The sequence below is a fragment of the Polyodon spathula genome, chromosome 9 (assembly GCF_017654505.1).
Source record: "Polyodon spathula isolate WHYD16114869_AA chromosome 9, ASM1765450v1, whole genome shotgun sequence".
Lineage (NCBI taxonomy): Eukaryota > Metazoa > Chordata > Actinopteri > Acipenseriformes > Polyodontidae > Polyodon > Polyodon spathula.
In genome coordinates this window covers 34,334,249-34,405,982 of record NC_054542.1, presented here as the reverse complement: position 1 = coordinate 34,405,982, position 71,734 = coordinate 34,334,249, and the positions used below count along the sequence as shown (strand labels likewise).

General features: G+C 37.5%; 3 protein-coding genes across 4 annotated transcripts; all 3 read right to left on the bottom strand.

Moving 5' to 3' along the window:
- Positions 1-11,364: 11,364 nt before the first annotated feature.
- Positions 11,365-29,644, bottom strand: LOC121320949 (regulator of nonsense transcripts 3A-like). Of its 2 annotated transcripts, XM_041259784.1 has the most exons (11): positions 29,501-29,644; positions 28,666-28,772; positions 26,784-26,890; positions 26,282-26,380; positions 25,086-25,196; positions 24,253-24,308; positions 23,661-23,819; positions 23,106-23,251; positions 17,980-18,262; positions 16,262-16,339; positions 11,365-11,613 (listed from the first exon to the last, which is right to left on the bottom strand). In XM_041259784.1, the coding sequence occupies exons 1-11, from the start codon at positions 29,627-29,629 to the stop codon at positions 11,449-11,451; spliced, it is 1,440 nt and encodes a 479-aa protein (XP_041115718.1). In that variant the 5' UTR covers positions 29,630-29,644; the 3' UTR covers positions 11,365-11,448. The 2 variants fall into 2 exon arrangements, with proteins under 2 accessions (XP_041115718.1, XP_041115719.1); XM_041259785.1 differs by lacking the exon at positions 16,262-16,339.
- Positions 29,645-31,511: 1,867 nt separating this feature from the next.
- Positions 31,512-39,515, bottom strand: LOC121320699 (putative defense protein 3). Its single transcript, XM_041259272.1, has 5 exons — positions 39,244-39,515; positions 36,530-36,642; positions 33,817-33,923; positions 33,264-33,328; positions 31,512-32,356 (listed from the first exon to the last, which is right to left on the bottom strand). Exons 1-5 carry the CDS (start codon positions 39,440-39,442, stop codon positions 32,277-32,279), a joined length of 564 nt encoding a protein of 187 aa, XP_041115206.1. The 5' UTR covers positions 39,443-39,515; the 3' UTR covers positions 31,512-32,276.
- Positions 39,516-46,263: 6,748 nt separating this feature from the next.
- Positions 46,264-66,500, bottom strand: LOC121320698 (cell division cycle protein 16 homolog). The gene is given in 19 exon segments (XM_041259271.1): positions 46,264-46,809; positions 47,092-47,182; positions 47,561-47,696; positions 49,288-49,349; positions 51,971-52,034; positions 52,489-52,632; positions 53,477-53,497; positions 53,632-53,757; positions 53,841-53,914; positions 54,269-54,318; positions 54,933-55,012; positions 55,218-55,351; positions 56,403-56,497; positions 57,589-57,748; positions 59,990-60,130; positions 64,469-64,507; positions 64,938-65,035; positions 65,792-65,846; positions 66,307-66,500. Coding segments are annotated over 19 exon segments (1,869 nt in total). The 5' UTR covers positions 66,355-66,500; the 3' UTR covers positions 46,264-46,558.
- Between the last annotated feature and the right edge of the window lie 5,234 nt (positions 66,501-71,734).

Below are 71,734 nucleotides of genomic sequence, written 5' to 3'. Positions count from 1 at the left end.
GCCTCGCTTCGCCCAAGGATGCCAGCCTCGCTTCGCCCAAGGATGCCAGCCTCGCTTCGCCCAAGGATGCCAGCCTCGCTTCGCCCAAGGATGCCAGCCTCGCTTCGCCCAAGGATGCCAGCCTCGCTTCGCCCAAGGATGCCAGCCTCGCTTCGCCCAAGGATGCCAGCCTCGCTTCGCCCAAGGATGCCTCTGCATCGCCTGGGGTTGCCCGCCGCTCTGCATCGCCTGGGGTTGCCCGCCGCTCTGCATCGCCTGGGGTTGCCCGCCGCTCTGCATCGCCTGGGGTTGCCCGCCGCTCTGCATCGCCTGGGGTTGCCCGCCGCTCTGCATCGCCTGGGGTTGCCCGCCGCTCCGCATCACAGCCGGAAGTACTGTGGCCGGAACCCCACGAAGGGGAGCTGCCGGCCACGAAGAAGGGGGAGGAGGTCTGGAGACCGCCAACCCCAGCAGCAGTTTCGCTGCCGGAGAAGGGGGAGGAGGTCTGGAGACCGCCAACCCCAGCAGCAGTTTCGCTGCCGGAGAAGGGGGAGGAGGTCTGGAGACCGCCAACCCCAGCAGCAGTTTCGCTGCCGGAGGAGGGGGAGGAGGTCTGGAGACCGCCAACCCCAGCAGCAGTTTCGCTGCCGGAGAAGGGGGAGGAGGTCTGGAGACCGCCAACCCCAGCAGCAGTTTCTCCGCCGGAGATCGTGGGGGAGGTCCGGAGACCTGCTCCCTCTGCAGTTTCTTCCCTGCAGGAAGAACGGTGGTTGAAGCCCCACCAAGGGGAGCTGCCGGCGCCGAAGGAGGGGGAAGGTCAGGAGACCACACCCCAAGCAGCCTTTCCGCTGCTAGGACTACCCTGGCAGGAGAATGCTACCCTGCTGACAGCATTACGACCTGTGGGCCCCTGGAAGCCTCTGGTCCTGGCCAAGGACTTTGGGCAGGACTTTTGGGCTTTTAAGGGGGGAGGTGGCCATTGAGGCCATGTGTGCTTTGCACAGGAGGGGGTATATGTAACAAAGTGCCCGCCCCTGTGTATATTATCTGTTATGTGTTGCGTGTGGTGTGTTTAAATGTTGGTGTATAGACATTGGTACACGGGATATAAACGGGTCTGTGTAACACGAGTGTTTAAAAATGTATATGTGTATTTAGGCACGAGGATTGCACAGCACTTCACGTGCAAGTAAAATGTAGTAATATGTGAGCACGGGGAATTGCACTTTATTAATTCACGTGCTGGGATTCAAGTGAATAATTAATTGGTAATTGAATCCCAGCACAATAGTATATATAGATGCACGTTGTCACATACTGGCGGTTGAGTGTTCGGTGAGTAGGGAACGGGAGAGAGAGGAGGATAAAGAGTTAGATATTTCAATTGCTATTACGTGCTGGTGGGACCAGCACGATACTTGTTTATTTAAAACTCACCTTGTTTGTTAGTGTGTCTAGCTGCTCACCGTTTTTGTTAAGTATTAGTCCGTTTTTGTTTGTCTGTTTTATTTTGGCTACCAGTGCCGTGTCCTTTTTCTGTTTGTTTGTTCAACCCTTTTATTTTGCAATAAACCGGCGCAAGCAAGCGCCATCATCATTTCATTTCATTCATCCGTCCTGTGTTCTGTGTATTGCATTACCTTTCCTGGTTCTGACGCCGCCCACTTCGGCCGTCTCTGTGACATAAGCTTATGATTTATATATACTCAAACTAATGCATTATAATTATATTTACTTAGCGTAGTATGTGCATTTTTGCTTGAACTTGCTAAATATTTTGTAGTATGAATTTAAACATACAGGTAAGCTTGATAGCTAGCAGAGACATTGTAGCCATAGGCTGCATAAGCAGGGGGGTTGTGGTGATGTCATGGAAGGTGGGTAGGCAACTGAAAAATTGGACATAAAAACTTTAATCAAACGATACCAAAGCGTTCGTTTTCCGACCTCCGATCCTCAACTGAGCTTGTGAAAATTTGAACTCAGTCTCTGAAGTTGAGTCCTGATTTGACACTCTGCCTGTAAAGCTTTTACATATTGATTGACATCACCAAGCCTCTCTGAATCAATTACACCCCAAAGAGGAGGGTAAGCATATATTCATTGCCTGAACTACAGATGTCCTGGAAATGAGTAGAATTAATACATCCATTGTATAGAGTGGTTTTATTAGAGTAGCATGCCTGACTGAAAGCAGTAACTGTTTTTTGTTCATTTGTTCTTTAATACTTGTATGATATTTTTCAAACGTGACAAAACATTGTTAGAAACCGAAGTCTTTCATTACTGTTGCAGTAATATTCCTAATAAGGAACAGCTTTCAATAAAGCATGGTTAAAAACTGTGTAAAATTGTCATTGTTGTTCTTGATTAAACATAGTCTCTCTGAATAAGTCTGTTATCCTAATACTAGTATCATGTCTGTTTTGTTTCTCATAAAGTTTAGTGGATTCAATGTGTTAATTTCCCTCAGACCCAGTGCATGAAAATTAACCACTATAATGTGACAAATCCATCTCACAAGTTCAACGATTCCCCAAATATGATTAATTTACTAACAATGCTGAATGACTAGGTGGAGCATTTGTTGTCTACTTTACTCAAAAAATTATTTTCCTGAGTGATGACTGCCAAGACTGGTACAGTAATCACTGTAGTGCTGTCCTAGTCATTCCTGAGCCAGAAACCTATTTTTGGGGTAAAATTAAGAGAAAATGTCATACCCAGTCAATCTGCATTTGTGGTAAGTTGATCATATTCAGAGTACCACAGCACTTGTGGGAGAAACCGTTCGTTACAATCTCTCGATTTTCAATTCAGGGATACCAAGATATTTAGTGATAAAGTAGTCTGATTCAAGTTATCTGGTAACAACCCCCCACCCAATTGTACTGTTGTCCTACAACTTGCTTGTGAGATGTCTTGCTCTATGAAAGAGATGGCTGCAAGGGTGACATCAGACCAGGAAATGAATCCAAGACAAGGTAGTACTGGCGGGTGAAACTGAGCCGACAAGGTATTTCTAAAATCACAATAAAACAATAACAAATAATAATGGTAGCTTTTCACCTACGCTACAAACAATAATAATACTATACAGTCTCGTACAAAGTCTCGGGCCAAGAACAGAGGTTTCAAGGGGCTCACTGGTGGCAATCCGGGCAGTGGCAAGCGGACGACCCCAGGCGATGGCAAGCAGGTCACTGCAAGCAGGCGACCCCAGGTGAAGCAGAGTTGGCGAAGCCTGTTGACTCACTCAGTAGCCCTGGACGGTGCAGGACAGTGTAGGAGCATTTCCTCGGGAGACAATGGCTGCAGCGGACCCTCAGGAAGCAACGGCTCTAGACCCCTTAGCAGCGGTGATCCCCAGGCAGAGAAAGCTCCGGGCCCTCCTGTAATGTAAAAGGGGGGGTGTGGCAAAGTGCCCGCCCCTGTGTGTATTTTGTGTTGTATTTTGTATTTTAATGTTGGTGTATAGTCATTGGTACACAGGATATAAATGGGTCTGTGTAACACGAGTGTTTAAAATGTATATTTGATTTTAGGCACGAGGACTGCACAGCACTTCACGTGCAAGTAAAAAGTAATAATATGTGAGCACGGGGAATTGCACTTTATTAATTCACATGCAGTTGTACCGCAACTCCAATCGAATGATTGATTAGCAATTGAGTCTTGGTACAGCTGCATAAAAGCAGCATGTTTTCACCCACTCTGGGTTGTGTGTTCGGTGAGTGGAGAACGCGTGTGGAGAGGAGAGAATTAAAAACGAGAAAAGTAAACAAAGCAAAATATATATAACTGTTGTTTTCACTCATCATGTTTGTTTGTTAGTCCGTTTTGTTTGTCTGTTTATTTTAGCTACCAGTGCCGTGGCCTGTGTCTTGTTTGTCTTTGCAACCTTTTATTTTCTGCTTGTATAAATTATTAAATGCTGAGCGAGACCATTCACTGAGCTCCACCACACTCCACCTCTCTTTTTGTTTATTTCCTGGTTCTTGTTTCTGGTCTGACGTCCCCCACTTCAGCCGCCTTTGTGACAGGGGGACAGAGGCAGTTCCTGCCCCTCCGACAGCAACAGCTCCCAACCCTCCGATAGCGACAGCTCCGGACCCTCGGGGTGGTAGCCCTAGGCGGTGCAAGACATGCAACCCCAGACAATGCAGGACAGGCAAGGAGCAGTCCCTCCATAGGTGACAGCAGCAGCAGTGGAGGCGGGAGCAGTAGGTAGTCCTCCCATGGCAGTGGAGGCAGGAGCAGCAGGGCATCCTCCCATGGTGGTGCAGGTGGGAGCGGCAGGTAGTCTCTCTCTAGCGGCGGAGGCAGTGGGTTGTCCCTTTCTAGCGGTGGAGGCGAGAGCTGCAGGTAGTCTCCTGCTGGTGCATGTGAGAGCAGCGAGTAGTCTCTTGGCAGTGAAGGTGGGAGCAGTGTGTAGTCTCCCTCTAGCGATGGTGGCGGAAGCAGTAGGTAGTCTCCCTCCATCATTGGGGACTGGTGCGGCTCTTCCTTGGTTGCGGGGAAACTGATGCAGCTCTCCCTCAGTCGCATGAGACAGCGGGGCTTCTCCTTCTCACTCTGGAGACAGCAGCGGAGCCCCTCCCATAGTTGAGCACCATGGTTGTGATGTCTGGGAAGGACGCTGGGTGGTATGACTGTTCCCAGTCCTCCCAGCACTCCCCATCTCGGACCCACAGGAGGTTGATCACAGCAGGGCCCTCCCCTCCTTGACCTCCCTCTCAGGCTCCACCAGCCAGTCCCAGATCCCCTCAGAGGAGAGTGGACCAGTCCGCCTAGGAGGACACAGGTTCTCTCCCACCATCACTGGAAACTTGGGCTCCTCCCTCTCCTGTTATGGAAGGGTTGGTTGGATGCTACCTGCCCGACCTCACCAATGGTGAAGCAACATTCCTCACCTTTCAGGCAGGTAAGGCAGACGTCCAGCATGGTAGAGACATGGCGGGACTTCCCATTTTTATTTGATTTATTTTCCACCAAAAACATTTTTCCTCTTCTCACAAAACACTTTTTTTTCTCTTCACAACACAATTCCTCTCTTTTTATATTTGTATTTTATTTTTATTTTTGCCACAAAAACTTAGATAATAAATAAAAATAATCAAAAAACACCCACAGTACTCTCTCTGGTTTGACTCCTGGAGGTGCTATATCCCACTTCTGGACACCACATGTGAAAGAGATGACTGAAAGGGTGACGTCAGAACAGGAAATTAATCCAAAACAAAGCCGTACTGGTGGGTGAGCTGAGAGGCAACAGAGCTCAGCTTTTTATTAAATAATAGAAACAAACAGTTTAAACACAAACACCAAAATAAAAACAAGGGCCAAAACAAACAGATAACGGACCAGATGTAAAGTTATGTTTGTATATTATCTAATATATTTCATATATATATATAATATATATATATATATATATATAAACTATAATATATATATGTTATACTAATAGCAACTGTTTAATTTCCAAGGTAGCTCACTTTATTCCTGTGTCATTCAGCCTCTGACACTCCACCAAGCAACCAACACTGCAGGTTCTTAAGTTATAGTGGTGACCAGGGATTAATGACCTATTAGTTATCTTGTTAACCCCTCGGTCACATTCTGCACAGGTTTACTAAAGATGCGCGACTGTCAGCCAATTCAACAATTACTAGCTGACAGTCATGCAGTCTCACAAGGTATTTCTAAAATCGCAATAAACCAATAACAAATAAATGCGGTGGCTTTCATAAAAATATACAAAGGGGCAGGACACTGCGTCACACTCATTGAAATATTTAGCATATTTTAAAGTGGAGATGATTATCTATTCAGAGATACCAAGGAATGTAGTAATTATGGGGTCTGAGGGAGGAAAATGGACAATATAATCCCCACCACAAGTCTTGCTGTAGAAAGTATAAGATTGCATAAATGGTATGAGTTTCATGCTTAAGATTAATTCAATATGAATATAAAATATATAAATATGCCATATAACTAATGCACATATTTACTTAATGATTTTCATCAATACTAAACCAGTGTGGCAAATATGATGTGTTACTGAATAAGGAGCTGTCTATTATGCTTGTTAGTTCACCTTTACTTGTTGAGAATGTATCTATAGTAGATAGATTACTAAAATGTGGCACCATTTCACATGCCAGTTTTGATCGACAGTATTTAATCCCATTCAAGATCCTATTTGAAGAATCAATTCTTAAATATAGGGTTGGGGTTTTAATTGGATTCAAGTGTACAGAGAAGCATTGATTCCTCCGAGCCCGATTGAGTTTACCATGCATACTCTGTATGCTTGTTATCAGATTCAAAACAATAAATTACAAAACCAAAGTCAATATTAAAACTGCTGGAATGTTACCAAGTCTTAAGGAGCTGTACACTTGTCATTATGTATATTATATATGGCGCATAACTGATTCATTGCTTTAGGCTATGCAATGTCAACACTGTGCATTTAGAAATGTCTCCATGTGGACTACTTGCATTGAAGAGCGTATGTTAACTGTTTTCCTTTTAAGGCTATGGTAGTAGTTGTAACACCTACTCAGTACTGTGCAAAAGTTTTAGGCAGGTGTGAATGCTGTAAAGTAAAAATGCATTCAAAAATAGACATGTTAATAGTTTACATTTATCAATAAACAAAATGCAAAGTGAGTGAACAGAAGAAAAATCTACATCAAATCAATATTTGGTGTGACCACCCTTTGACTTCAAAACAGCATCAATTCTTCTAGGTATACTTGCACACAGTTTTTGAAGGAACTCTGCAGGTAGGTTGGCCCAAACATCTTGGAGAACAAACCACAGTTCTTCTGTGGATTTAGGCATCCTCAGTTGCTTCTCTCTCTTCATGTAATCCCAGACAGACTCGATGATGTTGAGATCAGGGCTCTGTGGGGGCCATTCCATCACTTCCAGGACTCCTTGTTCTTCTTTACTCTGCAGATAGTTCTTAATGACTTTCACTGTTTGTTTGGGGTCGTTGTCATGCTACAGAATAAATTTGGGGCCAATCAGATGCCTCCCTGATGGCATTGCACAAAACTTTTGGTCATAGCTATAGGTGGGTTGGTGTCTGCATGCATGGGTGTGTACTGTGCCTCCCCTTCTGATAACATAGGGTACGCCGGAACACAACACTGAAGATTATTCTGCCTTGTGCGGGAATATTAGGTACAACATGGCATCGTTATTGCAAGAAGATAAACTTTATGAAATCAGTCGACAGGCTGCCTCCCCCTGCAAGGCTTTCTATCAGCTTTTAGTTACCAAAAAAGAGGTATGGGGGCTCTTTATTTATATTGTATGTTCAGCCTTTAGTTTTTGCTGCTGGAAATAGTTAAGTTAGTTTAGATTTTTGTTTTTAATTTAAAGTAATAAACATGCATTCTATTGTTTTTTTTTGTAACTAGTGACTATTTTGAAATAAACTAGAGCTCATGAAAGTTTGTGGGCTGATAGTACATGGAGGGTGCAATGCAGGCTTCCTCAAGGAGCTTTACCAATGCAAAACAATCCTGCCTTTCACCCAGGAGGACCTTAGGAATCAAGAGCATTTACAGCACATTTACAGTGTGATCCCAGCTGGTAAACATCAAACGTGAACAAATATATTCAAGCCTTGTTTTGTGACCGACTGAAAGTGATCTTTATAAGCAGGTGGTCTTTGGATGAAGGTAATTGAAGGAGATTTCTGCAGACTGTGTTTGTGGTCTTGACTACAGGGGAAGAAAGGAAATCTCACAGTGACTTTCTAGCTGATGATCATTTGCAAGGCAAGTGAAGTATGTTGTACAGGACCATGAGTGATATTCATTACCCTGCTTCTACTTTGCTTAGCATAGGTCTGGGTAACTGATCTGTTGCTTTGAGTCTTATTTTCGATAGACCTGAGGTCTGCAGTGTTAAGAGTTAAACACCAGGACTGACACTGATGCTTCATCACTGTATATGTGTAATGAGCACACATAGTCAGTTGCTTGCTTTTAAATCAAGCCTTACAAATGTCACAATGTTGCAACGTAGTACACATTGTTAACAATGGCATACTACAGAGTCTGAGGAAATGCAGATATTGTAAAAAAAAAAAAATAAGCAGGTAACTTTTTTTTGTTCACAGTTGGGTCACGATTATTTCAAAGGAGTGGTAGCCCAAGTATTAAAATGAGGTTTTGGAATCTGGATATCTGAGAATGATCCAGCCACTGCACTTTATACAGTACTATAAGGGTTGGTGACACAGCTTTCCACCAGTTTCTTGCTAATGCTTTAGGAAGATATACAGTACAGTTGCTGTTGTTCCAGTGGACACTGACAGAGTGGTGCTGTACGCCACGTACAGAATGCATACACCCACACACTAGCATACTGAAGCTACAGTTAACAATGTGAAACCAGACCTGATCTGCAAGCTGACAGCGTTATTTAAAAACACACATCATTCACAGATAAATAGGTTCATTATTGCCAAGGCATTTTAAGATGACACAGTCTGTGATAGAATCCTCTGTTAATTAAAGGCTAACGACGTCAACTGCACAGACGAACAGACATGCTTTCTACTGTACTGTATACAGTATATTTTCCAATGGTTACCTATAGGTTCTCCTAAACAAATGTATGTTGTACATGAAACTAGGGCTGTAGTGTGTTGTGATGTATGATGCATAAAAAAGTAATAATAATAATAATAATAATAATAATAATAATACATGGCCCCTATTACATTGCAGTGGAAGCTCTTGATGGTAGTTTTGCTCTTTCTTTTTCATTTGTAAGCTAGGGGAGACTGGGGACAGTTGTAACATTTTTTCTCCATTATGCACAGATGGTTTTAGCTAGTTTGACTAGACTTTGATACAAGCAACTTACATCTGTCCTCTACCAATCCCCATAGTTATTCTGTTTTAAGAGCTGATATACATATGGCAAGAGGGCTTGAAATGCAAGGTGTCCGATGTTACAATTGACCCCATGGCCAGGGTCAATTGTAACGGGGGTCAGATGTAACATTCTGTGAAGAATAACACTATGTAACACATTTTTTGTTCCTGGGTAGTAAGTGTTATTTCCTAATTGCTTATGCCTCAAAAGTATAGAAAAAGGCTATTATTCCCCACAAACTTTGCTTTTGTGACCAGGACAGTGATATTTAAAAATATCACTATTTCCAATGGGAAAACGGGCAAATGTGTGTCTTTTCGTTCACATAAAGTCAGAAAAAAACAACATATGAATCCACATTAACATGTATTTATACTAAAGTAATGCAAAAATGACTACAAAAGATTTAGAAGTGAGTAGTTTTTCGAGATTTAGGATTATACTGTAAATACTGTAAAACTACTTACTTACTCACTTCTAAATCTTTTGTAGTCATTTTTGTATTACTTTAGTATAAATACATGTTAATTTGGATTCATTTGTTGTTCGCGTCTGGGTGCAGCAGCTTTCAGTCTTTAGGGAACACAGCTGATCAAGTTTCTAAAACCGGAGTTGAGTGTAGTTGTGTTGGACCTTAACTAGAGGGGAGTATGTATGAGGAAAAAAATAACTAGGTTCAGATCTTAGTTGTCCATTTAAGAAGCACTCAGGTAAACAACAATATAGTAATTGGAGACATCAATTTATATTAAAATGCAGTTTTGTTTATGTTTGATATGAGTGGCTCCCAGCAAGCAAGCCACACTGCCACTCTGAAAGTTTTTGCTTTTAAAATGTAAAGGTGTAGAGCATGGTTATTGTAGGGGAACAGCAATTTCAAGTTAACATTTCAATGTGTATAAAACATACAAGCCAGCAGTTTTATTTTCCTTTTTTTATTTTCCTTTTCAGAAAAACAATACATTCAAGCTGAAGCATATTATTAAATAAATAAGTAAGCACATTTGCATATCTACAAAGTAAATGAACAATACAGTCAGCAGTAGTACGTTTTCTAGTCAATAAGTAGCTCTCTACAGCCAAAGTATAGGCACTATTTTGCATTGTAGGAAGGATACATTCAATGAACCATCATTTAAATGTTAAATCTAGCGTTTTTTTGTGTGGTTTGTAAAATTATGTTAAGCCATTAACACACTTGAAGACATGGGTTGTACTGATATTCTGCTTCGCCTCATGCCTCACAACACACTACAATATATTGAAAAAGAATGTTACATTGAAAAAAGAATATCCTTGTAATCTTCATGTATATACATAGGTACGTGCAAAAAATATAAATAGAATAATGTATGGGTCAGAATAATTTATCACACAACAATATATATCTCAAGTTGGTTTTGGGCTGTAATGCATGAGTGGCACAGCCAGAAGTGCGTTACCAGCCCAAAACCAACGAGAGTTATATAATATAATATTGTGTGATAATAATATATTCTGACCCATATACTATTTTAAACTCTTTTTTTGTTTCTTAAAGAATAAAAGTGAATAAAACATAAAAAGTCTATATGTATTGTCTGTTTTTCATCTATTGCAAGAAATGTAGAATAAAATGTTTTATTTATATTGTTATTATTCATAAACTAAAAAAAAACGAAGAAGTTTCATTTTTTAAAATTTTGTTATAAATATAAAATTATGTATCAAAAATGAAAAAAAAAAAAAACATTTCTTCTGCCATAGCCTAGCCTTGTTCTTAGGTAGGTTTAGGACTTCTGTCTGTGAGAGTCCTGGAACACACCCACATCTCCTGCATAATAACCTTAAAAATCCATTTAAAGGCTGTTCTCATACTTCGTATCTAGCAGAACAATGAAAGAGAACTAGATCCTTGTAAAGAAAAGGAAAAAAAGACTTCCACTTACAATAAAAACAAATAGTAAAAGTAAAACATGTTTCAATGCACATGTAGTACAATACATGAAAGCCCTACAGCCAACAAGGCAATACCTTTAAATATAGATTTTTTTTTTTTTAAATAGAGAACTAATTTTAACTATATATAATTTTTCATAAATATGAATAACTTAGATTTACAAACATATCCATTATGTAAAAGTATTATTTAACTATTATAAACATATACCAGAAAATACATTTAATAATAACATCTTATATCAAATGATGAGGTATTTTACTTTAGGAGACAGGTGGAATAAATGTGTGGACAGGTAAAGTGCATCACAAGTAAACATTTCAAATTAAACTAAACACTATTATTTCCTAGCATTGCATAAAGTAGTTGATGCACACAAAACTTCTATCAAGCAGTAAAGTCTGGCATTAATTTCATAAATAACACTGAAGACTTGTCAAAACAACTTTTCCATAGGTAGCTCCATTCGGTATTGCAAAGTGTGTATTGACTTTTTTAACATTATATATATATATATATATAAAACAAATGTAATTTGAATGTGATACTCTTAGCAAGCAATGGTTACACTAAATGATGCTGAAAGAATTGTGCCTTAATACTCTGAAACTGCTGGGATGCTACTCGTCCCCACTCTTCTCTGATCCAGTTCCTGTAGCTGCTTCAAACTTCCTGTCGACAATGCGATCTGGAGACTTGCTGGAGCAGTCGTAAGATTTTCCACCAGATCCCAGGCGTGTTCTGCTGCGGGCTCCGGGCTGGTAGAGCTGCATTGCCGGACGGTCCTATTAGAATCAAAGTGCAAACAAAAAACAACAAACATCTTGAATATCTTTAATCCTAATGATTTTTTGTTTTATTAGTTACTCCGTCAGGACTTGTTTATTCATCTTGCTTATTGTTTTATTAATGTTCAAATATAGTTTCTTCTGCATGCACAATATGCAATCAATATAAAACAAAATAGTTTGGTAAAATAAACACTGACAATGTATAAATAAATGTAAATACAACAAAGGCCTGTATCTATCTATCTATCTATCTATCTATCTATCTATCTATCTCTATCTAATAGGTGATACTTTATGTGTGTGTGTGTGTATGTACTGTATGTGTAGATATACAGTATGAATGCATTTTACTTGCTTTAGAATCCTATACATCTTTGTGATGAAAAAAGACCCTTTATATATATATATATATATATATATATATATATATATATATATATATATATACTATATGGTAGCAAATGTATTAACTACTGTCTATGGTAGCAAATGTATTATATATATAATATATATATATATATATATATATATATATATATATATATATATATATATATATATATATATATATATATATATATATTTCTGTATAATTGTTAAAAGTTAATACATTTGCTACCATAGACAGTACCATCAGTTACCAAGATTTAGATTGGATGTCACTTTCCACAGGTGTTTTTCACTTATTTTATTGAATGTCCTGTGATGTGATCAATTACACATCAAAGATATTGACAGCAAAAGCCTGCATAATGTGTTGCAGTTTTTAGTTTATAGTATTATTAAAACTGCTCCAAAGAATGTCCCAAACCCATTTGAAAGTTGTTTCTATCATTCAAATTACCTTAACATAAATATTAAAACCAGAACAAAACACAACCAACTGTTTAATAAAGATGCAAACACAGCTCAGGGCTCATCTGAAAACTCTGACAGTGGAATACAATACATATGAGTTTAAGGAAGAAATACTGGAATTAAGTAACAGCAGAGCAACAGAGGTTAAAACTACCTCCAAATCATAATATTTTATATTTTGCTTGCCTTAGTTTTTTTGCAAGATTTAAAATACATATAGAGATAATCCCCCTCACCAAACTGTACTGAGGCTTCAGCTGTTTCCAAGATCAACATTGTAAGGGTTTTACATACCACTGCAGTGCTGGTCTCTAAAATGTTCTTGAACTTCTACTTAGTGGCCTACGATAGCACATGGAGGTTACTCAGAAACACTACGCTATAAACATAACTGTGCATACTGTACATGCAATGACAGCTTTACAAATAATTGAATATTTAGAAATGCTGCATTTAAAAAAGAGAAACTTAAATTTCTTTAAGAACATATGAAAGATTAGGAACAACAGGAAGCTATACAGTCCATTTAAGGTCGTCTGGTTTCTAGTAACATTTTTATTATAGATGTCACCCCACACTGTCTTTTAGTGCTATAATTTGAGATGGTAGAGTTGTATTTTTTTATTTCCAGACCCTTGCCAGAACACACTACTACATGTTCACCCTAATAATAGTAAGATCTTTAAAAAAAATGTAAATATACCTTCAGGTAAATAACTCAATGTAAAAGAAATTACCATATCACTTCGAATTTGCGCCACAGCGTTTATTTTAAATTGTTAAAAACAGCTGTAGCACTTAATTTAACAGAAATAGTATGGTTTTTGAAAGGTGCAGTATTTTATTACATGATTTAAGGCATTTTAGGAGCAGCGCCATGAAAGCCTCTGACCTGCAGCAATATACTCTTATGTGTTTTGGGGGCTTGAATACAGTATATTTACTGACAATTAAAGAGAGCCTATTAGGTGGGAGTTGGGAGGTCAGGGGAGTAATGTACCAGCGAATCAGGAGTGCGTATTGGTTGCTATGGTGCAGGACAAGAAGAGAAGAGAGAACGGTAGTTGAGTGTGATGCAGTTGTTTTTCTAACGAAAAATATTACCTCTGAATATCGGTTTGATTTCTGTTAAAACTCAAATATATCCTACTCGGTTATTACAATTTTTTTTCTCACTGTAATTTACCTGCTTGCTTGTAATTTCTCTGTAAGAGAACCCAAAACTAAATCTTCTCTTGGGTAGTAAGCAAGCTTTTTTATATATTTGTACAGACTGAGTAAAATTCCATTTGAATAAAAAACAAAACAACTAAACCCCCTACAAGAAGATATCTTCAGCCAGTTTTTGGATAGCGGTTTTAGTGACCGGCAAAGAGCTAAGTTCCTCTGAGTTTAAGTTTTCACTATCCAAGCTGAGGACAAGGTAAACATACAGCTCTTATTTTATCCCCTGCTGTGTTGGCACTGAACTCTGCTGGAAAAAAAAAAAAAAAGTAGTAAAAAAGGACGTGAATGACTGCTGTGCTGTAAGTAGTTCATCTCTGGTTGTCTGTCGGGACTGTACCATAAAATACAAAGTGCTTACTAAGGTGTGTGTACATTAGTTTGTATTACATGCTGGATTGAGGCTGCAGTCTCTTCGGGGGGCGTCACGTGTACATAGCCAGAGTTGCGCGTTTCTTTGTTTATTTTTTAAGCAGCAGTAGAAAAAAATACCTTTATGTTTTTATTGAGACCAGGGTTTATTCAAGGGCGGTGTCTATTAAAAAGCTGATATCTGAGCGAGGCTAATTCGAGGGCAGTGCTAATTCGAAGGCAGCGTTAATTCGAAATAATATGGTATCTTACCTTAGGTACCCTGGGGTAAACTTAAGTGATTTTTGTTCACAATTTAACATTAATTATTTAACCTATAGTTATTAGACTCAACATAACCAACTTTACCACATGGTAAAATAGTTAACAACTGCAATGAAAATGTCAACAGGTTGAATACTTTGTCACTATCGCACGAACATAATGAAAAAAAAACACTGTTTAAAACAAATCTTGTTATTTTCACAGATTATATAAATGAAATGGAAAGAATAAATATATACTGCAAAATAGAGATTACTGTACATGGGACGTTACAGTTTATACATCAATATACTTCTAAATAAACTTTCTACAATGCAGAATATCACAAAATTAATTACTTAAATGTATTAGATGTTTTCATTGTCCTTTGAAAAAGAAAATACAAACACAAAGTATGTGTTGGGCAAATCTGTGAATGTGGGTGTGTGAGAGAGTGACAACTGCACTATCTTGAAAGCAAACAGCCTATTAATGAAGCTGTGTAAGTAAACAGAGGCAAGTCTGGTGGGTTCGCCAAGGGCTTGACTGGCTGTATACAAAGTTTGCTGCAGTTTAATGATGAAATTCTATAGTTACACAGCTAAGATGGAACGCACAGCACAAAACCGAACGCGGCCAATAGCGGCTACCCAAAGATCACTAGGGGAATCGAACATAGCCGATTGAGGCTGCAAAGGGGTTAAGCTATACAAGTGGCAGACGATCACTAAAATCAAATCTAAACTTACCAATACCAGTACGAAAGAATGGTCTTTCATACTGCAAACCGTCTTACCTTGTGGATTCTTCATAACCCCAGGGGGCCCAACATATTAAAGAGGAGCATCAGTAAATCAAATGTAAAGTATCTGACAATACATCTTTTAATTTTGTGTTTAAGTTAATGCACAAATTATTTCACCTTCTGTAAAAACAAAACTAGCTCACTAAAGGTATGTTTATTCTGTTAGAATATAAAAAAAGAAATAATTTTAATGCATTTCACAGGCAACTGCCTATTACAGATTGAGATCAACTAAAATCATGAGGAGTAAAAAAAAAAACCAAAAAACATATTTTTTTTAAATATAATTTTGTTCTGTATATAATAAATAGTAAGCAATGTGTTTAACACATATTGATCATGCATTTAGTGTATTATATAAAATAAATCTGTATATCACAGTGTGGCAAAGGGCCCGCCCCTGTGTGTATTTTGTGTTGTATGTTGTGTGTTAATGTTGGTGTATAGTCATTGGTACAGGATATAAACGGGTCTGTGTAACACAAGTGTTTAAAATGTATATTTGTATTTAGGCACGAGGATTGCACAGCACTTCACGTGCAAGTAAAATGTAATAATATGTGAGCACGGGGAATTGCACTTTATTAATTCACGTGCAGTTGTACCGCGACTCCAACTGAATGATTGATTAGCAGTCGAGTCCCGGTACAGCTGCATAAAAGCAGCATGTTTTCACTCACTTGGGGATGTGTGTTCGGTGAGTGGAGAACAGGATTGGAGACAGAGGTAATAATACAAATAATAACGTAAAGTAAAATAGAAGCTCACCGTGTTTGTCTGTGTAGTCTGTTTTGTTTGGGCGAATGTGCCGTATCCTGTGTTTTTGTCGTGTTTTATTTTATAATAATAAACCGTGCAGCAGCGCATCCATTTGTCATTTCCTCTCGCAGTACTGTGTGTTTCTTCTGGTCTGACGTCCCCACTGCAGCCGTCTTTGACACACACCGTCATATTTCTTTTTAGTGAATCAAATTAAACTCTTCTTTCAAACAAGGAGGGGATGGAACAAACTTTGATTTCGATGTTTTTGTAAATGTTCTTTTGCTGTCAAAAATCAGGCATTACCCTGGATTGAACCTTCTCCCAGATGAAACAACATCATCCCACCCTTGATTAGAAATCCTCGAAAGCTAGCTGTACCTTCGCTGGCAGAGCCCCTCCTATCACGTCACGACCCTCTGAATGGGAGGTCCTTTTCTCTTGATGCACTAACACAGACTGAGAAACATGTTCCTTAAATCAATTTCAGCCCAATGAAGCCTTAGCTCATTTCAAGCTAACCAAATAATCATAGAGTCACAGAAACTCAAGTGTACAAAAAAATAAATATACACTGCTGTGCAAAAGTCTTAGACGTTACATTTCTCTACTCTGATGCATTACGAGCAACAACAATTTATTTAAAGCTTCCACTAGTGTTTTCTACAATTACAACCTTGACTTGCATAAAGAAGGAAAAACATTGAGTAAAATAGCTTGCATCACTAGATTTTCAAGGTGTGGTATCTGAAGCATAATCAACAAGTAAGGAGAAATCATCTGTAATTGACAAACCCAGGACTGGAAGACCTAAAAAGCTGTCTAACAAGGATAAGCAATACTTGAAGACAATATCCTTAAGGAATAGAAAGAAGACAAGCATTGAATTGACAACAAAACTGGCAAAAGGCACAGGTGTCGTCCATCCATCAACAGTCCTGGGTTTGTCAATTACAGATGATGTTTCTCTGTACTACTTGTTGATTATGTTTCGAAAATTGAGTGATGCAAGCTATTTCACTCAGTCAAGGTTGTTATAATTTTAGAAAACACTAGTGGAGCCTTGAGTAAATTGTTGATGCTCATAATGCATCAGAGTAGAAAAATGTAACATGTCGAGGACTTTTGTACAGCAGTGTGTACAAAAGTCCTAGACATGTTAAACCGCATTTATTGTGGTTAAAATGGTGACAAGAAAAAAAAAATATATATATATATATATATATATATATATATATATATATATACACACACACACACACACACATATATATATATATATATATATATATATATATATATATATATAGATAGATAGATAGATAGATTTTTTTTTTTTTTTTTTTTTCTGTCACCATTTTAACCACAATAAATGCCCTAATGTAAAAATGTGTCAATGTGAAGTTGTAATCTTAATAGCAATCCATGTGATTTTTGATACACTACATACCAGCACTGCATTATATAGTACTTTACATATAAATAGTAAGTTGATGGATGTCTATTCAGCAGTTTTCCAACTCTAGAAAAAACTATGATGTGGTGGTGATGTTTTACCATAATTTGTTTTGGAGTCTACGTTATGTCCTACATACATGTTAAATAATGGACAAAAATGGATTTGAATATGGAAGATTTTTCCCTTGTGAGATACAGTAGAGAATGATCTGTAGAACTATGGTACTGTGGAAATGCAGACTTTTCTATGTTATGAGATGCTTCTATAACATGTATCCTATAAATGTGTTAGAAATTAGAATTTGAATTTGACTTTCCTTTTAAAAGAAGCAGTGACACTTTATTTATCAATTGCAAAATCAATCAATCAGTTGTCTAACCAAAATCAAGCAATAACAGTGAATGTGTTTTTTTGTTACAGTAATTTTTTGCACCCTTCCAGCATCCTTTCTTGTACTTTATGAAAAATGTAAATGGGTGAGACAATGAGTAAGAACTTACATGTACTTCTGCATATTTATAATAATATTAATATTAATAATTCCAACATTTTAGTACTGCAATAAAAATGTCGACATGACATATTCTTTAACGTAGCTGGAAAATACAATACTGAAAGATGCACAACCCAACTCACTCACCTTGTTGTGGATGCAGTCTTTTAGATCATCACCCCTGTCTTCTTTTCCCAGTTTGTCACCATCCAGACAATATGAATAACTGTTATGGATGTCTTTCTTAGCCCTGTCGTGGCAGTATCCCTTCCCCCACTTGGTCTCTTCCTTTCGTCTCACGAACTTGTCAAACTCGTAGTGGTGTCTCGGTCTCTTGCGCTCATCTTCACGGCATCTCGGCCTGTCGGGATCCTTCTCTCTTAACCGCCTCCCATGCTCTCGCTGCTCTTTGTCACTCTCTGTCTGCACTCTGGGAAGAAATGTCAATTAAGCAAACAAAATATTATTGCACACCAACATTTTTCTGGTACAGTCTATTACATTTTTTCAATACTTTTTTTTATAGGCGATTCTTTCTTGCAGAGTAAGTAATAAGCAATTAATTTTGTTTAGTTCACAGGGCATGAGCTGGGGGTGTAATTATAGGGCAGAAACAGAAGGGAGAGGTAAGTAGGACAGAGTGCCGGCTAGAAAGGACCGGACCTAGACAGAAGAGCGGGCGAGGCTCACTCTAGTAGCAGACCAGCAAAGCTGAACATGGAAGCTAGGATAGAAGGTGGTCACTGACTGAGGGCAGCGATGCCGACACATCCCAGGGGCAGAGGACCCAGCGACCGAAACTGGATAGAAAGATGGTCACTGACTGAGGGCGGCAACGGCAACACATCCCAGGGGCAAAGGACCCAGCAACCGAAAACACACACGAGGGTTATGACTTGGAGAGCCGCCCCTCGAGAGGAAGACGGTCCCGGAAGACCGGGACACGAAAGAAAATAAAGAGAGAGAGGTACCCAGCATCTGAGACTTCTGTAAAGGGGTGCTCGTTAGACCCCCAATTGGCTGAGACTTCAAGCTGCCTGGCACCTGAAATAAGGACAAGGCATAGAGGTTAGTATGGGACTCGAGCACGGAGTAGCCACTTCCCGAATTGCATAAACAGAGCCTTGAGTGAGGCATGATAAGCGCAGGAGCTGCGAAAGGACAGAGTGTGGCCAGGAGTCTGCTCTGACTCACATGGTGAGAACCCCCCTGAAGGTAAAGAGAGGCTGATGCCTAGCCCTGAGGTCGGGGAAGTGAGACTCACTTGCCCCCCAAAGGAGGGACCCCCATCTCCTCACGAAATCTCCCACACCATGAGATGAACAAAAGACAGCACATGCCAGCGCATAACAAACAAAAGACCAGAAGGACAAACAGGACAAACAGAAGAATGGTTAGTAATTTAGTAGGATGTGACTATGTGTATACCTGCTGCTCAGTGGAGAGGAAAAAACCCCTTCAGGCTGATTAGGGGAAACCCTCTAGTGGCCCTGGCAGACAGGAAGACCCCACTCCGGGCATACTAGCAATTTTAGAAGGAACTGCAACTATACCGGAGAAGGATGAATGAATGTAGGAATTCACTGTAGAGGAGGACCAGCTCCTCCATATTCGTGATCAGGCTGGCTAAGGGGGGGGGGGGGGGGGGGGGGGAGGGAGGCCTGCTCTGGAGGTGAAGGTGGAGAGGAGGGAGGCCTGCTCTGAGGAGAGGGTGGAGTCGAGCATGGGAGGCCTGCTCTGGAGGCGAGGGTGAAGAGGAGGGAGGCCTGCTCGGAGGTGAGGGTGGAGGAGGAGGGAGGCCTGCTCAGAGGCTAGGGTGGAGGAGAGTAGGGAGGCCTGCTCTGGAGGAGAGGGTGCAGTCAAGGAGGGAGGCCTGCTCTGGAGGCGAGGGTGGAGAGGAGTGAGGCCTGCTCGGAGGTGAGGGTGGAGGAAAGGAGGGAGGCCTGCTCAGAGGCTAGGGTGGAGGAGAGGAGGGAGGCCTGCTCTGGAGGAGAGGGTGCAGTCAAGGAGGGAGGCCTGCTCTGGAGGCGAGGGTGGAGAGGAGTGAGGCCTGCTCGGAGCGAGGGTGAAGGAAAGGAGGGAGGTCTGCTCAGAGGCAAGGGTGGGGGAGAGGAGAGAGGCCCGCTCTGGAGACGAGGGTGGAGTCGAGAAATCAATGAACAGGGAGTCTGAAGGGGGGTGGGGAGGGTTCCTGCTGGGGAGATACCTTGAAAAGGGGGATAAGGGACTTGATACATGACGGGTGAGTGGACTGACTGCGCTGAATTTATCCGTCTTGAAGGTATGCAGCCAAGTGATGGAGTAAGCATGGAAGGTGGCTGAGAGGCAGCTGATCTCCATGGGTATATCTCTGTAGGGGGAGAAGCGACTTTTCTGAAGAGTGCAAATTAGCAAATGGAGAATGTATGTTGATATAGACAGACATGAAGGTGAGGCAGGGGGAAAGCTCTTAAGAATCCCACAGAGGGTCAGGCGGACTGCTGGTATGGAGAGAATCCCTAGCACGGACGGTGAGAGCCAGGATCCGGTTTTGAATGAAGGGATATGATTATTCGATTCTGGGCGCAGAAGGTTGAAGACACTGAGCAGGCTGTAGAATAGGAGCTCTTGAACAAGGGGCGAGGGCTGCAGACATGTAATGCTGAGCAAACTGAAGGAGGTTACTGAGAGTAGGATTCAGTCAAGTAGCATCTGGAGAAGCTGGGGATTCTGGATGGGGGTTGTGGAAGCAGATGGGATCAACTGACTGAACTTGGATATCGAAAGTAGAGGCAGAAGGAGATCTGGAACTGAGGGCTGAGGTGGCAGCTGGACTGAACGAACATATGAAAATCGGCTACTGGGGAAGCTCGGCGCCTTTGTGCCCCATTTTCTAGAAATGAGGGCAGAGAGATGAGATGCCGCCATTCTACGTGTTAGTTAATACGGGATCGATTAGCGGTTTGCTACTATCATGTCTGCTTGAAATGGAAAAGGTAAACTCACGTTCAGAGATTTGGGTTTCGCAACGCCAGTTATTCTCTTAATTGTGGAATTCCTTAGCTCATAATCAAGACAGATTTCCAGTCTCGTACCACGTCTCAAACCAATTATTAATGCTGTAACATTTGAGAGGATGAGCGGAGGTATGAATAGGATTGCTGAGGAAGTGCCCCGTATTTTGATTAGATGGGGATTAGCGTTAGCCTTGATTGTGGGAATGCTGCCACGATCTGCGTACTGGAGGAAGGCTGGAGCATTGGAGGCTCTGGAGAAGATTTAAACAGTAAACTAGAGCAACTTCTGCATGCTGCAGTAGTGAGCAGATCTGAAGAGGGAGTGGAGATCTGCTGTACTAAGGAGCGATTAACAATAGAGGGCAAGATCTGCTGAACACAGCAGAGGTATGAGGAAGAAAACAATGGAGTGCTGTCAGTAGTGTGCAGAGGCCCAGCTGTAGAGAGCAGAGATCTGCAATAGAGAACGGAGGACTACCATCGGTAGAGTGTGGTGGTCTGATGCAGAGAGTAGGAATCTGCTGAATGCAGTAGATATTGGCCTTTCAGTGTTAAGGCAGATTTAGATGGAGTCAGAGATGGGGCTTCTTTTGGGCGAGATGAAAAATGCAGAGATGAGACCGCTGCAGAACCCAAGAGGATGAAGAATGTGTTGCTCTGAGGCGTCTGCAAAACCTATTGATTGGTCGGGAGCAGTTTTGAGAGTATTGACTATTGGGGGTAGGAGGACATTGACTGGAACGTTGATAATCGTAGGACATGGTTCCGTGACTGACTGGCGGCTCAGGTTGATGAAATGATAACTTTGAAAGTTTAATAAGGTCCCTGGTCAGATTGGAGAAAACACAAATCTGGGAAATTTTTTTTTTAGATTTGAATATCTTCGTTACATGTTTTAAGACAGTTAGTCATGTATATGAATACGTTAACACAGTATTTAGATGTCACAATTTGGCGAGTTAAACAAGCCCTCGCAGGTTGTGAAAGCGTAGCAGCAGCAAGCCATAAGATTGCAGTACTGAGGCACGGGGTCACCATGGCGATTTACCACTCCCGCAGTCACTCAATGAGGGTGTTGCCGTGGTAGTCATGGACTGAGAGGCGCCGGCGGAAAAGTTGCAGAACAGCAGTGTCGTTGGAGTCTGTTGTGACCAGTCGAAAGCACAAGCCGCTATAGGTTGAAATGGAGTATGAAATGGGCTGGATAGGTCTTTAAAACGTTGAACGTAGCTAACAGAAATCCAGGGCAGGATCTTCTGAAGGAACGGTAAATTGTGCTGACTCTGGGAGCAGGGGAGGGGCACTTAATTGCAAGTGAGGAGTAAGGAAAGATTCAGCTGACAGAGCTTTGTGGTGGATTTAAATAGAGGAGCTATGGCAAGGCAAACGCTGACGACGGGAATGTCGATGTCTTGTTGAAGGAACTTTGAAGGTTTTAGTGGAGGGCTAATAAAGACATAGACAAGTTGAGTAATGAAGCTGCGGTTTGGACGGTGCTGTTGCTGGGCTGGAAGCTGGACGGAGCAGGAAAGACCAACCCTGGAGCTCCTGCAGCCGAATGGAGAAGCTGAATGACGAGAAGAAGCAACAGAGCAGGTAGGAAAACAACTGACAACATCTTGGGAACGCTGCATAGAGAATTGACCTCCAGTGAAAGGCAACTAAGTGTAGACTAGCGGTGAAGCACGAAAAGACGTTGTCTGAGCGTTTGCTACAAAAACGAAACACTAGACAGCGAAGGTGCAGGTGATCAGGGCTTAAAGAGAGAATAGGTACTAATTGACAGGAAATTGGAAGCCCCCTGCTGCACTCTCCCTGAACTACGCAGGCTAACATAAAAAAAAAACAAAAAAAAAAACTGACTTGTATTTCAAATGATGCATTTAGCATTTATTCATAATGTGGTGTGATTTAAATTATTTTTCTTTCATCTATGGGGGTCGAACCACCACTTTGGAAAGACTCTAAATGTTGGCAATAACATACCAACAAGTTCCCTTGTGCATATCGTAAATGCCTCTCATTTAATTGTGTCTCTGCCGTTATGTAAGATATTTTTTACTCTCCCGAGGCGTCCCTATAAAGCGCTGCAGACTGTACTTCAAATATGGAGCTTGGCATTACATTGCTTTATCAGTCTGTTTTTGAGTATTAACAAAACATGATTGTATTTTTATGATTTACAAAGAAAGACTAATTGTACAGCATGTGATGCACTAGCGAGTTAGCTAATGGGAAATTACACTGGGTGATTAATACAAGTACACTTTTACTTACTTCTCCTTTTGGTCTCTGGTTACAGTGTCTAACTGTTTTGATTTCATGTTTTTATCCCACTTCCCCTTTTCAATGTCTCCACAGTCTCTCTTTTCATTCAGCTTGTCTAGGTCCTGCTCATCATTCTTATCAGGTTTTTTAAGGAGCTAAAATGTAAAAACAATTTCAGTGTTTAAAAATGCAGTGTTCTCTCATTCTTTTTCTAAATGACCATAGAAAAAAAGAAAACATTAAGGGTAGAGTATTAATGGTCCTTCACACAGTAGAGTATAATACTTCATTAACCAAATTACCGGTAATAAATAACCAAACTGTCAAATAATAAGGGAGCACTGTAATTAAAAAAACAACCTTTTATGATTCTCAACCAACTAAGCGAATATAAATAAATGAAATGTCAGTAGATATTTAGAAAAATATTAAATTACTGTACATATGAATATAAATCAAACAAACCAATATTTACATTAATTTTTGTTTTATTATTTATGCTTATTTTTCTTTCTTAAAATGTCATACAATGTTTGAATAAAAGGTGCTGAAATGAAAGGAGACCTTAATCTTGATTTCTTTCTCTGCTAGCTTCTTCTGTTTTTCAGTTTCCTTCCTTTTGCGCCGTTCCTCTTCCCGGCGTTTCCGCTTCTCCTCCTCTCTCATGCGTTTTTTCTCCAGCTCCCTTCGTCTTCTTTCTTCTCGCTTCTCCTCCCTGATTCTCTAGAAAATGATGATTTAGTCATACAAACTGTCCAAAATCAGGAGCTACATTAAAAAAGACTATTTTTTGTTTTTTCCCCCAGAAAAAAAGACTTTCCTCCTGTCCCTTAAGAAGGGAGAACATGCACATAGATTTGCACATAGATTTACTGTATTCATATTTTATTTACATACTAAAAACACTAAACACAGCAATTATTAAAAGGCCATGTATTCTGGTTCTAAGCGAATAGCTTTGAGAACTGCATTTTAAAGATGATCGTTACACTTAAAAGGTAGAGGTAAAATAAATAATTGCATTGAATATTACAAGTTTATCTATTGGTACTGTTAATGTTCTGATAACAATACATTTTACATAATTTATACCTGGTGATCATGTGGAATTGGATTGTTTTTACTTGAAAATAAATTCAAACAAACTTACTCCTACCTGCTTTTCTAGTTTCTTATTTTTTATGTATTCCAGAAGTGGTGTAGTTCTTTTAGCTGTAAAAAAAAATAAAAAATACAGACCAGCATTATTATTTTAAACACATCACAATATAAGTTATTTTTTGCATCTATCGATTTGTGTAATTGAATGTGACAAATTATACAAACATGTCACCATATACAGTATAAGCACATTTAAAATGCAGGTTGTTGACTCGTCCAGTACTAAATATTCCCGGGACCATCGACACTTCGAAAAGCATCTGTTGTACAGAGAATACTATTTCAGTTGTACCTCTAGAGGACTGATTTGCAATTTTGCAATCTGATAATGACTTTAAGATTAGGGTTAGGTTTGGGATCAAATTGATTTAGGGTTAGGATTAGGTTTATATGTATATGTAGATGGAAGAATGGATGTTCCTGGAGTATTTTTCAGTTCCAGACAAATCAACAACTAGATTGAACCTCACAGATCACTCTGAAAAAAATGCACTATTGTTAGTGTCCTTGTGAAAGAGAGATATCCAGTATTTTCAGAAGCCGCACCAGTGGTTCTACCCAGAAACAACAACGGAAATTACACAGTAAGCAAAACAAAAAAGAAAAGAAAACCACTATTTCTATAAAGATCACCACAGAAAGCTTTCAGAAAAAGTTAATATGAAAAAGCGACAGTTTTGGACACCTGGAAAGTGATTCTAGTTCAATTTGCTGTATGAACCACATCTGTAGCTCTAGTGAAATGCTGGATTTCTCTTTCTATAGGACAACAACGCTAGTGGAACCACCACTTTGGAATGACTCTTACACATTTTGGCAATAACATACCAATAAGTTCCCTGGTTTTTGCCTCTATCTCTCCAAGAAGTGTCTCAGGATTGGCAGTGGCCTTCTCTTCATCCCCACAATAACTCTCCAAAAACTTTTTGTATTCAGGATCTGCAGTTAGGAAAAACAAAGTCTCCTGTTTCCACAGAAAGTGGGCACAAAACCACATGATGTCATTTATCTGTAACCTGTGGCAAAAGTCAGTATACTTGGATCTATAAATTAAGGATAATAATGACTGCTGATCCAAAAGAGCTTTGCTAAAAAAAACTTTGTTCACAAGGAACACATTACTGACTATCCATTCACCAACCTGTAACAGGTATTATATTTAATTAAAATCCTTGATCCCAAACATGCCATATGTGCCTAGAATGTTAAAAACCCAGCATGGGAGATACTGAAATTGGAGAAGGATTCTATGAAAAAGACCTAGGAGTTTTTGTTGACTCAGAAATGTCTTCATCTAGACAATATGGGGAAGCTATAAAAGGCCAACAAGATGCTCTGATACATTGTGAAAAGTGCTGAATTTAAATCAAGGGAAGTAATGTTAAAACTGTACAATGCATTAGTAAGACCTCATCTTGAATATTGTGTTCAGTTCTGGTCACCTTGCTACAAAAAGGATATTGCTGCTCTAGAAAGAGTGCAAAGAAGAGCGACCAGAATTATTCCGGATTTAAAAGGCATGTCATATGCAGACAGGCTAAAATAATTTAATCTATTCAGTCTTGAACAAAAAAGACTATGCAGCGACCTAATTCAAGCATTCAAAATTCTAAAAGGTATTGACAATATCGACCAAAGGGACTTTTTCGACCTGAAAAAAGAAACAAGGACCAGGGGTCACAAATGGAGATGAGACAAAGGGGCATTCAGAACACAAAATAGGAGACATTTTTTTACACAGAGAATCGTGAGGATCTGGAATCAACTCCCCAGTAATGTTGTTGAAGTTGACACCCTGGGATCCTTCAAGAAGCTGCTTGATAAGATTCTGGGATCCGAATGGCCTCCTCTCGTTTGTAAACTTTCTTATGTTCTTAAATTCTAATAGATAACGTAGAACAATAGTATATACTAAAAAAAATCAACTCTGTCTTGTGAAGGAAATGTAAAATTAGTGATGTGGTTTTCTCTGCCTAAAATACAACTAAAGCCTTTTAACTTTGGGCATGACATCTCTTATTTACCTTCTTCAATACTGCCAGATTTGGTATCTTTCTTTTTGAGCTTCTTTTTGGATACCTTTTGGAATGGCGCAAATTCCACAACAGCAGGATATTCCTGTCCTAAATGAAAAATAAAAAAATATTAAAATGTATGCAACAACAGTCATTCTAATTTTGTTAAACATAATATTAATTTGTTTAGAAGCTAAATACCATATTTTTCCCTAGAGAACTTGGGAATCCTTTTTTTTTTTGCCTTTCACAAAACAACGCCAAGGAGTTTGATATTTGGCTTTTTTCACAAAGCGTTGAAACTGTTCTCTACTGCTGTACATAGTGATTATAAGAACTCTACCACTTGAGATATTAGACTACACCTTCAGCCTCACCAAGCCCCTTCGAACTTTGTGGTACCTAACAACAGATGAGTTATCATTTTTTGTGAAAAAATAATGCTATATTTTAATTACTTTTAAGTTAATATTAAATTGCAAAAAATGGATTACAAATATAAAGACCTTACCCTTGTGATCTATAAACACATATCCGTCAAAGCGGTCTCTGAAGAGAACTATGTCTTCAGGGTTTTTAAAGTTGATGTATGCTCTTGAGAAAAGATGTGGATAAAGGCTGTAAAAAAACACGATAAAAATGTTGGGAAATATTTTTAAGAAAAATAAAAAGCTGAAATATCTTGCATGCATAAGTATTCAACCCCTGTGCTGTGGAAGCTCCAAGTTTGCACCGATGAAAGAAATTGCCCTAACGAGGACACAATTAACTTAACATTGGCCTCCACCTGTGAACCATTAAAGTTGCTGTCACATTTTCTGGATAAAAACCCCACTGTTGAAGGATCATTGGTAAGGTTGTGAATCTGAAGGAAAATGAAGACCAAAGAGCATTCTACAGAAGTTAGAGATAAGGTGATACAAATGCACAGATTAGGGAAAGGGTACAAAATAATATCCAAGTGTTTGGATATCCCAGTGAGCACAGCTGGATCAATAATCAGGAAGTGGAAGCTGCAGCACACCACCCAGGCACTGCCAAGAAAAGGCCATCCCTCAAAACTCAGCACTCAGACAAGAAGGAGACTTGTGAGAGAAGCCACAGAGAGGCCAACAATGACTTTGAAGGAGCTACAGAGTTCAGTGGCTGGGAGTGGAGTAATGGTGCACCAGTCAACCACATCAAGAGCTCTGCATAACACTGGCCTGTATGGGAGGGTGGCAAGAAAGAAGCCGTTACTCAGAAAGTACCATCTGAAAGAGCATCTGGAGTTTGCCAGAAAGCATGAGACTGACCCAGCTGCGATGTGGGAAAAGGTTTTGTGGTCAGATATGACCAAGATAGAGCTTTTTGGCCAAAACTCAAAGCGCTATGTGTGGCACAAACCTAACACCGCCCATGCCTCAAGACACACCATCCCTAAAGTATGGTGGTGGCAGCATCATGCTGTGGGGATGCTTCTCATCAGCAGGGACTGGGCATCTTGTTACAATTGAAGGAAGAAGGGGTGGAGCAAAATACAGGAAAATACTGCAAAGAGAATCTGCTTCAATCCGCTTAAAAACTGAAGCTTGGGAGGAAATTCACCTTTCAGCAGGACAATGATCCCAAGCACAAGGCCAAAGCAACATTGGAGTGGCTCAAGAACAAAAAGGTGTATGTCCTACAGTGGCCCACCCAATCCCATTGAGAATCTGTGGCACTATTTGAAAATTGCGGTCCACAAGCATCGTCCAACCAACCTGAACAACCTGGAGCAAATCTGCCAAGAAGAATGGGCCAAAATCATTCCAACACTGTGTGCAAAGCTGGTACATACTTACCCCAAAAGACTTAAAGCTGTTATTGCAGTGAAAGGTGGCTCTACCAAATATTAATGTGTGGGGGTTGAATATTTATGCAAGCAAGATATTTCAGTTTTTTTATTTTTCTTTAAAATATTTCCCAACATAAAACCAATGTCAACTTACAATAATTGATTTTGAGTTTAAGTGTTTTAAAAAAAAATATCGAACAGAACGAAATTTCAACGTACCATTTGTAATTCAGTAATATGAGAGAATTGGTCAGGGGTCTGAATACTTTTGCAAGGCACTATATATATATATATATATATATATATATATATATATATATATATATATATATATATATACACACACACACTACAACGCACAAAAAGATCTGACCAAATTTAATGTGAAAAATGTGCAAAAATGCAGAAAATCAGATAGGGGGCAAATACTTTTTCACGGCACCGTACATTACAAAATACCATTTGATTTAATGTATTAATGTAGTAGGGCCTTTCTTTTCTTTTCTGTATGTATATATGTATATGTGTACATATGTATGTAGTCGTGTATTTGTTTATTTGGTCTATATGCACTCACCTTTGGTCAGCTGAGAAGAACTCAAAGTAGTCATAAGCAGGCAAAGGATTAAGTTGTTCCTCAAGCTGTTCCTTTGAGAGGTTGGGAGGTAGGCGTCGAATAACCACCTGTAATATAAAACTTTTTTTTTTTTTGGATAAATTATGTAACTAATATATTGCAGCTGAACTACTAAGACCTCGGACAAAAATATATACAATCAGTAAACCTACTTTCTAAGCCAAAATGTGTATGTATATATGTATATTTTTTTTTTTTATATATATATATATATATATCTTTGTTATTCTTAGGCTCTGTTCTGCTTTCTGTTGGTGTCATGAAAGCTAATGTTAATTTCTGTCTGTTTGACTTTTTGGGTGAATTTAAAAGTTATTCACTTGTAAAGCTTGGAAACCCTCCCTATATTGGCATTATTAATAACGTCCTTCAGCTAAACGGTTTCTCTGAATGGCACTGCACAGCTAATGTTTGAGTAACTAAAATATCCATTCCCATAATATAACAGCTAATACCAGAATATCCTCCATGGTACAAACCAATAAACATATTACTGTCAATAATGTATACATGGACATTACCAGCAAGGACTAGATTCTAAAATGAAGACGTGGCTGACCGACCACAGTTTGGTCTACTGTTTTAGTTTTTTTTTTTTTTACGAGATATATTTATTACAATGTTCACGGTTTATATATATATATATTTGTAACGCCACGGGGCCCGTAAGCTATATCGCTGTCTGTGGTGCTGATATCAGTGCCAGAACCGCGTCATCCAGTCACCTATGATTCTTGCACCCCAGAACCAAAGGGTGATGAATATGTAGTTATACCTTGGTAAAGACCTCTCTTTTCTCTTCTTTGTGCTTGATGTTGGCTGGGTTTGAGTCTTGGTCTCTAAAATGTATTTCGACTGTCTTTCTTTCCTTATCCCCGGTCATCACCTCCCTCTCAGACCTCATTGCTCTCTCTCTCTCTCTCTCTCGCTGTCAAGGAAACAACACACAGGCTAATCTCGCGAGAACTGTGCCAACTACCACGAGCATTAACCTCCGTGTTTTAAATGCTGACTGCTTGAACTGCAATCCGTAGTATCGGTATACAAACAGTGCTGGTTTTGTTTGAAGTTGTCACGTTTAGCTGCTGCCGATTACCCTGATATTAGCACTAATGTCAGACTACTCAATCTACAGTGGTCCAACATTAATGTCTGTGAAATTAGCCGACTGTGTTTTGGTTGCACTCGTTTTAACCCATTCCATACAGGGCGGGATTATTATTTTTATATTTTTCTGATTACATACTGTTTTCGGTCTGAAGAATAAGATGTACAAAACTGTAATAAAGTCTGCAACCCCCCCCCCCCCCCCCAAAAAAAAAAAAAAAACACCTTTTCAAATTGCAAAACGGTACACCTGTCATATCCAATTCTAAGATCTTTTCTACAAAACGTATTAAAAAAAACTTGAAGATAAATTTGCACTTTTCCTAATCCAACTCCTCTCTGAATTCGCACTGATGCTTTGATTGTAAAAAGTTACATGATAGTGGAACTATATAGTGGTATGTCTTGGATTGGCTAGGCAATGTGTCAATCATTCTGGGACATTGCAAAATGATGCGGGAAGAGCGGGGCTTTGCTCCAAACAGATACGTTCTGTGGCGCTAAACTGCACTATATCCAGGAATCCGGGACAGTTTCTGTCCTGAAGTAATTTAGCTGGGGACGGGACCTGATCTTTACATTTAGGGACTGTCCCGTCCAATTAGGGACGGATGGTCATCCTAGTTGTAAGCAGTACTTCTCTCATCACATGAAATCATTGTTTTAAATGTTTTACAACAATTTTTTTTTTTTCTGTTAAGCCAACCTTTTAAAAAAAAAAATCAGCTGAAAAGGTCTCTTTCAGGTGAAATGTGTGTGTGTGTGTGTGTGTGTGTGTGTGTGTGTATCTATCTATCTATCTATCTATCTATCTATCTATCTATATATATATATATATATATATATATATATATATATATATATATATATATAATTTTGCCTATAAATTGTGTACCGTTTTAAAGCGCTCACAACAATATTAAGCTAGGTACTTAATCACTAAGCAAAAAATAAATTAGTCATTCATTGGCCTGTTACAGATGTTGGTTGCCTAGGGTCAGAAAGGTCATACATGAATGATGTAAACTACCGTGGTATTTAGATGAACACAGCACTCCTCTTTGTGCTTGATGTTGGCTGGGTTTGAGTCTTGGTCTCTAAAATGTATTTCGACTATCTTTCTTTCCTTATCCCCGGTCATCACCTCCCTCTCAGACCTCATTGCTCTCTCTCTCTCTCTCTCTCGCTGTCAAGGAAACAACACACAGGCTAATCTCGCGAGAACTGTGCCAACTACCGCGAGCATTAACTTGCACTCGTTTTAACCCATTCCATACAGGGCGGGATTGCTATTTTTATATTTTTCTGATGACATACTGTTTTCGGTCTGAAGAATATGATGTACAAAACTGCAATAAATCTTACAACGTTGTCTGCGTGTGTTAATACATACAAAATACATTGAAAAAATACCCCCCAACCATAAAAACAAAACAAAAACAAACAAAAAACACTTAACTACAGTTGTAAGCAGGGTGACCAAATTTTAAGATTGCGAAAACGAGACACCTGCCTTTTTTGGGGGGTGGGGGGTGGGGGGTGGTATTGTACATTTACACATGTTATACTGTATATTTAAAAAACAGTATTTCAAGATTAAATATCAACTTTTAATGCTTCTTAATATTGTTTTCACCTAGATGAACGCAGTACATCTAAATTTGAAAATACACCAAATCTCTATTTTACAATTTTAATAAGCAAAGTACATTACCAGTAGTTACAGGTTGCAAACGTAATTAGTGTTAACAGCATGACATTCTCCAAATACAGTCTCTATACAGTATATGGCATTTATAGGTTGTTTTTTTTTTCTCAATAAAAATAGAATTTAGTAAAAAGTTACAAAAATAAGTAGTGCAAAGGAAATGTGTACAAATTCCTGAGAAGTTTTGATTTTCAACTGGCTGTAGAAAAAGGCTCAGACATAATATTACATTTTAAAAAGCAGCAGTATCCCCCAATCATGTTTAACTGCATACCACCGTCCTGGGGGGTTACTCCATTATACCCTAGTTACTATTTTGGGCATCAGGAAGCAGACATTACTGGCTTTTCAGCTTGTTTACATGCCTAGAAGGTACAGCAGTTTCAATGACAGGCCAGCAGATTTCTTTGGTCTTTGAACCTTTCAATCAGTGAAATTAAGAGTCATACTTCTGCTATTATACACAGCAGCAGGACATTTCAAACACATAGATATAGTACCAGCAAAATGAGGACTTCAAATGTATGCAGGAATGTATGTGTTTATCTATATAAATTGAGGAGAGAGAGGAGAGAGAGAGAGAGAGAGAGAGAGAGAGAGAGAGAGAGAGAAATATGTCTTACAATTTACTGTGTATTTAAATTAAAAAATCCAACTAAATTAAATGTTTGGAATATGTCTCAGGTTTTCTACACATGCACACACTGTATAAACATGTGTTGAAGGATGGGGAGCATCAGATGGAACGAATTAGTGACACTGTCAACAGAGAGAACAAAACACAAGCACTGCATTTCAGTCCAGATGTGGCCCCATCTGAAAAACAGTAAAAAGGGTTCAAACATGACACACATTTTTAATACATACATTTGTATAGTGTTATATACTCTTACACATGGTACATGCAGCACTACATTATTGTGTCCAAAATACACATTATACTCTGCATACATGATATACCTTCAGATTTATATAAAAGTGTTTTTCAGGGTTAATATGTTTTCTGTACTAAAGTTTCACTGATATAATAAAAAATATAACTACAGGGTGATCGTAAGTAGTAGGGGAAAATAGCCGTAAGCATTGATAAATTCACAGACCAAGGGCCTCATTCCCAAAACTTACTTAAAAAGTAGAAATAAGGCCTCTGTTAACAGCAGCCCTTAACCTGTGCAGATGATCAACCCAACACCTTATTTTTATGGTGAGTGTGTTACTTGGAGTTATCAGTCTCCCTTGCTCTCTAGGGGCCCCATTCACTAAAGGCTGTTCTGCTTTAAGGTGCACCTTATCTAGGTGGATGAATAAGGCGCTCAGTGGCGTGTGCACCTTATCCCAGCAGAACGCGCCTGAAAGAATAAGAGCCTTTGGTGAATGAGTCCCCAAGACAGCGAGGGAGACGGACATCTCCAAGTAACACATGCTGCGCCCTCTAGCTGTTTTTATTATATGACAATGGCTATGACTTTTTTACAAGTCACTTAAAGGCTTCTGCTTGAGCCGCTTTCCAGCCAATCCAGTCTGTTGTCCATGGACTCTTTTATCCAGACTAATATTGGATCACAATCAAAGTGAATGATAGACAGATTTCATTGTTATACAGTATGAAACAAACAATTATAATAATGTAAAATAATTAAACAGAAACATTTAGTGGAGTATCAAACCACCATTCATTTCCATACAGCTGCTCCAACAGTGACAATTTAAGAGGATCACTTACCTAATTGAAATTCAGAAGAACTAATGTTCATCCAGAATTCGGCTTTAACCTTGACCACTGTAGCCCTGAATAGAACACAAAATGATAATGGTATTGCACGGACATGATTGTTATTGCTATGATGGAGCAGATTGATGATGGTACAGCATATATAGTGTGTAACTGCATATTATTTAAGCATTGGGAAAACTGATAGCATCGTCTTAAAAATACACATGCACCAAATGCTATATAACATTCTAGAACAGTCCAACATAATACATTTTAATCGCAGTGTTCTATTTATCATGAATTCTTAAACATGCGTCAGTAAACATACAGTTGAAGTCTTATAACGTGTGTTGTTATCACGCAGTACTCTTTTGACACTATATAGCTGGGTTAGCTTGTTATTGTTATCAGTCTAATGTAATTGACAAAATCCTCTATATTAATATGAATTACTTTTAATAAATTGTTACGCTAAAGGGCTACTTTATAACTTAGACACATCAATTGTGTTATACCCTTGATGGTATATCAATCACTCAGATTTATTCTGTATTATACTTACTGAAATACAACTTTTTTCGGAGCATCGGATTGTGGTGCCATCCAAGTATAAACCAACCCAGTCTTTAGCAGGTTATTGGCATGAGTAACAGCATTGGAACCGGAACACTTAAAAAAAAAAAAGCATATAGTAACTATAACATAGTGATAGGATATTTTTTTATATTTTCCAGTATACTGACCTATAAAATTTTACTTTATAAACAAAACAAAACAAAACAAAAAAAAAACAAAAAACAGACCATTTCGTGATTTGCGCATTTACCAAATTATCAAAGAACGACATGAAAAGCTATTTCGGTCTTTGAGCAAATTATTTTAATCAGATTGCGAAATGTAAAATATCAAACAAGCAAAGAACACAGCACAAAACAAAAAAAGGCAGCTTCTTCAGTCTTTGAGTAGTGTATAATCAAATTGCAAAATACCAAACAAGCAAAGAAAAAAGCATAAAAGAGGCAGTTTATTTGTTTGGTCTGCTGGACCTCTAGAGCACAGTCGAATTGAATTTCAGTTGTCCGATAGTTCATTCCTAATTTGGACGAAGTACCCAAAGAAAACAAACTCTTCGTACAGCCACATTAGCTAATTCTTATGCAAGGCTTCATTTTTGTCAAACAGTGAAGCGCTTATCTGTGCGTAAGGGAGTGCAGTGCAATTCTAAATGCCATAGCAACAAGCACTGCAAAAACAAATCCAGCGATTTCTATTTCTAAATCTAAATTGTGTGTATGTGTGTTTTTTAACGAGCTCTTGTCCAATCTGATTGAACTACTTTTAATTTTACCTGATTATCTAAACATTCAAAGCGGTGTTTTAAAATGAGGCTCAGTAGCCCAGTCGAGCTCTCGGTGTTTTTTTTTTGTTTTTTTTAAATGTTGTCATCTCGTAAATATTGTACAAGTGATACCCGATACCAAAAACGAATGACACCGGAGAGGTGATAGAGGAAGTTATTGATGTGTGAGACTTGAGTGGAGGATGCCTGATACTTGACTCCAATAACAATGTCCTAAAATGGACACCGTAGATATAATATGATTAGAACAATACATTAACCGTGTTTTTTTTCTCTCTAAAACTGTATTTTCTAAATAAGGCGAGAAAATTACGAGCGTTACTTCAAACTTGTTTGTAGTTTAACATTTGAGGTCACTATCCTCCAAAATTGCTTACCATGACCCCAACCTCACCCTTGCAAATGAGGCCACGGTCTCAATGGGCAACTTCCTGCATAAATAAATAATTAATCAAGGACTCGTATCTTATAAATATAACTGACCCATTTTACGTTCCTTTAACACAAAAATGTTGTATTAAAACGTGCGTATTTCACTTGATGAAAATCCATTTTTAACACCCTGCATTGAATTGCTAATCTGTTCGGAAACTCTGCATTTGCTCAAAGAACATTTCGCAATTTGAGTATATCGCTTTATTCAAACTCAGAGACAGAAGCGTTCTCTTGTGTTTCGTTCTTTGTTTGTTTGATATTTTCCATTTTGTAATTTGATCAAAATAATTTGCTCACATAGCGAAGTAACTTCTCATTTCGTTCCCGAACAGATTTTAAAGATCATTTGTATTCTTAAATACAAAATGGTTATCTTTTTCTGTCATTGATCGAATCCTTCCCTCCCACACACAGTAGGGGAGACCGGGGCTGGTTGTCACACTTTTTACTCTATTATTTTCCTCAATCTGGTGACGTGCTGCGATGTTCTGTTTCTCGTTATATTGAAGAATAACTCTTCACGTACAAATTTATGTTTTTTTTTATTTTTTATTACAGCATAACTTTATTCCAAATATGATATTTAGACGGTTGAAAATGCGCCGGTCACCTGTGACAACCTATACTGGGGTTGGTTGTCACAACGTATGTTCTTGCTTTTACAGTAGACAATAATGCAACATTTTTTTTTTTTTTTTTTAATAACATAAAGTTTCTACTGTGCACAATGACAGAAAAAGTTGTATTTTTACTTTTTATGTGAACATAAAAAATACAGACCTATATATATATATATATATATATATATATATATATATATATATATATATAGGGATATTAATATATTATATATAAATATATATTTGAAATGTTGGCCCATGCTACAAACTAGTACCACAGCCTCCACAGAACCAGAGGACAAACAGCAAATAATTTAAATAAGCATTATGTGGTGACATATCCCACATTTTGGTGTAAAAAAGTAGAAAGAAAAAATATAAGACTTCTTCCTATAGGATTTACATGTGACAACCAACCCCCAAAACTATGTGACAACCTGCCTATGCCAGACTTTACATGATAATTTAATTCTCTCAGTACTACTGGGAGAACCTACTGGTTTTGTTTTTACATCAAAAGATAGCCAGTATCTGGTTTTATTTAACATGGCCACCAGTTCAAACAAACTCCAATACAGTTATAACATATTAACAAGACATGCATTTTTTTTTACTTTTGGTATGAAAAAAAAGAAATATGTACTAATTTTTATGTTAGATACAATTGACCTCAAATTACAAGATAGTTGACTTACAGACAATAGAAATACACATTCAGTGTTAGTATCACCTGTCTGCACCATCTAGTTTCATAGCTATCAGCACTGTGACAAGTAACCCGTGTGACAACCAACCCCAGTCTCCCCTATATTATCACTGTCATTTAAATTGTGAATTAATTGATATAATACAATTCTTACTGCTACAAGTTTGGTGTTATTTGGAGGGCTCAGCCAAGTGCCAACGATTTTATAAGTATCAGGCTCTCTGGCTTGCAGGAGGAATCCTTTGTACTCCGTTCCGTTTATTGTCACTGAAAGAAATAGACAACACAAATAAATAATGATATTGTTATTCAGATTTAAATCCAGATGTATTGGGTTTCCATGGTCAAATAAATTAGATCAAAATAATAATAACAACGAGAAGTTGCAAGCAACTTTATTGCTTCCAATGAGTTTTGATTGGTTGCCATTCATTCAGTTGTATACATTACTCTCTGAAGTTTCAAGAGTTTTTCTTCCACTGTGTTCATTTTATGTGAAATATATGCAACTAGAACAATGCTGAAATCTGATTGGCCCATGGCAACCATGTTTTTTTACTGTAGCAACTTCATTTGGGCAAACTTTAAAAGAAAACCATACTTGGATCATGTATGCAAAGTTTTGCTTTGATCAGATTACCACTGAACCAATCAGCTTCATTTCAAGTACCGTGCATTTTGGACAATCCCTAACCATGTACACCAAGTTTCAGAACCCTGTGATAAGTGGTTTCCGACAAGATGTTTGTAAATTGCCCAAAATGTGTCTAAAACTTTATAGTTGCCAAACTATGTGACCAATCACGTTCATTCAGCTGTGGACAATAGTTCCCATTGGGGTCTACAACTCTGAAATTTCAAGTTTTCATGCAACAGTTTTCATTTTATGCAACTTAAGGTTTTGTTGGTGGAAAGAAAGAAAGAAAGATAATAATAATAATAATAATAATAATAATAAATAATAATAATAATAATAATAATAATAGGCTTCCCAGCCATGGGCCTGGTAGCCTAATAATAATACATTTTAAAAAACGGCTTATTTTGTTTTTACATACTCATATTAATAGATTTGAAGGATTGATACTGTTTATTAGATTCACTAGGTTATAAAATGACTAGCTTTCAATACCTCAAAAATCTCTTCAAGAGGAAATTTAAAGAAACATCTACAAATTTATTTCATAGTTACCGGTAAATAATAAACAGCATCAAATCTTCAAATGTATTATCTCTAATACAAATCTTTTTCAAAAATACTTTTATTGATTACCAATACAGTAGTCATACCTTTCAAAACTGAGAATTGATACCATAATGTCTAAACTGGAAAAAAAACAACATAACAGTAGTACATTGGCATCTCACTGGTAGCGAATGCATCAGAATTTGAAAAAACTGAACTAAAATTTAAAAAAAGGTTATTTGAAAAAAATCATCCTAGCAAATGAGGTGGCCCCAATTGTTTCTTTTAACTTAGCTTGTGTTTTTAATACAAGTTAGAAGAAACATTTGGGGCAACCTTGACCCCCATCGGTTTTCCAGTTGTGCCTCTTTGCTTTTTGCTGGGCAAGGTTGCCCCAATGGTTTATTGAAACTTGGCTTGTGTTTCTGATATCTCCACTTTAAATGGCTGGGAACTTTTGATAACTGTATTTTTTTTCTAATTGTTTGTTACACATAAATAAAATACTTTTTAAAATTTATTTTAAAAGTTTGCAACATAAACCCTGTGTGGGAATCTAATCCAAGACATGCTTCCAATTAAGCTTGCAATGCAGATGTCCTAGTCTGTACTTCCATTTCACAACATTTGCAAGTAGTATAGCACTAAAGTTACAGTTTTTAACAAGTAACGAGACGAAAAAGACACTGCAAATAATGGTATTGTCCTGATTGTATTGAAAGCATTCATCTGATTTTGCAAAATATTTTTGCAAACGTTTGAACCATTCACTTGGTATATTGTAACGTTTTCGTGTTTAGGAAGTAGTAATCAGGGAGACAGTGTTAAATTCTCAAAATGTTTGTTTTATTTGAAAACTAGAGATAATTCCTGTCAGGGGCCGGAATTCACGGCACCAAAATAATCCTACGTTTTGGTCTTTCCACATTCACTGCATATTCTCTCCGGTCACTGCTCACACGCTCGCTCAGTAGCGCCCACAGTTTCTCATTAATTCAGCGCTGGACTGTCTCCGGTCCAGTCCCCAGCCTCATGCACCCACTTATATAACTCCATTCCTTAAAGGAAGGAAAACACTGTAAACCCTGATAAGTCAAGTTTACTACACATAAATGGAGTAAACTTGTTGCCTTAATATAAGTTTAGCTACTCATTTAGTTTTTGTTACGACAGCTTTTTCTTGAGCTGACTAAACTCACAACATGTATTTGTGATTTGATTTAGATTTACTTTAATAGCCAAGTTAGTTTTAACATTGTTATTTCATTTAAACAATAAAAAAGTTAGCTGAGGCAAAAGAACAAATAACAAGCTATTTTAATAGCTGCCAGTGCAGCACTTGTGCCTATGCGCTTTTGGCAGCATTTTCCAGTGCTGGAACCAGCAGATGCAGAGAGGTAGACACACAACACAAGGAGAACACATGTAAGGGACCAGACGAGGGGCACAAGAGATAAGCATACACAAAACAACAACATAATAAACAAATAATTTAAAAAAAAAAAAAAAAAAGTACAAGTCCCGCAAGGGCTGATGGGAATCTAATCCCCCCCGATTCTACTTAAGACACGTACGTTTGAAAAACTAAAGTAAATTTGAATGAAACTAACTTAAAATGACTATTATGAATCAAACTAACTTGACTCCATTGTCTGTAGAAAAATAACAAACTTTAAACAAACCTGTAATAGTTTGTCCTGGTTTATAGGTGCTTCCAGAGACTTGTAATTTGTAAGGGGTAGCGGTGGTTAAGGCATCTACACCATGCGAAGGTTTCATTGAATTGCACGCAGTATCAGGGGCTCCAGTTCCATATGCGTACGCCGTAGTGCTCAAACACAGTAGTACAAGACTAAACAAGGTCTGGCTCACAAACTCCATTCTTTTTTCTTTTTCTTCTTTTTTTTTTTTTTTTTTTTAGCTCTCGTTTAAGTGCATTTTACAGTGGAAAATGAACCACTTTTCTAGAAAGCACATTTTTATACTGCGACAGGTGACTTCAAAACGAGGTCGGGGTGTGTCAGGCAAGGACAGGCGTGAGCATCATATTGAGTAAAGATGTACAGGTAAAAAAGGAATAGCGAACCCACGACCTACAATTATTCAATATTCGGTATTTTAAATGAAATACTTCTTAACCAATCAAAAAGCAACGTGTCGTTTATTTGTAACTACACTATATAAGCAGTCTGGCATTGATAGTTTTATATCTTGTTTGCTTTATCAAATTAATTATAAGTTTTAAAAAAAACGGTACCTTTTAACGACAAGGCAGACGAATCTAGTGGTGGGGTTTGGCTGGGCCCTGTTACAAACATTCTCTCACACGACAGCCAGCCCAGGGTTTTTTTTTTTTTTATTATTTTAATTAGACACGCAGAGACTGTTATCTGTGTCTGTGTTACCTGCCTGTTTATTAAACCCTTTTATTTATCCAGTTCGTTATTGTTTATTTTATTGAATTGCAAAATAAACTTGTAAAATAAACCATGTATTTGAGAACAGAATACTTCCCTGGATTGCTCGCTTTACCTCCACGTTACAATATCAATTTAACATTGTGTTGCAACATACTGAATGCCAGTTTTAATTTTCAATTCAACATCAAGCGTTGCAAACATGCCGACAACAGTCGGTGGAACAATTTTTTATAGTGGTGGTGCTGAAAGTCACTGAACAAAATTGTAACCCTTTGTATGATTGAAGCCATGCTTCCGCACCACCAGTCAGTTGTGTGGTTTTCAGTTTTTTTTTTTGCAATATGCACTGTAACCATGTAGGATACCTATGGAGCGTCATTTGTGCCAAAACTATCCGCCTGTTAGTTTGTCAAATAGTTTGTCAATTCGTTTGTTAACTCGTGAATTTGTCAATTTCTTTTTCAATTTGTAAATTGGTCAATTTGTCCAGCAATTCGTCCATGCATTTGTCAATTCATACTGTAATTCGTAAACTTATTTGTTAATTCGTCTAATAATTAATTTATTAATTTGTGAAGTCATTAATACGAAAGGCTCACTGCGTTGCACAGCATTGTGGTATAGAGTTAGACAAAATGTTGCTGATTTTCTCCATATTAAAAAAAAAAAAATGCATAACACTTTCGGAAGTAGATTTCACATTTGCCCATGGCCTTTTGAAGAAAACGGCAACATTAGCAAATTATGACAATACATAGTTATTATGAAAAATGCTATTTTCTGAGCACTGAACTGTTCGTTGGCGCATGCGTAGAAACATCGCTCTAAAGCAGCGTATTGATTAAATCATTTAACAGTCCGGTATCACCGGTTACTTTAGAAATACACAACATTACAACATAAAATATTATCAAGACACTGCAATATAGTACAGTAAACAAACCATCGGCATTTCATTTTAACATGCTAAAAACCAGCAACATTTCGTCCGCTTGCATTGGGTCTCCATTGAAAATCAGCGGAGTCGAGCATCTTGTTAAATAGAATAGCTTTTGAAAGGCCCCTCTATATATTATTGGCTGAAGCAGTTTTAAGTGAGGATGGATTTTCAGTGTTTAAATATTAGTGTGTGCTCCCATTGGCTGTAAAGGTTGCAGTGTTTTCGGCGCAGTGCGAGATTGACAGTTGGAAGTTCGTCGGTTTCTTGGAAAGTTTGTCAGGTTGATTGGAAATTTACAGGTCCGTATAGCCTTTCGTATTAATGACTTGACAAATTAAGTAATTAATTATTAGATGAATTAACAAATAAATTTACAAATCACTGTATGAATTGACAAATGTATGGACGAATTGCAGGACAAATTGATCAATTTACAAATTGACAAATTCACGAGTTAACAAACGAATTGACAAACTATTTGACAAACTAACAGGCGGATAGTTTTGTCACAAATGGCGCTCCATACATGAGGATGCTGATCATCTTCTTTACCAGTGTAAGAAAACCCGAAGTTAACATAAGATGCTAACTGCGAGTTTTGTTTGTTTGTTTCTTTGAACTGCAAGTAGGATTAGAATTTTTTTGTTTGTTTTGCATCCATTTTAACAACCGCTCATAAAAGGTCGTCTTCTGCTTGATTTTTTTGGTTATATTTAAAGCAGAAGACTAGTGATGAAACAATACATTGTTTACGCAATTACTGCTAATGATTTGTATGTGAATTATATTTATCTTGAATATATATAAGAAGTTGTATTGTGAAACTACATCTTAATATTGTGCTCTAAGCAACATTTTGTTAGAATATTTGGCGACTCCACTTTGGGAAACGTTGCTCTAGATTCAAGTACAAGTGGATGTATGGCATAGTCTGCGCATTTGTTATACTTCCATTTCAGCATAGTGTTTATCAAGATACTGCTTGTCCAATTGTGGATATTCAGCACATAATAGGGAGGGTTTCATAAATGATTTAGCCTCTGAATGTCACACAAAGATCATTTATCTCAAAAACAGCTGTTTCCAATTATGGTTAAACTTAAAATGGACATTATTTAGGACAATATATTATTTCATAATCTGGGAGAATATTGAGACATCCTGTTTATTTGTTGCCTGTCTCTCCGTCCATAGATCTCAGATGCAGTATCTAGAGATGCACCAATTCACTTGTGATGTAACTTGGCAAGAACATACTTTAGCACATCAGAATCTGAGGATATATCAAGTCATATGCGAAACTACACTTAGGTTTTGTTCATCTACTTTCCTATGATTAATGCACTTTGTCTTTAAAACTAAGTGATATACCAGGTTCGATCCTATTTTAAATATTCAACGATGATGGTATTTAGATCCATCCAATGTTCCATTACAGGTGTAATAAATTACATGTGTAACTGCCACATTGTTTTAACCATTGCCCATGTCGGTGATTACGATACACACCACAATCTGAGACAGTGTCCTTACATTTGGTGTGCAGCTGTCATCCCTGATTCTCTCTGTCATCTTTGATTGTTAGCGCCAACCAATAAAAACTTTTTAGGCCAAAACATTAGTGAAAGATTTATAATTCTTCAAGTTCGAAAACCACAATTAATTAGTTCACATATCTATTTTACTTCACGTTTACAAGCCCTAGATATGCTATTCCCTTTACATTATACCCCTGCTGCTTTTTTTTTCCTCTTATACATTTCTAGTTTGATTTCGTGTTGACTGATATTTGCATTGACCAAGACAGAACAAAGCCCTTTCTTCGAATTTGTAAACTGCACTTGAGGAAGTACGTTTTTTGGTCTCACTGTGATTAAGCAATAATTTAAATGTTGACATCCTCCTTGTACATGCGTTCCTTCCTGCATTATTCTGTTTGCTTTGTACACACACCATTGTCTATTGTCTATGTACATAATCGAATAATAGTAATGTCAGTTGTTGAACTGAAATGTATTTTTCTACTACGTATATTTTGAGATACACAGAATCATGTATACAAGGTAAATAGAATAAGACACAACCAGTGACAGGAGGCGTCACTCTTATTCTTTATCAGGTCCCCTATTTTACAGTATTACGATATGTCATCTACTGCATTCTCTACATAATACTCCCAACATATTTATAATGAAAATAATACCTTATTCAGTTTACTTGAGATGGTCATTAGTCTGGGGCTTAATGTTAAATGATCCCAAAACTAGGCTATAAGTTTAAAACTAAATAAACAGCTATACATCAATAATATAGGTTTCAAGACAGACAGTTCAGTGCTGGGGTAGTGGGGCAATTATTGCCCAGTTTATACAAAGTATAATGGGGATCTGAATTCCACTGGCTCTTATTTCTCTTGTTTATAAACTTCAGGTAGGCACAGTCATTTTGTTGTCAGTTGAAGGGGAACTTAAACATTCATTAAAAGAGCATTCATAATTAAAAAATCAATTAAAAAAATTAGGTGACAAGATTCACTGAGTAATCTGGTACATTTCCCAGGTCCCAAAGACAGGTTTTACTGTATAAATATTATCTATCTACAGTATACATGCATTCTTTTTCTCCACATTGTAAAAAAATAGTTCCAACCAAACCTTGTCAAATACTGTTTTAATTACAGTGCAGATATATTCTATATACATATTGTTAGCAAAAAGAGTACATGTGATAATATTGAGTTATATTTGCTCAGTACTTGGGCAATAGTACTTCATTCTGTGGTGGTTTAAAAAACACAGTCAGTTGAATTAAAAATAACAATTGCATTTTTTAGATAAAGGGTTGAAGTTTTATCTGAAGCCAGGTCGCTGTCACCTTCTCTGCCTGCAAGGTCTCTCACTGTCGGATGAGTGGCTGTCACTGCTGCTGGGTTTGATGCCTGGTTGGGGTTGGCAAAGTGGGCTATTGGCGCTAGGGGTGCTGAAGGTGCTCCACGTATCAGGGCTGCTGGGCTGGCTTAGACTCCTGCCATGGTAGTCCCGGCAAGGGACTGGAGGCAGGAAAAAAAAAAAACAGGGTTAGGAAATAGTTTCTCATTTATTTTTACAATAGGAGAACATGTTAATGTGTGAGAAAAGTTTTCATTTTGAAGTTGAAAGAAAATGGTTCCATTACATTCAATAAGAACATTCTTAAATACATACAATAAAGGATAAAATATTTAAAGGTTGTATTATTGGAGCTATATTTCATACATAATAACATTTTAAATATATATATATATATATAAAAAGTATTATATATATATATATATATAATATATATATTATATTATTATTGCATGCAAAAATAAATAAACTACTAAATACACAATAAAGCAACAAACAGATTACTTGTACATACAGAGATGCACAAGTTTAGATACTTAATTTTGATGTGTCTGCATGGCACCTTGGAGGAATCGTGACAGGGTTCAGCTGTCTGGGATGTCGCTACATGCCTAAAATGTAATGCTAAAACATGCTTTGAATACTGTGAAGCAGAGCAAATGTCTCTAAAGTAGTAGAGTACTCACCATTTAAAAAGTTTTGTTTCATACTGGGGTCTTCAAAACAGGGTCTTGGAGATGGCCTTTCAGGAGTGGACACTGAGCTCTTGAGACCGGAGACCAAGGTGGAGCAGGTGTCCAAATCCCTCCAGACTTTGTCATGCGCGTAAGTGGCTTTGGAGTTAGACGGCGTGCATCCCATCCCTGGATTACTCCAGATGCATTCTTACTTGAGCAATTCAGATGTTCAGATCTATTAATTTCTGAGAACAGCAGCAGCAGCTTCAGCATCATCTGCAAACAGGGCAGTTCCTTCTGTCTTGGTTCCACAAGCGAGTGATCTTTGTTTGTGCCTCTCGACCAAGCTTTGAAATGAACTGATGGAGCTGCTTTGACGTAAATGCTCTTGAAAGACGTTTCTACAGAAACGTCAGCCCACCTGAAGTGCATGTGTAGTGTGTGGCAGACTTCATTTACAATATTTATGATATTCTGCTTCATTTAGCATAGCACTACTAAGGCTCCAACTCTAAATAAAAAGTGAACCTAAATTTACACAGCATCATAAAAGCAGTTTTTGTCAGGTATAATGCATCAGATATTCAAGTGTATGTATTTTATATACAGTATATAATTCTCAAACTATATTGTGCTATGGAAACTAAATTTCATGCACTCACTATTCAGGAGATGCATTTACAACTCTGCATTTAATTACTTAAAAAAAAAAAAAAATTTTATAGCATTTGGGATGTAATGAATGAATTTCAATTATAGATATCGTTCTTTTACCTAACTGATGCTCATGTTATTGTAACCTGTCTAGTTGTCTTTATCTGTATTTACTACTGTGAAAGTAGTTACTAAAACGATCACATGTCAGTTCAGATCTCTGGCACCTAATCATGGAAGTAGTTATAATAAACAAGATACGTGACAAGTGAATCCCTTCTATCCGCTTTGGCTGAAAACAGCTCCCTTATTTACTTGATTCAGTTGCTTGGCACTAAAATCTAGCAGAAAAACAGAAACTTTGTAATTGACCTTAACCATATTTCAGTAAAGTATAAATGGACTTCTTAATTCTAATCCGTTTACATACTCATTTTTCGGTTTCATGTTTGCAAGCCGTTGCCATTACCTAAAATAAGGGCTAAAACTGGAATGTGGGTTCAAGTATCCAGGAGGGCATTTTGAATAATTGAGTCAACTTATCCTTACCTGTTAAAAAGGAACAGGTAAATTGAATATCAGGAACAGTCCTGTAGAGGTGTTTCTACAGGTATACTTTATTATGATGGTGGTTTCACAGCCACCAAATCTTGGACTACCTTACTTAAGGTAACATGTGGTAGTCACCACCACTACCTGTATATCCCTGTCAGATGATTTCATCCCTGTGAGGGATAGCAATGAAATGAAGATGACACGTACTTTGCTGGGAAATCGGAATATATTGTTTTCAAGATTTGCAATGCCACATTCCATTCCGTTCAGGCATTTCCAAGAAACAGCCTCATTGTACGTTAGCATTTAGACATAACAAAACACATGTTAAATATAATTGAACAGAAGTTTAGTACTTAATTAACTTTAGCTTTTAAGGCCCTTCATACTTGGAACATATTGCCTGATTTGCTGAAACTCAATTCTAATTGAAAATTACTCAGTTTTAAAAATGTAGCCCCTTGTAAATTAGAAGCAATCACACACACACACACAAAAAACCCAAACAAACAAAAAAACAACACCACACATTTAAAATTACTTTTTATAGTTTACATAAAAATAAATCCAATGATTTTTAATAAATGTATTACCTTCATTCACTTGTTGGACATACTTAAAGTGGAATTAAGCACATTTTATTTATTGAATTATGTAAAAATCCACATGAATGGAACACTTAGTTGGTTTGCGCATGAACAGATTTTTTCCTGGCTGCTGTGCTTTTCTTCCTTGTAGACTGTGTTTAACATACAATTTTCCAAATCTTTTGATTATACAATATCATCATTCCGGGAGGATTCACTTGCAACACAGTTCAACAATAATCCAGACGTCAAGAAAGGCACTGCGAATTGGGCCCATCACGTGCTGGTGTCAGACATAGATGTCTCCAACATCATGTCACTTTCATACATCTCAAACTCTAAGGTTTCATTAAGTCTGGGAGCAGCCTCTATCGATTTCTCAGGATTTGGAGAAGTCTCTAAGGCCATGATGCCACTCTCCTCCAGTGGCTGCGTTCTGAGCTCATTGGCATCCACTGGGTTGGTCAGCATTTTCATTAGTGCTGGAGTACTTGAAGTGTTTCGTAACTTGTCCTTGATGTCTGTTCCTAAAACAAGTTAATGCATTTTTTTTTTTTTTTAAATTCACAGTATATTGAATATTAAAGTGGCCCCAAAATACACTACAGTGTCATACTAGAAAGCAGCTAGATTACTTTCAAACCAAGTCAAATTGGGTTATATTTTCCAACAAAGCTCCACAGAAATGTATTGTTGACTACATAATTACACCATTTACATTAATTAGAAAAAAGCCCCAATCTAGCAAAATGTATAGTTAGTACACATTACAGAAGAACTACAGTTCTGGCATAAAACGAGTAACATACCTATATATGCATCTGCATCTCCAATGTACATTTCAATACAGTGTCCTAGCATTGTTACAGAAAATGTGTCATCTCTTCTGAGACCAAGGGCCTGCATTTAGAAAAAGAAGTTGCAATTTATTTATTAGTGTTGGTAAAACAATTACATGAACAAAAAGATACAGTATATAACAGTATACAACTTGAATTTTCATTTTTTCACTTATTTATTTTCAAACACATGAAACAGACAACTCCTGGTAAATTACATTTTAATAGCAGTCTACAAATCAGCGGACAGACAAGACGAGTTTATCAGAATAGTCATGCATCTTGAATCAGGTGTTATGCACCACAATTAAAGCTGTACCAAAAGGTGTTCCTGGAAAAGGAATGTATTCAAGACTATTACAATTAATCTTACAAGAAAATGTTTTGCTTTTGATTGTAATGAGGGTGGCGGTGTATACAAAACAGTGCAAAATCTTACTGTGTGGAAATAGTCAATAGCACTCTCAAAGTCGCCCATGAGACTGTAGACATATCCAATAGCCGAATACGTGGAAGCATGCTGGGGAATTAGCACAAGGGCCTGTCGGTGGTAGTCCAGTGCTTGCTCATATTTCCTACAGAAGCAACAAAGTCTTTCAGTAAAATAATGAGAGAACAAAGCAACCCTGCTTTTTTTGCAGGCTAGCATTTACCAGACAAAACAGTTGAATCCTCCATGGTACTTGAAATAAGAGCTTTTTCTACATCTAGTTCACGGCTTATTTGTTCATTGTACACAAAGAGCGGCATAATTACAGGAACAACTGCTTCTCCTCTCCTACTCCTTTTAAAACCATCAATAGAGTTTAAACCTGTACATACAACAACAACACTAATTATACCATATTAGAACCAAGAATCATGCAAAAAAAAAAGTGGTGTGCAATACCAAACAATATTTCCATGGAAACAATGGGGTCGCTCTTCAAGTTGGGGATTTAGCTACAAAGAATTAAGTCCTATTTACCTACACTCATGGAGAGCACAAAGGGGCAATGTGATTTTCTCCTGAGAGGAGAGAGTAGTTTACTATCCATGCCCACTTGCCCCCCTTCTCCTTTTGAGTTTTTTAAAAGGTGAACGAAATTGAGGACACCACATTTAACTCGTGACAAGAATAAATTTTCAATATATATATTTGCAATGTATATTTCAGTGGACAATGATGGGCATAGCATTCATAGTTACAATCTATTTTAGAAAGGCTATCCTATAAAACAACGCAAGGTTAGCTTGTGTGCCCTAGTGATATTCGTTAAACCGACTGCCTTGATCTTGTTACGGCTTCATACAGAAAAAGGATGAATAAGGAAGAAATATCTTCCTAGTGTACTGGGACAGCACCTTTCTGCATGTTGTAACCCACACTAGAATGCCTACTGTTGTGTCAGCTTAAGCTAGTCATCTCATGCATATTTTACATTTACTTCTGGGAAAACACTTGAAACTTGTAGGACTGGTATTACTCGCTCAGAGCTGTGTATGATACCTATTCTGTTACTGTAAAAAGGTTGGCGTGATCTTATCACACTTGGGTTATCACAACTGGGAGCACACAATTGAAAGACACAAAAGACAATGCTAGTGGAAAAATAAAAGCACTAACAATAGGTGGTATGTCTGTGCTTTCGTTGTTTTTTGTCTGGTAAGCTGCACCTACTTATTGCACAGGTGCAGTATTCCATGACATGCTTATGACACACAAGACATTTCGCAGAGTATTTGTTTATCTTTAGAACCCTTTTTTTTTTTTTTTTTTAAGCAAATGACTCCACTTCATTGTGGAATATTTCTATCCAGGTACCAGATAACATCAATTCTCTGTGGTCTGTTGTGATGTGACAAAATTGTATTATTTAAAATAATGATATTTAACACAATGTTAATTCACTTCGGGTGAATTTGTTTAATATATTTCAGTTTTCCCCGGTATTGTATCGTAGCTAGATTTGTTGGTTTGTTGTTATCTGATTATTGTTAACTTGACAAAAGAAAGGACTCCAATTGCAATGATAGCCAACATGATTATAAACATGTTAAATTACTTAAATTACCACCTCTATTCAGTTGCCTGGAAGGGAAACAGCTTTTTGTACTTTAAGATATATTTGATCAAGTCACACAGGCTGCCTGCACAGAATAGGACACAATTCATTGTTTACTTACTTAAGTTTCCGACATACATGACCAAGGTTATTTAACAGAGGCTCCCATTTATCAACAGTCACCTGCGCAAAAAAAACAAAAACAAAAAAAACGCTCTCATTTATTTGACCTTACAGAGGAACACTACCAAGTGTGATCCCAAAATAAGCAACACTGTGTGTCTATAAAACAGTTAATTACTTTAACATGCCAAGCTAAAAAATATAAAATAAATTAACAAGGGAATACAATGCAGCAGTTATGGACGTAGTCTACTAATTTGGGTAGCTAGTTAAGGAACCTCCTTCATATTTCTGAAATGCAACTTACAATTTTGGCAGAGATCTTGTACAACACAAGGACATAGATTAGAGTGCACAATAACGAACTAGACGGTAATATCATAATATTAGCATTCATATTGTATAGTATAATGCACAAAGACAGGTAATGCATTGGTAATAGTACTACTATTTATTATTAACAAGATGCAGGTTGCATGGCAAAAAAGGACAATTATCTGAACTGAAATAACTTTTCAATACATATTCAATTAAGCACATCAACAATCTCTGCAGTAAAAGGCTCTTGAATTAGTCTCTGCTATCCAACCCCTTTTGATTGAAGAGGCCTGAAGTAGATGTAAAACAACCTATTTTGGTAATAAGGCAACAATGGAAAAAGTCACTCAAGTCTGAAAGAGGAAACATTTTCTAAACAGGCAAACCATTTATGGCTTTGGATGACTACACCTATTAGGCTGTGATGTTAATGCATTCAAAACCTACGAAGCTGCCATAACCATAAAAATAATAACTTGAGCTATTAGCTAAAAAAGCAGAAAAATCACAACTTAGACTCACTGTCTGTATTTGTAAAAAATTGAGATGGAGGGAGAGCTGGCTTCCTCCACATCACGGCTCCAGACAAACGTTCTGCCTTTGGAGCCAATGGTTCCTAGGACAACACAGCTGGTCGCCAAATTCATTCGTTGGGTGACACTTTAGGGGCAAGATGGTTGCTATCATATTTACTAACTTGTTTGTTGCCTCATTCTGATGAATGGCAAATCTATGCAGCAGTTGACTGCAATGGTCTCAGCGAGTTTGTTCTGCTTTTTACGATATTAAAACCACAGTAAGCCCATTGTCATATATATATTAACGCAATCAATTAAGCTGCAGTCCATTTAATTTTTAATTCCCAAATATTAATCTCGGCAGTACATTTCCTAATTACAGTTAAGTATTTCTAAGCGTTCTACTTTCACATTTCTTAAAATGGTCAGTTTGAGAAATACATTTTGTTTTCCCTGCAATAGCTGACCCTGCTTTAGCACAAAACTCACACTACATTACTGTTTATTATGGCAACGTCTTAATTACAGTGCCTGCTTCTCTGGCTGAAGACATATCATCAGATCATCATCTAACTGGGCAATCTACTGCTCAATTAAATAATCCTTAAAGTATTGATGATAAACAATGTAACCTAATATATTATATATGGGATAGTTTTGGATGCTAAAGAAGATGCCTCAAAACTTTACTTAGGCACCTGTGGCAGGGTGAAAGCCCCCTGCTGGTGCACAGGGGGGTGTGGGGGGGGGGGGGGGGGGGGGGGGGGGGGTTGGGTTGGCAGGGAGGGGGTTAAATTCCTTCCCTGCAGAAACAGATGTATAAAAAGGGAAGTCACGGGTGTTGATGTTAGAATTATTCGAGTTAATGTTAGTGCTGGTGAAGGTGTGTGTTGCTGTTCTCAGCACCCTATGATTTGACCTAATGTTGGCTTACTGAAGTTCACAAATAACTTTCTTTCAGCTTGATACAGTAACCATTACACTTATTTTTTTGTTTCATTATTGAGCTTTTTGCTGCATTACAGCCCTTCATTAAAATTATTATTTGAACTTTTCAGGGCATTTTGTTAATGGCACATGTGCAACACACACCCCTTAAGTATTTAGAAATTTTTGCTGTTCTACATTTTTCGAATGCAACGGTTCATTAAGCTACATTTTTATATAAACAGTACTCACACACATTTGATCACCATCACAACTGTTGCATGAAACTGGTGGTATTTTGCTGGTATTAATACAGCACCTCTCTGCATTTACAAGCATTTGTATTCGATCAAATTATTACTGTCCTTCTCGCACTTCAGTTTATTACAACATGCAAGTTGCGTTTTATTTTTATACAGGCTGCTCATAAAAATATTGACACATGATTTTAATTTGAGAGGCAGCATTTCTGTGTTACAGGCACCAAACGCCTCACCACGAAAAAAGTTTGAAAAATGTTTGCCGCATTTGTGTCCATTTTAGTTGCATTCTGGAGCCCAGATTCTGAAACTCAAAAACAATGACTGATCTGAAAAGCGTTGGTAGCTAACAAAGACAAATGGAAGTTAGCAGTTGCCAGGAAACTATGATGCAGTTTGTTTATGTTTGAGACAACTGGTCACTTCTCTTGGGGAAAGCCCATTATTGTAACAATTGAGTACATTCATTTATACTACACTGTTTCTAAACAGGTTTCACAAAGTTGGATTTTGGAACAAAATGAGACTGAATGACTGAGTGGTTTACTGGTGCAGTTGGCACTACACTAAACTTGGAGATATGCAACAAAGGCATCAACAAATTGATGTGATGTTTTTCTTTTCATTGTACAGTATTATTGGCAACAATTGTATTTACCTCACTTCCAATAGCTTTTATTTTCTCCATTGCATCAAGAAACCATTTCTCTGCTGTCTTCCAACTAAAACAGTATAGACAATTGGAAACAGTTATCACAGATGTATCAACACAATCAATAAATAGCCAACATATACCACATTTCTGTCAAGGCAAGTGTCCTGCATTTATGAATATACCTTTGCAGTCTTTTCAAAATAGAATATAAACAAATAATCAGTTCACTCACACAAACTATTAGAGTCAATGTTTTGCAGGCTTTGACCAGAGTGAGTTACATTATAACCACATAAACAGAAGTTAAGGTATATACTGTCGGAAAAGATTAATTACAAAAGATCTTTATATAAAAAAGGACAACTATTAAATCTTACAAAACAAGTAACAAACAACTTAATTCAACAACTACGAATTTTGTCTAAGTTGCATTTTAACATCGTGATATGCTTATGAGAAGTTCTGCGGAAATAGTTTAGTTCCAGAAGATTTCGATTTGATCAAGTGCCAGTCTTACTTACTCTCCGTTCTGGAAAGCCACCACTCCAACTTCATGCATGACAAAAGGATCCTCCGGGGCGATACTGAGAGCCTGGCTAAAAAACCTCTCCGCCAGCTTAGAGTTATTTGTCAATTTATTTGTCAAACCATATTACATATTGACACTTCATGTAGACACATTGTTTTTGACATCTGATAAGTGATTGACTAATGATTTCGTCGTGTACGGTTAATTGGAACTGAAACAAGCTTAGCGAGAGTATATATATATATATATATATATATATATTATATATATATATATATATATATATATATATATATATACATACACACACACACACACGTAACTCAAACAGACAAATGTTTGTGCTAAAGCACTCTTTACTGTTCACAACAACAAGTGTATGTAAGAACTGTACGTTCTCTACACTTGTAGTGCACAAGTACTCAAATTCAAACCTCTAGTATTTTGTAGGCTAAGAATTAATAGTAATAACAGTCAAAACAAGTAATACGTAACTATTACTATTACTTACTGTATATGGACGACAGAGGGAAACTAGCCTTCAGACAAATCTGAATAAATTATATAATACACTAAGAAAATGTTACTTCACCATTGTAATGGTTCTAATATTCCTTGTCGAATAACATTTCAATGCCTTTTTGACCGACTGGTCTACGAAGTTAGCACCCCCAAAATAAAACTATGCTTAAATGTCAGACTGTGACCTCAATAACTTGCATGAATCTTGCCCGTATTTTACATTCGCCTCAGAAACAGGTAGCAAGGATGGATATTTTTTTAAAACGTCCAACCTTGGCAGTGGTTTGGTAAAGAAAGAAGTGATGTCAGCACTTTCATAGAGCATTGTATGCAGCCTGTCACTGGTTAGGACAAAATAACAAATAAAAAGGAAAACAAATTTGCTGTAGGCTGTACATTAAGTCTTCTAAAGCATGTGGAATCACTGGAGAAACACAATCATGTAACTCACTTGAGACAACAGGAAGGGAATTCAAAAGCTGTTGGAAGAAAGTTATGAAGAACTTTCATATCTGAGAATATTTAGTGAACGGCACTATACAAGCAACACTTTAAAACTTTCCAGCAGAGAATAATAACAATAAAACCAGCACTGAGGGATCTGTCAACATACCCTTTCATTAGCTGTGCAGCTGTGAAGTAGGCTGCCATGGCCTGGTCATGTTCACTTTCTACTGCAAATGAGTGGCCATAAGCAATCCATGCAGGTCCATAGGTCCTCTCTAGAGTGGTGGCTTTGCTGAAAAGGAACACTCTTGAAAGTAAACACAACAATTCAGTGGAACAAACTTAAAGTAGTAAATGGTGGGTGCATTTACATACCTGAGATATCTCCTTGCATGTTCATTTTTGTGACCAACCATAAGGTAATAACATCCTACTGCAAACCAGGACACCTGGGCAAAAGAACAGCTTTAAAAGTCACACGCAGTATTTAAAAAATCTATTTATATAAACATGAATGTCACAGCAATTATACAATACTAGTATTTCCGCTCTCAGGGTATACAGGGTGATATGAAAATAAGTTTAGGTTTGTGAGATATGGTAAGTTGATGTGATAAACTTACTTTCTAATCACTCTATCTATCTATATCTACATATATATCTATATACACAAACACACAAGGAAATAAGACTATGCTGGCAAAATAATTATTTCCTTTATTTAATACACACGATTTATAGAAGTTTTAATACGTAATTTAAAAATTATTTGTCACAACTTGTGAAAAACAAAATTTACTTACTGGGCTATTTGGGTACAAATCCACCAACTTATGGGAAAGATAAAACAGTTCTGTGGGGGGGAAAAAAGGCAGCGTGCATATTTGTTCAGGGGATCTGAACTGGTCACAATATACTCTGATATTATATTACCACTTAGGAAACTTGGACATTCATATATTAAAGGTAGTATAGTTCTAAAACAATAAGATTAAGCAGGACATTAAAAATAGTTAGCATGTCTACAAATGATATATTTCGTTCATTTTTTGACATACCTATTTCGCGTCACAATTTCAAATTCAGATGTTTAACACATTTCCTAAGTGGTAATAAGAGTAACATGCACTTTACAAAGAGATAGGAGGGTGTCAATTACCACTAAATGCAGATATAGATATGCAACACAACAGTATGAAAAGGGCAACAGCAGACATGCAATGGTCAAGTTGCAAGCTAAATAAACATTCTTTTTTTTTTTTAGTACACCATCTTGTCAGTAGGTACATTTCTTTTGCTCATTTTCTTTCTACTGAATTTAATACTAATGTGCACAGTATAACTCTGTTCTGTTACTGCTGGGGCTTTGCATAGTTACAATAAAAAAATAAACCTTTAAATACTTTATAAAGGAGGCTTGGTAGCTGCACAATGGGTGGAAAGCTGACTAAGCAGCCAGAATCTTACCATTTGCTTTGCTGAGTTCTACCAGTGTTCCTATATGCACAGGTAGACAATTTGCATGAAAAGGATCTTTTTCCATTACCCTGGGGAAAAAAAAAAATGCTACTTACTTTATAAACCAGCACATTGCTGTTACCACAAATTAACCAAAATATTTAAATTAACGATTGAATAAATAAATGACCTAAGTTTCTACATTTCTAAGGTCTGAAAACTAAAACAAGTATCAGACTGTGGGTAAGCGTGATTGGTCATATCAGTTAAAGGGGGTACTAAGCGTATACTTACGTCGATGTGAGTTTGTAGCACATTTTAAAATCACAGTTATAATAATGTCTCTCTGCTAAAGACACAACAACATCCAGGTTTTCCTGAAGACCATCAATTGCCTCAGTAACCACAGTTTCACTGGGTTTGTTATACTGTGAAAGCAAGAAAAAAGGGGTGGTTGGTTCCAAAGCAACTTTGCAAAGCCCACCCAATTTAAACAGCTATAGATGATACTTGGAACAAATATATGCACTACTTGAGAACTCTTACACAATAGTCTATTGATGTACAAAGAAATATGAATGGGCTTATAGTATACTCCATTTAGCAATGACATTACATCAAGGTAGTCCATTTTTAGTTTTCTGTTCCCCCCACCTCTTAGAAATAAAGCAGATTAAAGGAACAGAGAGAACAATGAAACACTATCCATTCTATGTAGATAGCATAACAGTAACCCCCCCCCCCCCCCCCCCCCCCGCCTCAGGTTTAATGTAAATATCAAATTTGTCCTAGATTTAAAAAAAAAAAAAATTAAATTTCACATTTAGCTAGATACGTAAGAATGTGTTTAACATTTATGTTTTGAAATGTGAACATTGTTTTTTGGCATTGTATGCAGAGGGGGGAAGTGGAGAGATTGCCTTTCGGAATGGAAGGGCAAATCTGCAGCATATGCCAAATCAAACGCTTCATTGGATGGGGGCTCATTTGCACGTTAGCTTCAGATTTAAATGCTTCTCTTATGAAATCGTCAAGTGTAAAAACATAAAAAAAAAAAAAAAAAAAAAAAAAAAAAAAGATTTAACACATGTAAAAGTACCTAAATGGATTTATCTGCTACAATACGATGTTACTAAATGAGTGACTCACACTTTTGAAAAAAATTTATGTCTAATATTATAAAATTGTTTAATTTTTTTTTTAAAAAGTTGTCAATATTTATAATAGACTTTGAATGTGTAAAGTTCAAATTACACACGTTTTTTTTTTTTTTAATTAAATTCTTAAAAAAAGTTTAAAACTAGAATGTTAAATTCCAACATTAAGTTCTGATATTTTGTGCAAGTTCTGATGTGTGTCAGTTGGGGGGAGGGGGACGTGTAACAGAATGTACGCAAGAAAAGAGGGTGTCAAAGTTTGCGCCGCACTGGTCTACGCACTGTTAGTGTGTATAGTTACTGCTTCTGCTGAGCCACTTGCCTTTTTCAATTTATTTTCAAATAGAAAATGGAGCAGGTCTTGTTCTTCTTCTGTACACTGTTGGCTTAGAGGTAGGGAATCAAGAAATTCTTTTTCTGCAGGAACACACACACACAAAAATCCACTCATAAATCTTTCGTTCTTGCCGATATAAACTGTGTCTCTACTGTATACATTCTCTCAAATACAAAAAATATGTTACACACATTCTTAAAATCACATATATTGTTCCTCAACTCTCCTTCAATTATTAATTTCATACTACATGTAAAAAAAAATATATATTATATATATATATAAAAAAATATAGTATGGTATATTATATATATATATATATATGTATATATATATATATATATATATATATATATATATATAATATAATACTTCACTATCACTACTTTTGACAATAGTGACAACTGTGAACAAAGCATCGCTGTTAGCATAGCCTAACTGAAGTAATATGCAGTTGTGAAAAGGACTGTATCATTGATATATCCAGAGATTAAAAACAATGAGGCATGGAAACAGCTCATTTGAAATGGCTACCACATGTAATGGAACTTTGAAAAAAATCACAGAATACAGCTGTGCACAAAAAAACAATGAGTCAGTGAAAGGATTAATTTGGACAAAATTGCAAAAAAAAAAAAGAAAAAGAAAAACAAGGAATCAAATACAGCTGTGTATCAATAATTAAGACATTAAAATACTGTACTGTTTCTATACAGCTGTAACTTAGTCACGTGACCTCAACATGGCAGCAGTGTTTCATGGTAAATAATTCATTTAGCATAAAGGGTTTATAAGAACCTGGAAATACGAAGTCAGTAGCTCAAACGGCTTTTGGAGATGCAAGGTTTTGAGACTGCGGTGGCCGTAGCTTTGCAAACCAGAAAAAGGTTGTTTTTTCTTAAACCACCCCCACAATGGAACTTTACCTAGAGAACCACATAATATGTCTTTGTACCTAGTATGAAAGCAGTATACCAAAGTGCTAGGTCTTTATCATCTGGAAACCAAACAGTCATAATATGCCAGCCACAGCGCACAGGTCACAATAAACAGTGTCAGTAAATTTTGCCCACATAACTTAAAAATTAAATAGCCAACATATATGGTTCATGAGGTATTAGAGCTGTTTGTAAACCCACACAAGCCTCCTTACAATAATTAGTTTTCCTACCTTCCTGGGCAGTCAACATGTGATGTGATGTTAAAAGGTCGAATGCTTCAAAGCAGTAAACGTCTAGCTTCAAAGCCTCTTTGTAGCTGCTGGTTGCCAGGGGTCTGTTGTCCATGGCATCATAGATCTTCCCCCGTAAAAGGGAAATTGAGCTCTTGATCTGGAGGAAGGCATCACAAGGAGTGACAAACAACCTATTTTTTTTATGTTTCTGATAAAATAGCAAAATCGCATTTCACTCGGGGGGGGGGGGGGGGGGGGGGGGGGGGGTTGGGTTAGGAGTCGCGATTAAATGTTTGTCTGACCATCTGGTAGTTTTTAAACATTTTCAAAGTCTCAGAGAGGGGGACCCTGTCAGGGCGTGGGGGTGGGGGTGGGTGTGGGTTATATATTTTTTTCTAAACTCTTAAGTATTTCATTCTAAATAAGGTATTCCATAAAAAATAAATATTTTATACTATATATCTGTCAAAGAGAAAATAACGGGCTTGCCATTAGTCTGATCAAAAAACTACCATACGCTCACACACTTGCCCTAAGTCAGTACTGTTTATGGGAAACTTATTTTTTTATTTTTTTTTTTAGACATTTTGGATTTTAATTCTGAAAAAAAAAAAAAACAGACATTTCAAGTCATTACAAACAACTACATAAAAACAGCGATTTCGTGGAAAATCTGGAAATTGAGGGGTCACCGTGAAATTCACCTCTTTTAGGGGCCAATGCATACCGGACAAGTACAGAGAAAAAAAAAAAAGAAACCCTGTTTAAAAGAACTACTACACAACGCAAACTGCATATCTTTCTTCTGTAGATAGGCTTCTTTTTTTTTCCTTCGCCGTCCTGAGTGCACTGCACTTAAGCAAAAAAAAAAAAAAAAATTAAATGTCCTTAGACAAATGACATTTACAAACAAATACTCAAGGGCTCGAGTGGCGCTCCACGTGAAGTGCAGGATGTGCCCTATAGCCTGGAGGTCGCCGGTTTGAGTCCAGGCTATTCCACTGCCGACCGGGGAAGGAAGTGTTCTTGTTTACTGTTCAAATGACAACGATGTTTTAATTAGCCTATCACTGCGTCTGTACTGGCTTTTCTGTGACCTGTATTGTACAGTAGGGGGTGGGACAAAGTCAGTGCTGCATTGTTTTGATTCAGGTTTTAAAATCTAGTTTTCATCATTGGAGGTAAAATACCAGAAATAGACGACAAAGCAAAAGAAAAGCAAAAGTATATTTCGGCTGATGATCGTGTCAAGATATTTCCCAAAGAATCTGTACATGCAGATGGAGGCAATTGTTTTGCACATCTTGTAATGTGTCTTTGGAGAAAACACTAATCGATCGCTATTTAGCTTCAGAATAACACATTAAAACGAAAGGCTACTACAGAGGCTGCTGAACAGAGCGTAAAATAAACAGCTTTCAGAAAACAAACCGGAAAGTCAGCGCAAACGAAAAACATTCCTGTCGGTTGTAGCCAAGTTAAATCAGTACTACAGGTACGATCTAGCACAGCCACCTCGCTTCAAACAAGCTGCTTACTTTTTAAATGTAGTTTGAATTCTAGACCCGAATAGGCACATTTTCTTTTTTTGACTCTGTACTAATAAAATAAACTATTGGATGGGACAAATAACATGACAACGAACATGCTGCATATATTGCCTTTATTGAAGTATGCCAGATGCCCTCGGGTAACCGAGTTTTGGGACTATTTCTGTTTCTAATCTATTTCTGTGTCTTGGCAAAGCTTTGCCTTACACTTCCAACCAATTCAGTGGATGCAGACGTGCAGTCTCAATGTATGGGCAAGTCCACACCAGACAGAGAATGTCGGCAGCAACTGCAGGGGGATGCTGCATGCTTGCCTTTAATAAATGACAGCACTGTTTTAGTAAGGAAGCAAGTACCACTATTTTTAGGCTTTTATAGTGCTCTGAAATAGTCTACTTAAGTTTATTTCATGTTACAGGTCAGCGAAATCCTAATTTTATTCCATAACCTACCTGCGAAAAATACGTAAATTTACCGCAATTTAAGAAGACCCCTACAAATAACGTAATAGACTTCATCTGAATTGTGAGCAAAGAGAGAAACAGCAAAAAGAGCTTTTACTGGAATTTAATTAGCCAGGAAAAACCTGGGGGAAAAAAGCCACTAAATTTACAACCACATTTTTGTTAAATCGAGCACAGTCTGATTAACAAAAGCAATGCTCCCTTTAAATAGGGCTGTAATCAGACACCATAGGCAAGAGTGTGCAATTCGTGTTCCGCTTTGTAACAAGAACACTATACTGTGGATCAAGTTAAAAGGTCACAGCCATGGGGAAATAGATATCAGAACAACATTCAAAGCAATCCAAAATAACACTACCACATAGACCAAGGTTTATCACTTACTGAAGAGGTAGACATTCCCCAGTCTTTAGCATAATCTTTGATAACATTGTCCTCCTTTGCGCTTTTGTCCAGCAGCCTTTTATTAACAGGTTCTTCCATGTCAAGGATATCAAGGGATTGCTGGTACTCTTTCGCAGCATACTGAAAAAAAATAAACCATGTTAAAAGTATAAGAATTTGTACACAAATCAGAGCTTATAAAGAGGCTAATGAGATCCAACTACTTCTATGGCCTACCACCAGCACTACTTGGAGTCTGTCCAGCCAATCAAGAGAGTATAAAGATTTTAGATTTGATTCCTTTGTATCCAGTTTACACTAGCCACTTTTAAGCTGACAGATGGCTTAGGTGAATGCAGCCATCCCAGGTCCATCCGTCCTCAAACATGGCCTGCTTCAGAGTGGGCTCTGAGATAGCTTTGGTCTGTTTTTTGCTGTACTGTGAATGCAGCGGTTTGCCACGTTTGCCAGTGGTGGACGATATGCCGTCAGACACGCGCCGAGGTTTAGGGGCTACATGCGCGCATACAGGGCCAAAGCCAGCCTAGGTCTGTGCTTTGTAAAATGATAAGAATCTTTTAATCTGATCGAACCTAAGCCAGTTCTGGTCCGAGTCGTGCGTGCATACACACCATTAGTGTACACTTTTGAAGCTGGTTTACACAATGGCGAGAAAACAAAAATAATAAACTGAAAAGGCAACAAAGTGCATTTGCACCCATGCCTTTTCTCTGCTAAACTGAATAGCCATTGTGACTACTGTACACAATACTTTAGAACAACCAAAGTGACAGCTATTGAATTCCGCAAAAACAAAGGAATATAGAGATATTTTACAAAAAACATTTTTGAAATTCAGAAACAGATACAAAACAAGTATCCTATACTAAGTTACGTAGTTCCCTTTTCCATCAGACAAATTCAGTTTACTGGCATCACAGCGAGACTGACTGGCTGGCACCTCACAACATACAGTAATACAACCTGCTTTCTGTATCTGCTGATCCCCAACATTAGAACACACCTCAGAGTTAAACTGATCCCTTCTACTTGGTGTATGGGAACTGGCAGTGAGTGGGCAGGGCAGGAAGAAACGAGAAGCGCTGCATTCCTGTGCTGCAGATTCTAACTATAATTTATAATAATAATCTCTACTATTTCATCAGCTTTCTTCATTCTCTATTAGTGTATAATTCTAATAGTACACGTCATGTGAAAATGAATAGGTGCATTTTACCATACGTTTTCAAATAAAACACATTTTGAAAGATGATATTAAGTTACCTTGTCAGCACTGAAGAGAGTGCGAACTAGATCAATTAAATACTCATAACATTCAATGCAAAGATATTTAGTACCGGAAGTTGAAAAGAAAAACATTAGCAGAAATGAGAAACTGTCCTAATTATCTAAATTTAGAAATATGTTTCTTTCTAGTACTAGTCGATGAAATCCAGCAGAGATTTTTTTTTTTTTTTTTTTTTTTTTTTTTTTTTTAATGTATCAGCAATCACAATGGCCGGTATCTAAATACATGTCAATGTACTTTTTATTTACACATTCAGAATGATGTTAACTCAATACACATCAAATGGTTCTAGGAATGTGTGTAACAAGTTAGTAGAGTTCTTTATCTAAAGCAGGGGTTGGCAAACTTCTAACCCCGAGGGCCAGATCAGAGTATGAATTGTATGGCGGGCTATTTGAATGTACACTCAAAAAAAATGGGCTAAATAGAACACCATTTATAGCCCCTTTCACACTGGTATTATAATAATAATAATATAATTTTTGCTTCATAGCTTTAATGTGTCTTTACCTTCTTATATAATATTTATGTTCAGTTTTAAAAACGACGTTTGAGAGCATTATTTAAGTCCAATAATAATATTTACGCTTGTCAAGTGACCCCAGAGATTGGTTGTGCTTCTGGTTTTCATTCCAACTGAGCTCTCAATTACTTAACTAGACCCTTAATTGAGGGCAAAGGATTTGGTAGATTCAACTTTTAAAACGTTTTTTTTTGTATTACATTTATGCACATCGACTTACAAAAACAGCACACCCTCCCTATATTACTATTCATACTTTTTACTTTCTACTCCTTCCTTCATATCTGTAGGTCCAACCTATACCTTTACGTAACCAGAAGTTACATTGTTACAGATATACCGCAGTTTTGGTTTTGGATGTTAATCGCTAGACTGTGAAGGTGAATGGCGAGCCTCTTTAGAATTGGGTCTGATAATTATGTGGTCCTTTCCTTGACATTTCTCACCGACTATTCTGGTAACCATGAAAGAGGAGTCAATCAATGAAGCAAAGAGTTCATCGCATATGAAAGTGACCGTTTTAGAAAGACAAGGTTTTTTTTTTGTGGATGAGTTTCAGTATTAGCAGACTACACTGTGTAACAATATGGATAGGCTTTTGGAAAAGCCAGCTTCTATGACGGCCAGTGAGGAAAGTGAGCATGGAAGTCATGTTTCAAAAGCAAAAACTTGCAAATATGACAAAATATATATTGAGCTTGGGTTTATATATGTTGGATACATAACTAACCAGCAACCGCAGTGTTCTTTGTGATGAAATACTTGCTCATGAAAGTATGAGACCTTCAAAAATGTGCCGTCATTTAGAAACCAAGCATCCTTCCCCGAAGGACACACCAATTGATTTTTTACCAGAGGAAATTAGCTTATCTGAAAAAACAACAGCATGTCATTTTCAAGCAACCAGTGTGAATACTAAAGCTCTCCGTGTGTCTTACATAGTGGCTTAAGGATAGCAAAAAGCGGCAAGCCCCACACCAGTTAGTGCCATGTGCTGCTGACATGGCAACCATTATGCTGATACCTGACTCTGCAAGTAAATTAAATTCTAGACCCCTTTCAAACAATTTGGTTGCACAGCGATTTCAGGAAAAGGCTGCTGACGTTCGTAAACAGCTTTACATGAAAAGTGAAAAAGTGACTTTTGTGCTATCCAACTCGATGAATTATGTGATGTGTCAGGTGATGCACAGCTCTTAGCTTTTGCAAGATACATTTATGACAGATCTTTGTAGGATGCTGTATTGTTTTATCGTCCATTTTCAGGTCGAGCTACTGCGGAATGCATTCATGACACTTTGAGGAAGTTAAAGATGCTGGGAGTGGTGTTTTGGTTTATGTACTGAAGGTGCCAGAGTTATGACAGGAAAGAGCAGTGGTCTGAAGATTTGAATTCAGCATGTTGCACACAACACTACTTCAACTCATTGTTGTGAAGCTTTAGCTGCTAAGAATATGCATCAGACCTTCACAAAGTGCTTGATGAGGTTGTAAAGGTGTTGAACTTCAAAGGTTGACCAACTAATGTACGTTTGTTTTCCGTGCTTTGCGAAGAAATGGGTTCTGAACATCAGCAACGATGGCTTTACCGTGGGAAGGTTTTGACACGTTTGTTTGAGCAGAGATGAGAAGCAGCATTCTTTTTCTAGAGAAACAACGATCGTCTCAATGAGCTCAACAAAAGTCTACAAGGACACGATACAAACCTTTTTATGAATGAAATGGTTTTATCATGTGATTATACCCTGAATCAATTTGCAATTTTTATGGTTCTCTGCGCATGGAATATTCAGAACTAGTATGCAAGGCCATGAAAGTGCTTGTGCCTTTTGTATCGACATGCCTTTGTGAGTCACCATGTTCTAATCTGGTTGCTGAAGATGATCTGCGAATGTGTATTACCAGCATAGAGCCTTGTCTGAAAAGCAGGCACACCCATCACACTGAAAAGGTAAGATTATTGTGTTTTTGTATTAATGTTTTTTACTTTTAAGTTGAAAATGTGTAATTAATAAATTAGTCTTTGACTGTCAATGCACTTTAACTGTGTGATTTAAAAGGTTTTGAAAACATAAATCTGTTAAAAAAATATAGCTGTGTATGCTTTAATTCAAACTTACATGGAAATTGAGGGTCACAAGTTGTTCACCCTCAGAAAAATGGGGTCCCAGACTGAAAAAGTTTGAGAACCCTTGACATATACCAATGTTCTTTGATCCCACAGGGACATTTACTGTTCTTAAAAAACATTACACTGGCAGTAGTTGCTGTCAGTGTGTTTAAATCATGCGATTGAAGCAACATGTTGTGGAAGGCTGTATTTATGTAAATTAATATAATTTGGTCATATTTTTTAGGTACTACATTGCATAGATTTAAAACTAACATTAAAATGGCACAGCAATTGCAATTTGTCAAGTGGTTCTTTTTTCTGGTTGATGTTTCATCTATGCAGCTGGCCCGTTTGTCTACAAAACTCATTCTTTGAAAGCAAGATTTCTTGCTGGAAATATCTACAGTATGACCAGCACTCCTTGCTGCATATAGTTCACAGGGGCTGGTTTGTTTGAATCCATTTTCTTTTGTTGCACATTATACAGTTTAATTGTAATGGTTTAAACAAACAAATAAATAAATAGATACTTACATGACATCTTGCAGCAAGATACTGACAAGCTAAATGGAACTGTAAAACATGGAAACATTTGAACATTAAAATATATTAGCCTTTACAATGTTACACATTAAAAATGTTTACACAGAACCAAATTTAAAACGTGTAATATTGGTTGAGCAACAGACTGGTGTACCAAAACCTCTACATTACACATAAGACCTTTTTATTTGATAGACTTACACACTAGAAAGAACACTGAACAAGTAAACCTTCTGATATTCATACAGTAACATAGGATTACAGGTGGCATTGACTCCATTATCAAAGAATATTCAGAGACATCATGAACCAAGGTGTTCATGGTTTAGTGCTGCATAGTTAAAACATTCCCTGTTACATTTCAATCTGTGCAGTTTGTTTCAAGAAAAGTAGGAACAAGAATAATAATAAAAAGCAAGTAAAATATATTACCGAAAATGAAGCAAAAGGTACAGCTTACCTTATCTAGTTTTCGTGAGCGAAGAGCATGTGAAGCGCTATGATACTGTGATGTGAGATAAAGGCACTGCGCTAGCCAGTAAACATCGTGAGGATCCTCTAAACAGAGAACGTACAGTCAATACTGCGCTTGTTACTACATGTAACACATGCATCGTATGCTGCATTAACGATACAGATAACAACCAACCTATCTATCTATCTTTCTTCTTGAACTAAACTTTGCTTAATGGGGATAACTAATGAAATAATCTCCAAGTGTCCTGCATTCACTATGTAGGGCTCACATGCATAATTTTTTAAGCATTGTTAGTCACAGCAAATATACACTGCGTGCTGCACCCGAGTATCCTGAAGAGGACCCAGCAACTGCAGTGGACAAACCAGGGGAGTCAGTCCACTGCCCAGCACGTCCCCACAGAGGTTGTTTAATGTCAAGAAAAGAAGTGCAGTTGCTATAGTCCAACTGAAACCAAGACAGGCAGTCTTTCTTTAAGATATATGGTTTTAAATTTTCAAACATACATAAATAAAAGGTATGGAATACCTTTCATAAGCTGTACCCCTGAACAGCCATCATGTTCGTTTTTCCCAAAAGTTCACATAGGCACTTAACAATGGGATCAATAAATAAAGGATACCATAAAATCAAACTCTCCTAACCCAAAAAGAATCTGTCTCAAACTTATCCCACGTGTGTAGTCAGCATAGGGGTCACACCTACGGGCAAAATTGCTACCAATTAGAAGTTAACTAACTCATATGTATGGTACAGTAAAGACAGGCATATATGTTGGTGACAATCAAATGCTAAACTGTAATAATAGGATACAAAAAAATTCGAATAAAGCTTACCATGAGACAGTGATGCAACTTTGTCTGCCCAAAATAAGGCACTCTGATATTGTTGCTGTAAAATAAAAAGAATATGCTGCATCATTTCAATCATAACCATTACAAAAAAGCCCTGCAGTGGGTTACTTCAGCCGGACAGTACCACGTTTGCACAATAACGGATATCCAGTGACACTTGAAAACCAGAACACAAACAAATATGCCACAGCTGATTAACGCCAGTTTTCTGAATAAGAAATGTGTATCAATTCAGAATGTAGGGTGTTACCCCCCCCTTTGCAAAAAACTAAAACAGAAAGATACTGAGTAACACTGAGGCCTATTGCAACATAAATACATTAAATGTTGTACATACATGTTCTGACTGGGCTTGTATTAAAATATAACCGAAAGCATTCACTGAAATCAATAAAGTACACTTACACACACCGGGTAGTAATTTATTTTTGATTTATTTGCCACACAACAACTACAACCCCCAATGTGCAGTCATCAATGATAAAAAAAAAAGTTACCTGATCGATATACTGCCGGACGCGTTTCCGCAATCTCTCCAGGTTCATGTTAATAACTCCGATTAGCAATTTAAACCTCACAAACTGCCCATGCTAATGAAAACAAACTAATACAATATTATTTTTATTATGCTTCAATTGAAATCAGTCACAACCCACAGCCCCAAACCCGCCGCTTCGATAAACCTGTGGTGTTACACTTATATTTGTCCGCCCGGAAACGGGCGCTCTTTACAGAACCAACAACATACCGTGGACACAGGTCTCTCTCTCACTGCTCGGCAAATCAGCAGACATATGATGTAGTGGCTGGCCGTTTAAACCAGTCACTGGTTGTTGTTGCAACCTACTGTATAAGTTAGAAGTAAACAAAATAATGGTTAAGACTAAATGATAAATACATTCAGCATTTAAAGAGATCATATAGCCTTCTGATACTCATGTTATTGCGTGTTCCCCTCAACCACTGAAAAGAATTTTCATTTCTAATATTTAAAAGGGGAAACGTTCAAATCTAAAGCATTTATTTTGTAGTTTTCTAAATATCTGTTATCACATTTTAAGGAATGTGTTTGGAAGAACATTTTATTTTCTCAGCACAAATTCAATATTGTAGCGAACCCACTGGGTCTTTATTAGATGGATTTCAGGATGACACAACAACTGGACAGGACTCTTTGTCAGCACTTCTCTATACACTCCCTTAAATAGCCACATTGTACACATCAGCCAACTGTGTTGATGTAGCCGATGCAAATAGCCGAAGTACCCCCAAGTGAGTGAGCAGTTGTGAGGTTATTAGCCATGGCTGCTGGCTGGGGCTGCAGCCACTGGGCTTCACCCCCATCGCTGGGCTCGTAATCAGGCTGGGCTCACTCCTGGCATTCTCTCCACCCTGGGAACTTGGTGGCCATCCGCACAGTCCTGGTTGCGGGAACACTCTTGGATCAACAGGCTGGTTGGCCACTGGACCGGGTCGGGCTGACCACGGACCTGGGACAGCTAGTGGTGGAGCACGTCGGTCTCTACGGGGTCACCCCAGGGTGGTTGTATGGTTTTCCCCGGTTTGCCCACTACAGTGACCGAGCCCATACCTGTCAAATCTTTCATTTTGACCAGGACATTCCCGTTTTCAAAACCAACCTGTTTAATCTAAGAATCTCTAGTTTATATATTGGATTGCTTTCTGATTAATGTAAATTATAGATTCTTAAATGACAAGCTTGGTTTCTTCTCACCCAAACTAAGCTTTAGTACTAATAACTGTCAAAGTTGTTATACTAGTGGAAAACACTAGTGGAGGCTTTGAGGAAATTGTTGATGCTCCTAACATCGATATATAATATATATATATATATATATATATATATATATATATATATATATATATAATAGATATATATATATATAGTATATATATATAAATATATATAGTACTTCCTGAATGTGTCTGTTTTGTGTCTAGCAGTGTGTATGTATGTGTGTGTGTGTGTGTGTGTGTGTGTGTGTGTGTATATATATATATATATATATATATATATATATATATAATGTTTCTTTTCTTTTGGCTGACTTGGGAAATTACATCATTCAAAGTGTGATTTTTTGCAAACTGAACAGTGACAGCTGCTGTTATGATTCCAACATCAGTGATAGAGTCTTGAGAGATTACAAGTCTGCCACTTGAGTATATAACATGCACCACAAAAACATGCAACCATGATTCAACACCATCACCTCTAAGGCTACACTAAAGACTGTTTTTTAGTTTAGTTTCTGACCATCTATATTTTAAAGAATTCACAGATCTCTCCCTGCAGGAGGGAGTTAACACCTTCCCGCAACCTCCCCCTGTGCTGCTTCACTCGCGTAACACTATCCCTTACAAAAATGTCCTGGTCCCAAGTGCCCTGGGACCTTAACAGGTATGCAAGCCCGTCTGCAGGCAGACGGGCTTGCTGCTGGGTCCTCGGTCCAGGCCGGCCAGTGATGCGCTGGAGACGCTGGCCTCTGTTGGTTCGCTCTGTAGTTGTAGTGGTTCCCCCAGTTGGTCCAACATGAGGACGCTGCACTCCTTGGGATACTGATCACTACGGCGCTACGCTGAATCGAATTGCCGTACACAACACAGCTGATCACAATAGAGCTGTTCAGCAGTCATACAGCTACACCCTTTCACCAAGATGGCCAACTTCTGGTTCTGTCCTACTGTACCATCAAGTCGGCCCATCCCAGTGAAGGTGTACCACCAACCTTACTGAGCGCCCTACCAGGTCGGGAGGTAGGTTTATAGTTCAGATTCATTGTCTCCCGTTCACACTCCTGCTTTGCGAATCGCCCTCATAACCAGTCCCAGAAGGTGCCCTCTTTGGCTGCTGACCTCCACATGAGCTGTAGCATTGTGTTGGCTCCTGTCGCACCCTCTTCTGGCACTCTCCTCATGTTCTAGAATCGTCGTTCCATCACACATTCTGACACCAGTGTAGTGAACCCGCTGTAATCAAGAGTCAAGGACTCTTTCTCAGCACTTCCCTATACACCACCAATACGCTCTACCCAGAGCTCTTAATCACTGTGAATGTTTACTTTTCAACAAACAAGTGTATGCATGAGTAAGGGTTAACTTAATTGTAAACATCCTCAAAATACTACTTTTCATTACAACATAATTGACTATAATGAGTTATTTATTATGACCTAACTTAGTCAAGCCAGCATACAGTTCTTTGTATGGTGTAAAAGCTACCTGTGCTGTTGAATAAAATCCCATGATCCATGGTGCATTTTCTCACCTCTATAATTTATAGTCACAGAGGGAACAGAGAGTACTAATTAAGAGCTGAAGTTTGCGTGTTCAAAGAATAATTGTTAATGCACAAGGGAACTTGACAGCTGTTACCTTTAAGCCAAGTCACCAACTAATTTAGTTTTAGTCCCATATTACTGTACATGCTGTTTACTGCTGAAACGGGAGTACGGTAAGCACTGGTTTTATACAACATAGTAAGACAGTAACAAACAAATAAGCACTAGTACTGTAACTATGTAAATCTTTTTTTTAAGTTTATTAGGCATGTTTGCCATATACTGCCTATTCTTTTGTCATTTATTTTAAGGGGAATCCAATGCAACTGTCTATCTAAGATTTTTTGTAAAAACCTTCTCCAAGAATGTTGAAAAAGCTGAGAATATATATAGCACCCTTCCTGACCCTCAACACAATACACACCCAGGCCCTGATCAGCACTCATTTTGGACTAAATAACTAAATTACTTACTCTGTAACCTGGAACAGTAATTGCTAGCTATGGAACAAATAGCAGCAGTATAAAAGACAGCTCAGATGGACTCTTATTGGGGGTAGCACAAAATATTGAATGCTGACAAATTGCATTCTGACACAGCAGATGTAATTACACTAGTAATGGTGTTCTTATTGTTCTCCTTGGTGATGAACTAAAACTGAACCGAATCAAAGATCATGTCAAAAAAAATTTATAAACGAAGGAATGCAATTTGTTTCTTTGTTTAAATTAAATTTCTCTGTTTTAAATCATCTATAATATATAATCATCTAAATTTTGAACCCCACTTAAACCCTTTCCCTGTAAATGAGAGTATCGAGATATTCAAACCTCCCAGCAAATGCAAAGCGCCTTTCATTCCATCCTATAACCATATATACACATTTTACAAATACTGTATTTACACAGCTATGAGGACCATCTGTGTGTGCCTGCTATAATTCTAAATATTTGTTTTCTTAAACTACACACAGAACAACAACTTACTAACAAACAAATGATATCTGACCAACTCATTTCACATTGATACATAGTTAAAACACCCATTGTTAAAAGACAGCTGGTTACTTTTATTTTATTTAGAACTGAGCTGATGATCACTGGGTACTGTAATTGTTACACATCAGTATTTAAGTACCAGTCAGAAAGAAGCTTGTTCTCCCCATGGAGAAATTAATTCTGTGCTACTGTATGAGCTTATTCAAATTGTGTGACAGGCGTGGTGGGTTAAAATGAAGCTGGTGGAAAGACATTGGCATACTAAAAAAGCTGAACATTTGTCCATTTGCTGGAACCAAAATGGAGGAACATAAAATGTGAGTATGAGTACATAAGAAAAAAATTTAAACTGTTTGTATTATTTACATTTAAATCAAAAGGCACATGCTAAGAGTTTATTGAATATTATTTTAAAACAGTTTATTGAATATTATTTTAAAACAGTTTATTGAATATTATTTTAAAACAGTTTATTGAATATTATTGTAAAAAAAAAAAATAAACATTTTTATTTAAACATTTCAATCTTCTATTTTTGCAATTTCTCTCAAATACGGTAAAATTGAGTAAAGCATACAGAAGTATGGTAACTAACACAAGTCTAGTAGACCTGCAACGCATAACAAACTGCAACGCAAAATGTGGTTGTTTAAATATACAGTGGTGGGAAATCTATTCTTAGGTGGAACAGTTTACCATAGATAATTATCATTCAGATAAGTCTAAATGGAGTGAAAAACAATAACATGTTGAAAGTATCAGCTGCAGTGATGTTCCCTGGTATGACAAAAAAAAAAAAAATCAAATGTCTTCTTTTCGCCTCTGCAGAGTGCTCAGCATCAGTGGCGAGGACATTTTGGATGCACTTGTTTAATTTCTGTTTTGCTTCCTTTTGATCTTTAACAGAGCTTGAACAGTATACCGCTGTATAGTGAAGCTAATAGTGCCAAAATCTGCAGACTTTTTGTGACAAGTATTGAATCCTATTACAAATACCGTAGACCAAAATACAAATGAATATTTGAAATACACATTTGTATCACTTTTGAGCATATTAATATGTGGTTATAATTTATTACACATAATTTCAACTGGCTGACTGCACTTATCAGTGACAATGAGTACAGATCTGAACTATGTATTTTTTTCATTTGTATGTATTTTGAATTGGTTTGCAGTTTTAATCGTTTTGCTTAAACTTACTTCACAGAACTGCTGCCCCTTCAGGAGAGCTCACTAAAATGACAGTATCTGACATTTCATCTTTCTCCAGCCCCAACCATCTGAGTGTGCTCAATTCCACAGCCTACCTCAGTCACAGAAGCTCTGTTTTGTTCTACTCTAGTCAGGCTCTCATTTCAGAAGTGGTTTGCATCATACTGATCATTTTTGGAGGCTGCATCCTGTATGTGATCCTCTCTGATACTGTTTTTAAAGAAGAACTCAGATATGTGCTCTTGGTTAATTTGCTGCTGAGTAACATCAGCTATTTCAATATGCAGAGTGTGGTAACTGCCATGTATTCTTACCAAATTCAAATTGTGAGACCTGTGTGTTCAATTTGCATGGTTGTTATGAAAACCTGCATGAGGAGTGAAACGACCACTTTGTCCACTATGGCTCTG

Bases quoted from the DNA above. Each gene is read 5' to 3' on its own strand.
- LOC121320949 (XM_041259784.1), bottom strand. From the start codon at position 29,629: ATGAGGTCTGAGAGGGAGGTGATGACCGGGGATAAGGAAAGAAAGACA. The intron at 26,891-28,665 runs GTGAGTGCATAT...GTTTTTTTACAG, and splicing joins TTCTTCTCAGCTGACCAAAG to CCTTTATCCACATCTTTTCT. The intron at 23,820-24,252 runs GTAGGAGTAAGT...ATCATTTTCTAG, and splicing joins ATAAGAAACTAGAAAAGCAG to AGAATCAGGGAGGAGAAGCG.
- LOC121320699 (XM_041259272.1), bottom strand. From the start codon at position 39,442: ATGGAGTTTGTGAGCCAGACCTTGTTTAGTCTTGTACTACTGTGTTTG. The intron at 36,643-39,243 runs GTTTGTTTAAAG...TATTTCTTTCAG, and splicing joins ACCAGGACAAACTATTACAG to TGACAATAAACGGAACGGAG. The intron at 33,329-33,816 runs GTAAGTATAATA...TGTTCTATTCAG, and splicing joins CCGAAAAAAGTTGTATTTCA to GGCTACAGTGGTCAAGGTTA.